Source organism: Lupinus angustifolius, chromosome LG01, assembly GCF_001865875.1.
Source record: "Lupinus angustifolius cultivar Tanjil chromosome LG01, LupAngTanjil_v1.0, whole genome shotgun sequence".
Taxonomy (NCBI): domain Eukaryota; kingdom Viridiplantae; phylum Streptophyta; class Magnoliopsida; order Fabales; family Fabaceae; genus Lupinus; species Lupinus angustifolius.
Window position 1 is genome coordinate 11,808,330 of NC_032009.1, and position 58,179 is coordinate 11,866,508.

Genomic DNA, 58,179 nt, shown 5'->3' on the forward strand with positions numbered 1-58,179 from the left:
TGGTAATGTTGAAATAAATGGTAAGTTATGTATTAGTTCATGATGTTTATGATAAATGATGAATTATATACTAAAATATATTTTATGTCTGAGTGTGATATTCTGAGTAAGTCCACGCCGTCAATGATTTTATGTTCATTAGATGTCTTACTCTCTCTGTTGTATCATCCTTGTTTGTATATGTTTGCTATGTAGATGTCCAACAACAACAGTCACGTTCGAGGTTATCACTTCACCATGTCCCCGATGGGACAATGGAATAGTGATGGGTACAAATACACATACACAGGCCCCTGCGGTCTGTCGTTGCACATGATGTGCAACGGGTTATTGATGATGATCCCTCAACCTGACGGCTACATTGATACTTCTTTCACCTTGCCGCCAAGGGGGCTAAGGTCTCCAGAGGATGGAATTCGGTACCCGCCAGTCAGGAGTGATGGCGCCGTTCCCTTCCACGACCGGAGGACGTGGTTAGATTGTTTGGGTGCTTCGTCATCCAGTAGAGCCACGAGGAGCCGGGTTCTTGGAGGAGGTCCCTGCAAGAAGACCAAGGTTTTGAGAATGTCATCTCCTCCGAATTTTGCCGCGGGGTTATGGCATAACGAAGTGGAAGAAGAGGACGAGGAGGACGAGGTCTTGAACTTCGTAAATGTAGAGAGTTCGGTGGAGGTGATCGACCTCGTGTCTGACTCGGAAGAGGAGGAGGACCCTAGTGAGGGGTCCAGCATTCCTGGAATCTTTTGAGTCAGCTTGCGGCCAGTCGATGCCCCTTTTGTTTTTGGTGGGGGCTGTGTTTCTTTTTTATTTTTGTATATGTTAGTGGCGAGGTAGTTTCCGCCTTGTTGACTTAGTTTGTATGAACTAATTCTGACTTAACCGATTATATGCATTATGTTATTCAGGAAATTGTGAATCAGGTTAAGTTATCATTCGATGACGATAAGTTGATTTTCCGCATTCGAGTTACTTAAAGTGATGTCCCGGAAAAGGAAGGTTTTGAAAAGGAAACAATTTTATATCACCAATTCAAAAAAAATTTATCCATTTTTCCGCAATGTTTTTGAAAAGTATTTTTCGGGGCGTTACAATTTGAATGAATTTTGAATATGATTAAATGTTTGTAGAATTAATTATTAATCAAGAAGGGATCCATCAACTCTTGGTAATTAATTAAAGTTTGACAATTATATTATATTTTAAAGTTAGCTAGAGTTGTAAAGATAGAATGAAATATTTTAAAGTGACAAATATTTTGATTAGTAAATTAATTTAGTTAATTTAATATTAGCTTAGTATTAATCGTACTGGGTCACACTCTAATTATGTTAGCACTAAGAATTAAATAATAAAAAATAATTTCTAAAATTATTTATGTAGCTAAAAAATAAAATAAAAGTTATTATGTTCTTTTATAAAATAATATGTGGCAACTGGTTTACAATATTTAAACCAATAAATACTATTGAAAAAATGTAATATATATAGAGGTATATATACAAAATGAAAAAATGTCTCTTCATATCTAAAAGATAGAGGGAACTTTTCCTATGGACTGTGCATGGGCAACCATTACACATACATATATATGTTAGCATTACACATTTATATATATATATATATATATATATATATATATATATATATATATATATGTTAGTTCCCCTACTGAGGGCAGGGTGTGAAAAGTGAAAGTAAGAGGGACTAAAAGAAAAGGTTTCTTGTAGGAAATTGTGTTGTCTTATATACAATCTTTTCTCTTCTTTACTTGTTATAAATTCTTAGTTTTAAAGTGTTATATATTCGACTCCATTTGTTTAAAGACTTGATAGTAAGAGTTGGTTTCGGTATGGATACTCGCATAGAGGCTTCATAATTTTGAAGAATAATTTTAAAGATTTGGGAACTACAACTGAATACTTACTTTATATGCAGTTTTTTATTATTTTAGATACAAATAAATCAATATTTATTCCGCTGAGTTAAGAACACCACTATAAGATTATTTTCACTTCATCCGCAATAGGGTAGGAGATACTCTCCAATCATATATTTGGTATCTTATTCACTAAATGAAAAATTTACGTTATTTTAAGTGTAACTTAAAAATATATCTAATTAAATAAATAAATATATAACTAGGCAACATCAAGATATCATTTTTTTCATGTATAACATTTTATGATTAAGTCATCTATCATACCACATGATGAGGACATGCCTAAGGCTGATGTCCTATCTACACGTTATATATGTTTACCTTTTATGTGTGAACTTCAAAAGTATAAACATAGAGAAGTTCTTTTTTTTTTATCTGTGAAGATGGTCATTGGTATAACCCTATCATTTATTAACAATGAAAATGTGTAAAATTTCGCATACATAATTTACTAAGGTTTTGTAAGTTGTGTCTGAGAAGAGAGGAGAGAAGTGGATGACTTTAGAAAATGTCTCAATTATTTCAAATTTGAGGGAAAGAGGAGGAAAGGTTAGAGTCTTTCTAAAATCCTTTCATTTTTATGGTTCCTCCAATATGAGATTTTTCTGAAGACAAGCAAATCAAATACCTAAATATCTTTAATAAAATTTATAATTAGATTTTTAAAGGATTGTAAAAAAATATTTTTGCATTATCGTAACTTCTCACTAAATTTATTTTGATTTGTCTTCCTTTCTCATTCCCCTTCCTCTCATTCTTGCCCCTTGATCTATCTCTTTATTTCTTCCTCATAACTCCCAAATACATCCTAAAACCCCACAATCAAGGAAATTAAAACATCATCAATGATAAATGCATGAGTAATCTATTGGAAATGTTTCAGATTTATCCTTATGATATGTAGATATAACGTCAATCTTAAGGATATTATTGTGGAATGGAGATTATCTGCCCTAGCTTGGTATCCCATTATATACCAATCCTATCAAAAAGTGCCAACTAGTTAAGAAAAAAATTATAAAAATTAAAAATATTATTTTTTATTACTTGTTGTAATGTGATGAATTTGGAACATAGAGACATGAATTTTTTAGGACATGTGATCCTTGCTCGTCCTTGTGATGATATGATATTTGGTAATGCCTTTGTATCAAGGAATGCAACATAAATTGTAACAAGAAATATTGAAATATATTTTGGTATTTTGTGTTAATATTGTATTAGATTAACAAAAATTCATTTACCTTTTATAGTTAGAGTTATTTGATTAGCTAGTTTTTAGTTATTAGGTTTAGTTTGTTTTCCTTCCTTTTATATTAGTCATTCATTGTAACTTTTCTATTCATTCAACTCATTTAATATTCATTCAATTTTATTCATTTAATGAATGAAATATATATATTTTTCTAGTTCTTTGATTTTTAAAATTGTATCATATCAATATAATTATACATTCCATCTTCTTCTATCTCCATCAACCTTGCTATTTGAGAATGGTTTTTTTTCTTCCAAGAATTGAACCTCGTCTCATCTTCATAACTTGTTCTGGTTCTTTTGGAATTATTGACATTTTCTTCTCCTCACTCAGAAGAATAATAAAGCATATAGGCTAAGTCTGGATACATTGAAATGGAAAATACCTACCTTCTAGAAAATGAAGGAGGCTCATAGCAGTGATTATTTGGCAAGACTATATGTTGGGTACCAGTAAGGTAAAACACACCTACAGGGGGTGAATAGGCGTAGCAACTCACTAATCCCGCTTTTCCAATTTATGCACAGCACATAACACTACTGTAGTTAATCGATTAATAACATGATTAATCGATTATTGACAATTGTCTTAATCGATTATACTTAGTGTTAATCGATTATGTTGATTCTTGATTCTTTAAAAACACAGATTTTTCTTGCAATGAAAATAGTTATGATTGTTGATCTTTATTGTCCTAAATTGATTCTTGATTATACAAATATTGTTGTCAATTAACACAGATCATAGAATGCAATTGAAACAGAAAAACATGTAAAGACAGAATCGTAAAAGAGAAAGGTGTTTAAGGATTTTTATCCTGGTTCGTTTGTGGGTTCACTTAGAAATTACATGCAGGCCTCCCCTTATGATCTCGAGAGATTTTTCTTCACTATCGGAAATAAATGTTTGATTACAAGCATTCTTCCAATACACCTAGCAAGAGACTTCTTTCTTGAACCCGTTGAGCCTACATGCTCGATTTGACCACTCTATTCGCCTACTAGGATACTAACACAATTCACGAATTTGGCCCAAGCTGAAGTATTGCTCGACCCAAGACTTCCATCTCCGTTAAGATAACCAGTTCTCTAATATGATGATACTAAACACATCACAAGAACAATCCTTGTGTAACTGAACAATAGCCGAGTTATTTGCACACTTAATGCATTGATTGAAACTCTAATTTCGGCTCTACAACCCTAAACAGATATCTCTCAACTAGCCTTAAACTAAATGTGAAGTTTATGCAGGGTTTTTCAAATGAATGAAAATTACAGCACGGTGAAAAGAAATTCTCTCTATGAAAACTATGCAAGAAATCTTTTCAAAGATAAGCAAGATGCTCTGAAAATTAGCTCTCAGAATCTTGGGTTTTCTTTTTCTCTCAATGTGTAAAACTTGAAATCTATATATAATGCACATTTGTTAAAATCACAGCTTTTATATGTAACTGACTGTAACAAATGTTAATCGATTATATACTACGTTAATCGATTAATGGGCTTATGAAAATAGTTTTTTAGTTATGGCTTAATTGATTATCAAACTACTTAATCGATTATCAAACTACTTAATCGATTAATAAGCCAGAAATTCTAGGAGGTTAGCTACTGTAATTCCTTTTAATCGATTAAACAATACCTTAATCGATTAACAGATTTCAACAAGATATAATCGATTATCAATCTAGTTAATCGATTAATATGTAAGAAAATGGTTTTTCTTAATTGCATGGTAAACATTCTTCATGGGGCAAGAACATGCAATACATGATTTTGAAATAGGTGATTCTTTTATGCACAAAAACCATATATGCCTAATGCAAATGCATGAATCTTATTTATCATATATATATATATACTTAGATGGAATGCATCAACCTATATGATTTTCATTTTAGACTTTTTGTGAGACTTCTATCTTAGGTTTACCTAAACTAAACTCAATACTAAGCAAGCATCTTTGGACTCTAAACAAATAAAGTAATCCTATGTTCTATGACGGTGACCTTGAGTTCTTGGCATGTTATTTGTTGATGATCTCTACGTCTTCAAGCTTCCACTTAACTCCTTGTCTTCATCAAAACTAAGTAGGTTAATCATTGATGGCATCCTTTGACTATTTTCCATTTCAATCTCCCCATTTTTTATGATGACAAACTCTGAAACAGATCTTCTGTTTGATGGCTTAATGTTGGACAGAATGTTTGCAATGGTTGAGTCAGAATGCATTGCTCCCCCTTAAACCATGTAAGAGGTGATACAACGGCAGCATTCAAGATTTCATGCGGATGCTCAATGCAACCTGCAAAATAACTCAAACAACACTTTCTCCCCCTTTGGGCATGATCAAAAAGCTAGGAGATTATATGATGGTAATGACCAAAAGAAAAGAAAGATTTTAACAAAATTTACTGGTCTGAATCAATTAAGTAATCAAGGATAATCGATTAAGCAGTCTCAAAAGAGTTAAACAGGTCCATAATTTTTATCAGTTAATCGACTATATGCATGGAGTTAATTGATTATTCATTTATAAAATTAGATTATGGGAGAAATGAATTGCGAGATATATCCATTTGTGTGAATTTGGCAAGTAATACATATAATGATTAATGGTATATAAGATAAGTCATATAAGACATATATTAACCATTCAATTAATGTAACACAAAAGCTAGATATAGTCAAAGTTCCACGCAATAATTCAAACATAATCGAAGTTAATGACAAGATTATGAGATTTTACATAATAAGTGCATCAAGTACATAGGAAGTTCAAAACAATGTACAACCAACAACAAAATACAATCTCAAAAGCATACGCACACCCCTAGACTCTAGAAAATCCTATCTAGGCTATTCTTGAGGTGGTGGTGATTGTGTTGAGCCATGTGCGGCGCGTATAATGAAGATGATGAGTTCAAGATCCTTGGATAACTTCTGTTGTTGCTTCTAGAACTCAGCTGCCATGGAGTCTCTCAAAGACTGAAAATGTCCATCAATTTGCGCATTTAGGCGTTGTTCCATAGCATCCAAGTGTGCAAGCCCAAAATATGGTTCCTAAGGCTCAGCATTTGCCTCGGTTTGTGGTTGCTCGGGTTTTGCTTACGAATATTTTTAGCAATATCTTCATAGTCTTCATTCATGTTGGCATTATGATCCTCTTGATATTTTCATACATTTCCAAACTTGTATATGCCCATCTTGTGAATAAGGTTGTTACCGACAAGGTGCTCTAAGGAATTTGTAGTTATTGTATCCATATCTGACGTTTCGATTTCATAGTAGTCAATGACACGGGAGATGAAAATCTCATATGCAAGCAAACTTGAGGAAGAAGAAGAAGCTATACCATTCATCACTTTAAATATTTCAGAAGGCCAGTTTACATCAATCCCTTCCCTTATGTCAAACATTAGCTTGATATCGTTGATTGTAGGTTGAGCATGGTTGGTGTTTCTTTGAACTAAAATATACATAATCAGATAGTGCAAGAGTCGGTTTTCAACAGATAATGACCCAACGTTGGTCAATTCTCCTTGTACAAACAGGTGAGGTCCTCTTAAACATGACTTATACATCTCAATAGCATCAAATGAGTCCCATAACTTATTGTTGCAATCTCATAACATGGATCCATCATTTGATAATCCTCCAACATCTAGAAATAGTTCCTCGTCCAAAACTATCATTTTTCCCATAACCATCAATGCATAAACCTCATCTCTATACCTAAAATTACTATATAATTCCTTAATGAGCGAAGGATAAATTTTACCTTTTAATTCCAAAAACTTGTTCGCTCCTTGGGTTTCCAAATCATGTGGGAACTCAAATCCTTGTTCGACTAGCCATGCGGCATCCGTATATTGGATGTATGTTTGTTTTCATCCTTGAAACTTGGCTAGATGAGCTTCTTGGAGTATAGGATAGTAGTAGGGATCAACGCGATTCTTTCTTCCACCTTGAGCAAAAGAGGAACCTTTTTCCATGCCTTTGGAACGTTTGGCAGAGTGCTTCACTCTCATTATACATGGTTCCCTCATGTTTTCAAGTATGGAGTTGATTAATCGATTGAATAATCGATTTTCTGGGTTTTGGGATTTAGGGTTTCTAAGAAAATGAGAAACGGTAGGGATTTCAGATTAAGTAGAAATTGGGGATTATAGGAAGATGGAAATATGTTTACGTGTTCGTATTTGCTATTGAATAGGTTAGGATCACTCAATTTTAGAAAAGATTCATAAGGGGGAAGCAAAGAGGATTTAGGGTTCTAAATTTGAAATGACCTAAAATGACACTTGAAACTGATATACTACTCACGTTGATCGATTATATGTAGTCTTTAATCGATTAATCAATTTAAAATTTTCAAACTTTTAAAATTTTGAGCCTAGACAATCGATTAAGGCACACATTAATCAATTAAGGCACACATTAATCGATTAAACAAGTTAAAATTTTCAAATTTGTAAAATATTGAGCCCAGGTAATCGATTAAGACGTACATTAATCGATCAAAAGCATGATGAAAATTTATTCTCTGGTTACTGGAGCCCGAATTAATCGATTAAGAGATAGAACAATCGATTATTGATAGAACTAACTCATATTTTAGTACAATTTAGATATTTTAGAGTATGCAAAGATGTTATTCGTAAGATACTAACCTAATAGGTATATGACACACTAAAGAAGCATAAAAACATTCATGAAGATAATTTGAGCATAGGAAACATGCATTCCTAACATATATCACTTGTAATAATATATTAAAGATCAAGAAAAGGCATACAATTCCTTAAAGCAACTTAGTTTAGATATTTTTCATCAAATATGTGAAGTTCTCTGTGTAAAACAAAGAATGTATCCCGCGGAAGGGGCTTGGTGAAAATATATGTCAATTTCTTCGAGGTTTCAACAAATTCAAATATACAATCATCTTTTTGAACATGATCTCTTAAAAAGTAATGTCTAATCTCAATATGCTTAGTTCTAGAATGCAGAATGGGGTTCTTTGATAGATTTATGGCACTAGTGTTATCACATTTTATTGATATTTTCACAAGTTTTAAACCAAAGTCTAATAGTTGTTGTTTCATCCATAATATTTGAGCGCAACACACGCAAATGGTAATATATTCCGCTTTGGTGATAGACAAAGCAACACATACTTGCTTCTTACTAGGTCATGATACTAAGGAGCTGCCCAAAAGATGGCAAGTTCCACTAGTACTTTTCTTGTCCAACTTGCATCCCGTGAAGTCGGAATCGAAATATCCTATCCAGGACAACGAGGTATCCCTAGGATACCATAAACCCATAGATAATGTTCCTTTAATATACTTCATAATACATTTTACAGCACTGAAGTGAGATTCCTTAGGTGAAGCTTGGTATCTTGCGCACATACATACACTAAACATTATATCGGGGCGACTAGCAGTTAAATATAGTAATGAACCAATTATCCCTCGATATTTTGTTACCTTTATTGATTTACCTTTATCATCCTTGTCGAGATAGCAGGATGATGCCATATGCATTGTCGCTTCTTTACAATTGTCCATCTCAAACTTTTGCAATAATTCCTTGCAATGTTTCATCTAGTGAATGAATATTCCACTGCTCATCTACTTTATTTGTAATCCTAGGAAGAATGTCAGCTCTCCCATCATCGACGTTTCAAACTCGCCTTTCATTAGATCAGAAAACATTTCACAAAGTAAATCGTTAGTAGCACCAAATATTATATCATCTATATAAATCTGTACTAACAAAATATTATTTTCTGATTTTAATATAAAGAGTGTTGTGTCAACCTTGACCCTTTCAAATCCAATTTCTAATAGAAAACTACTCAATATATCATACCAAGCTCTAGGAGCTTGTTTTAAACCATATATCGCCTTTTTGAGTTTATAAACATGATTAGGGTATTTATGGTTTTCAAAGTTGGACGATTGATTTACATATACTTCCTCCTGAATATAGCCATTCAAGAAGGCACTCTTCACATCCACTTTCTTGGATTTAAAGTTCATTATTGATGCAAAGACTAATAACATTCGGATAGCCTTCAACCTTGCAACATGGGTCTGGGTTTCATCATAGTCGATGCCTTCCTCTTGATTATACCCTTTGGCCACTAGACGTGCCTTATTTCGTATAATCAAACCAGATTCTTCCAATTTATTTCTAAAGACCTATTTAGTGTCGATTATAGGATGATCTTTAGGTTTAGGAAACAAGTCCCATACGTTATTACGCTCAAACTGGTTTATCTCTTCTTGCATAGATATTCTCTAATGTTCATCCTATATGGTTTTAACTATGGTCTTAGGCTCAACTTGAGATACGAACGCTACAAAATTACAAAAGTTTCGCAGAGAGTTAAGGGGTACCACTCCCGTTGAGATATCACCTATAACATTGTCGAGCGGATGGTCTTTCTTGGTCTTCCACACCATTAGCATGTCTTGATGATCTGAGCTCCTTTCTTGATCATCTTGAACCTCCTTCTTGATTTCCAAATCCTTTGTGTATGCTTTTCCAAACCACCTGAAACATCATCACACAAAACCATCCTCCTCTCTTTCGGAGAAGATTCATCAAAATATACATGGATAGACTCTTCAACATGCATTATATATTTATTAAAGACTCGATATGCTTTATTATGAATAAAGTACCCTAAAATATTCCCTCATCAACTTGCGAATCAAATTTTCCTAATAGTCTTTTACCATTATTCAATATAAAACATTTACATCCAAAAGCATGCAAGTATGAAATATTAGGTTTTCGGCCTTTCAATATTTGATATAGCGTTTTTAAGAGTGTAGGCCTAAGAAGTACTCGATCTATTACATAGCAAGCAATATATACTACATCGGCCCAAAAATACTAGGGGACCTTGCTTTCATTTAGCATTGTCCTAGCTAGCTCCTCTAATACTCATTTTTTCCTCTCAACAAATCCATTTTTTTGAGGGGTTCGAGGAGCCGAATACTGATGTAGGATCCCACGCTTCTCGCAAAATTTGTCAAATAGGTGGTTTTCAAATTCTCCACCATGATCGTTGTGAATATAAGCAATCTTGTGAACAAATTGGTTTTGGAGTTGTTTGGCTGGATTTCTGAAAGACTTAAAAGCATCAGTTTTTAGAGAAAGAAACAAAGTCCATGTATATCTAGAGAAATCATCAACAATAACCAACGCATAGTAGCTACCACCAAAGCTCCTAATTTGCGATGGTCCAAACAAGTCCATATGGAGTAACTCCAAAGGTCTTGTTGTGGATATCACGTTTTTAAATGAAAATGGACTGATTACTTGTTTACACTTTTGGCAAGTGTCATAAGAGTCTTTTGATTTAAAATCAAGCTTTGGTAGTCCTACAACCAGATCATGTGATGATAGCTTAACTAGATGTTTTAAATGGATATGTGCTACTCGTTTGTGCCACAGCCAAATGTCACTCTCTTTAGAGATAAAATATTTTGTAAATAGAATGGTGACATCATCCAAGTCAATCATATAGATGTTGTTTATTCGTTGCCCTATGAACTTAACATTATTATCTAAGCTGACACGAATGATGCAATAATTTGAGTTGAATGACCTTATTACCTTTGTCACACAGTTGACTAATGCTCAAAAGATTGTGCTATAGCCCGTCAACATACAACACGTTTTCAATAATCGCTTGTGAAGCATTGCCAATCCTTCTAACACCCGTCATATGCCTCGAACATCCACTATCCAAATATTAGTGTTGTCCTTGTGTCCGAAGGCATACCTACAAAACAATTTACTTAGCTCGTTTAGGTACCCAAGTTATATTAGGTCCCTTCTTATTAGTAATCAAGGTATCTAGTCCTTTTTGCATCCATACATATTTGCCACTTGGCACACCATATTTTCTAATGTAACATGATATAGATGTATGACCATATATACCACAATAAAAGCAAGTAAGCATATTATGATTAAACCTATTATGCATGTGTGCTACTTGTTTTCTATATGGTTTTCTTCTGTTTTTAGGTTTGTAGCCTAGACCTCCATGATTACCTATGTTTCTAGATGCAGCAAGTAAGTTGTCCATATTTTTACTACTATTGGTGAACTTTGCTAATTTATCTTTAAAATCAGAAATTTCAGCATTCAAAACATCACATTATTCACATATAGAAGTCTCAATTAACTTAGTAGAGCAAGTACATGAGGCACTAGAGTAAATAAGATCTAGAGTCTCATTTTCCAATTTTAGTTCATTCAATTCTTCTTGCATTTTAACGATTTTATTTTCATGCAACATGATGACTCTTTTTCTATCTATATTTACCTTAACTAGTTTCTTTAGTTCCTCATGCAATTCAACAAAAGAACTATACAACTCATCATATGTAGGAGACTCATCAGAACATGAAGAAGTATTAGAATATTGTACCTCACTCGTGTCATCTTGATCATTTGTGCTGCCAATTTCTTGAGTATTTGCCATTAAGCATAGCTTGGCGGTCTCCTCCTCATCGAATGTGCTAGATGTTGTTTCTTCCTTCGAAACATCCCAAACTATGTAAGCTTTCTTGGATTTAAATTCCCGGGGAATGCTCTTGTCATTTTCAACCTTCTTGAGGTAGCTCGGGCATTGATATTGCATATGACCCGGTTTGCCACACTCATGGCAAGTTAGGCGGTCTTTGGGAACCTTGTCTTTCTTGGTTGAATCTCTCGCCTCTTTCTTTTGAAAACGTTTGAACCCTCATTTCTTCTTGATAAATTTTCAAAACTTTCGAACTAGGAGTGTCAAGGTTTCATCATCTAGATCAGAATCAGAATCTTTGTCCTCTCTATCTTCTTGTTCTTGCAACAATGTGGCTTTGAGAGAGATTCCCTTTTTCTTTGTCTGAATCTTCATGCATGGTTAATCACCCGAAATCCATTTCATGCTCTTAGAGTTTGCCGAAGAGAGATGCTAAAGACATTGAAGCTAAGTCTTTTGATTCCATGATTGTCGTGACCTTGGGCTGACATTTCCTATCAAGACAATGCAAAACTTTGTTAGTTAGTTCACCAATAGCAAAAATATTATCTAAAGCAATTAAATGACTAACAATATGAGTGAATCTTTTCTGTATTTCACTTATCGATTCATTTTGAAACATACGAAACAACTCATATTCATGTGTTAACGCATTCAATCGCGTGCGCTTAACTTAACTCGTACCTTCGTGGGTTACTTGTAAAGTATCCCATACTTCCTTTGCATTTGGACATTGTGAGACCCTAAAGAATTCATCATATGATAAGGCAGAAGTTATTATGTTCATTGTCTTAAGGTTGTGCTGGACTTTATGTTTCTCATTATCAGTCCACAAACCTTTCATTTTTTTCTTTGGGCTCATCATCCACCAAGTATAGTGGAGTAAAAGGCCCATTGACAATGGATTCCAAAACCTCCATGCCGATTGCCTCAATAAAAATTCTCATACACACTTTCCAGTAGGCGTACTCTCGCTACTGAAAATCGGAGGACGGTTGATGGATGAGCCATCACCACCGAAAGGGTTAGTGGAACCCATAGTGACAATCCCTAGGATTAATGAATAAAGCGGTCAAGCTAGCACCTTCGTACTAGCTCTGATACCACTTCTTGGATACCAGTAAGGTAAAACACACCTAGAGGGGGGGGGGAATAGGTGTAGCGGATCACTAATCCCGCTTTTCCAATTTATGCGTAGAACATAACACTGCTGTAGGTAATCGATTAATAACATGGTTAATCGATTATTGACAATGGTCTTAATCGATTATAGTTAGCGTTAATCGATTATATTGATTCTTGATTCTTTAAAAACACAGATTTTTCTTGCGATGAAAACAATGATGATTGCTTATCTTTATTGTCCTTAATTGATTCTTGATTATATGAATATTGTGTTCCCAGTTAACACAGACCACATAATGCAATTGAAACAGAAAAACATGTAAGGATAAAATCATAAAAGAGATAGGAAAAGAGAAAGATGCTCAAGGATTTTTATCTTGGTTCGTTTACAGGTCCTCTTGCAAACTATATCCAGGCCTGCCCTTCTGATCTCGGGAGATTTTTCTTCACTATTGGAAATAAATGTTTTATTAAAAGCACTCTTACAATACACCTAGCAAGAGACTTCTTTCTTGAACCCGTTGAGCCTACACGCTCAGTTAGACCACTCTATAAGCCTACTAGGATACTAACACCGTTCGTGAATCTGGCCCCAACCGAAGTATCACTTGATCCAAGACTTTCTGCTCCACGAAGATAACTAGTTCTCTAATCTGATGATACTAAACATATCACAAGAACAATCCTTGTGTCACTGAACAATAGCCAAATTATTTGCACACTTAATGCACTGATTGAAACTCTAATTTCGGCTCTACAACCCTAAATATAAATCTCACAACCAACCTTAAACTAAATGTGAAGTTTATGCAGGGTTTTTCAAATGAATGAAAATTACAGCACAATGAAAAGAAATACTCTCTTTTCTCTCTATGAAAACTATGCAAGAAATCTTTTCAAAGATAAGAAAGATGTTGGGTACCAATAAGGTGTAATTACACCTAGAGAGGGGTGAATAGGTGTCGCGGATCATAAGTCCTGCTTTTCCGATGTTTGCGCAGAATTCAAAGATTTTGCAATTTATCGATTATCAATAGGGTTAATCGATTAAAGCCAGTTCACTTAATCGATTATTATCAAAACGTTAATCGATTATCCTAATTGTTTTATTTTGAAAATTAGTTTTCTCGCTTTGTAAAAACCGTGATAATTCTTGAGCTTTACTATCCTAAGATTGATTCTTGACTAATAACAGATTAACACGGCAAGCAATAATCACACTAATCTAATCAAAACAGGAAGCAATAAAGACTGAATTATAAAGAGATAGGGATAAATAAAATTTGCTCGAGGATTTTTATCCGGGTGCGTTTGCGGTCCACTACAAACTAAATCCAGTCCTCCCGGTTGATCTGGAAGATTTTATTCACTAATCAGAAATGTAATTTACAACCACACTTCCAATACAATGAGATAGAAACTTCCTTCTTGAAACTGATGGGCCACAAATCCCGGTTTGACCCCTTATCTACGCCTATTTGGATACTACACATTTCGTGCAATTTGGCCCTAGCCAAAACTCTTGCTCGAATCAAGACTTTCTATCTAATGAAGACTCATAATTCTCAACCTGTGATGATACCACACATCACGAGAATTTTTCTCAATTTCAGAACTTTCACCGAGTTACTTTACACACTAGAATGTGCAGATTAGAACTCTATAATTGGCTCTAATCACCCTTGACATAAAGATCTCACAAACGCAACCCTAAGACTTAATTATGAAATCATGCAAGGAGTATTTTCAATTGAATAAAAAAGGGTTTTGATCAATGAAACTTTATAGCATAGTGAATCTTTGATTCTTTTTCTCAGACATTTTTCGTTCTTTTTTTCTTTTCTTACTGAAGGTGAAGAGAAAATTGTTTTAAAAACGGAATGGATTTTGTTTCAAAATAACATAATTAACTCATAACAGATATTAATCGATTAAATTGTCATGTTAATCGATTAACGAGTTTTTGAAAATAGACTTTTAGTTATGGCTTAATCGATTAAAAGATTACTTAATAGATTAATACACAGAAATCCTAGGAGGTTAGCTACGGTAACTCCATTTAATCAATTATGATTTTCCTTAATCGATTAAGGATTTCACCAGGACTTAATCGATTAAATTCATTAAAAATGGTTTTTCAATATTTAAATGGTAAACACCCTATATGATGAATGATCATGCAATCATGATTTTAGAAATGGTTAACCTTTATGCATAAAATCATGTATGCTAAATGCAAATGCATGAGTATTAATTATCATATATTTATGTATTGATATTATGCCTCATTTTATGTGATTTTTATTTTAGACCCTTTGTGAGACACTTCCATCTTGGGTTTACCTACCGTATGACTCAATAATAGGCAATCATCTTAGGACTCTAGAATGTAAAAAGACAATCCTAGATTCTATGACAATGACCTTGAGTTCTTGGTATGTTGTTTGTTGAGATGTCCAAGTCTTCAAGCTTCTATGTAAGATCTTGTCTTCATCAAAACTTCGTAGATCGGTTATAATGGCATCCTTTGACTATTTGCCATTTCAATATCCCTTTTTGATGATGACAAACATTGAAATAATTCCTTGCTTGATGGCTTGAAACTGGACTGAAAAAGTTTGAATTATGTTGAATCAGAATGCGCTGCTCCCCCTCACTTTATTCTCACCCTCCAACCATGTAAGAGGTAATGCTAGGATAACAACATAATTACTTTGCAAAAGCTCATTTCAACCTGCAAAACAACTCAAACAACACTTTTCTCCCCTTTTGGCATGATCAAAAAACTATGGCAGATTATGATAGTAAAAGAGCCAAAAGTAAGGAAAGATAAACAATTTACTGGTCTTAATCGATTAATTAATCAAGAATAATCGATTAAGCAATTGAAAAAAAAAACTTGAACATGTGCACAGAGTTTAGGTTTAATCGATTATAATATGGAGTTAATCGATTATAATATGGAGTTAATTGATTATTTAGTAATAAAAACAGATTATGGCAGAATTGATTGTGAGATTTATCTAGTTGTGAAACATTAACATAAAATCCATAGAATGATTAAAGATAATGATGTAGCAATATTCAGAATATATCAATCATTCAAACATATGATATGCACAATAGATAATATCAAATGATAACACAATGCTTTGCAAACATAATCCAAATTACCATCAAAGTTTTACAGCATATAAAAGTAAGTGCAATAGACGAGTACAGATTGTTCAAAATAGAAAGTACATCAAAATACAACCATAACATATGCAACACAAACTACATTCACCAAAACATAATAACCACACACCCTAGACACACACTAGACATTCCTATCTAGGCTAATCTTGTGTAGGTGGTAATGGAGGTGAGCCATGGGTTGTACGCACTATCAAAATGATATGTTCTAGATCCTCAGAAAGCCTCTGCTACTGCTGAAATTCAATGGCCATGGAAGCCCTCACACTCTAAAAGTGTCCATCTATATGCGCATTGAGGCAATGTTCCATCGCATCCAAGTGAGCATATGGTAGGTGGTTGCTCAGGAATGGACTCATTGGAATTTACAACATTACCTTCAGGAGGTATATCCTCATTCACAGTGGCAATATGGTCTTCTTGATATTTCCATTCATTACCGAATTTATAGATGCCCATTTTGTGAATCAGGTTGTCACCAACCAGATGCTCTCGAGAGTTAGTCATGATAGTATCCATATGAGTGGTGTCAATCTCGTAGTAATCAACAATACGAGAGATAAATATCCCAGAGGCGAGCAATCTTGATGAAAATGAAGTTATGCCATTCATAACTTTGAGAATCTCAGAAGGCCAATTAACTGAAATGCCTTCCTGAATGACGAACATCAGTTTCAGATCGTTGATGGTGGGTTGAGCATGGTTAGTATTTTTCTGAAACAATATGTATGCAATCAAATAGTGTAAGAGCCGGTTTTCCATAGACAATGACCCAGCCTTGGTCAATTCCCCTTGCACAAATAGGTGAGGTCCTCTCAAGCATGTACATTTCAATAGCATCATATGAGTCCCATGACTCAATGTTGCAATCACCTAGCATAGGTCCATCACATTCAAGACCTCCAACATCCAAAAATAACTCTTCATCCATAACAATCATCTTCCCTCATACCATTGTTGAATACACCTCATCCTTATATCTAAAATTGCTATAGAATTCTCTAATGAGTGAATGATACATCTTACCTTTCAATTCCACGAATTTGTTAACTCCTTGGGTCTCCAACCCATGTGGGAATTGAAAGCCTTGAGCATCAAGACATTCTACATTTGTATACTGAATGTATGTTTGCTTACAGCCTTGAAACTTAGATAATCTAGCCTCTTGAAAAATGGGAGAGTAGTAAGGGTCTCTATGACTCTTTCGTTCTCATTGAGTCGAGGAAGAGCCTTTTTCTCCGGGTCTAGCACATTTTGTAGTGTGCTTCACTCTCATAATCCTTGGTTCACTCATCTTGCATGTATAATAGTGATTTAATCGCTTGGATAATCGATTTTCTAAATTTGAGGTTTAGGGTTTCTAAAGAGGGGTAAAATTGTGAAATACGAATTGGGTAGAGATTTTAGAGAGATGGAACTTATAAGGTAGGAACCGAATTTTCTAATGACCTCTTGAGAACACTCAATTTTGGGAAAAGATCCAGAATGGGGAAAGCAAAGAGGATTAGGGTTCTAAATGAGAAATGACCCAGAAACTTCACTTTAATATGATACAGCATTGTTGTTAATCGATTATCTGCAGTAGCTTAATCGATTAACCAATATAATGATTTTCAAAATTGAGATTTTGGAGCCCAGTTAATCGATTAAGTTAAGGCGTTAATCGATTAATCATAAGATAATGTTCAGATTTTAAAAAAAAAATTGAACCCATGTAATCAATTATTATTGGTGTTAATCGATTACTTTGCGAGATGAAAATTTCTTTTGGCTTCTGTAACTCAAATTAATCGATTAAGGAACAGAACAATCAATTATTGATAGCATTTATCACAGATTTCAGTGAGTTTATGCATATCTAGAGTATGAATAGAGTTCTATTGCTAAGACACAAACCTAAAGGATTTTCACACACTAAGAGAGCCTAAAGCATTCATGAAGATAATCTAAACAAGGACACATGCATTCATAACATTTGTCATTCAATAGCATATAACATAGATCAAACAAAGGCACATAATAACTCTAGGCAAGTTAGTTTAGATATTTTTCATCAACTATGCCAAGTTCTCTGCATAAGACAAAGAATGTATCTCGTGGAAGGGGCTTGGTGAAAATATCGGCTAATTGCTTCAAGGTTTCAACAAATTCAAGCATGTAGTCATATTTTTTACATGATCTCTTAAAAAATGATGTAGAATCTCTATATGCTTAGTTCTAGAGTGCAGAATTGGGTTTTTCGATAGATTTATGGCACTAGTATTATCGCATTTTACAGGAATTTTCACTAGTTTTAAGCCAAAGTCTGATAGTTGTTGCTTCATCCATAGAATCTGAATGCAACACACGCATGTGGCAATATACTCTGCTTCGACAGTAGACAAAGCAACACAAACTTGCTTCTTACTATCCCATGATACTAGGGAGCTACCCAAAAGGTGGCAAGTCCCGCTAGTACTCTTCTTGTCCAACTTGCATCCCGCAAAGTCAGAATCGAAATATCCTATTAGGGATAAAGAAGCATCCTATGATACCATAAACCCATAGATATTTTTCCTTTAAGATATTTCATAACACGTTTTACAGCACTAAAATGTGATTCCTTAGGCGAGGCTTGATATCTTGCACACGCTAAACATTATATTGGGGTGGCTAACAATTACATACTATAAAGAACCAATTATGCCTATTTTTTTACCTCAATTGCTTTATCTTTTTCGTCTTTATCGAGATAGCAGGATGATGCCATAGGTGCTGTCGCTTCTATACATTTATCCATCTCGAATCTTTGCAAAAGTTCTTTGCAATACTTTGTTTGGTGAATGAATATCCCACTGCTCATTTGTTTGATTTGTAGGCCTAGAAAGAATGTCAGCTCGCCCATCATCGACATTTCAAACTCCTCTTTCATAAGTTCAGAAAATTATTTACACAGAAAATCGTTAGTAGCAACAAATATTATATCTACGTAAATTTGTACTAGTAACACATTATTTTCTGACTTTTGTATAAAAAAGAGTTGTATCAACCTTGCCCCTTTCAAATACATTTTCTAGTAAGAATTATTCAATCTATCATATCAAACTCTAGGAGCTTGCTTCAAACCATATAAAGCCTTTTTGAGTTTATAAACATGATTAGGGAATTTATGATTTTCAAAACTGGGCGGTTGATTCACATATACTTCTTCTTGAATATATCCATTCAAGAACACACTCTTTACATCCATTTGAAAAAATTGAAGTTCATTATCGATGCAAAGGCTAGTAACATTCGAATAGCCTCTAACCTCGCAACAGGGGCGTAGGTTTCATCATAGTCGATGCCATCTTCTTGATTATATCCTTTTGCAGCAAGGCATGCCTTATTACGTATAATCAAACTAAATTCGTCCAATTTATTTTTAAAGACTCATTTATGCCTATTACGGGATGATATTTAGGATTAGGGACCAAGTCCCATATGTTATTACACTCAAACTGGTTTATCTCTTCTTGCATAGCTATATCCCAGTGTTCATCCTCTAAGGCCTCGTCTATGGTCTTAGGTTCGACTTGAGATACAAATGCCACAAAGTTACAAAATTTTCACAGTGAATTTCGGGTTACCACTCCCGTTGAGATATCACCTATAACCTTGTCGAGTGTATGATCTTTATTTGTCTTCCACACCATAGGCATTTCTTGATGATCTAAATTTTGCTCTTGATCATCCTGAACCTCGTTCTCAATATCCATGTCCTTTGTGTATACATTTTCCAACGCACCTGAAACATCATCACACACAACCTTCCTCTTCTCGTTTGGAGAAGATTCATCAAATTTTACATGGACATACTCTTCAATATGCTTTACTATGAATAGAGTATCCCAAAAATATTCCCTCGTCAGCTTTCGAATCAAATTTACCTAGTAACCTTTTACCATTATTCAATATAAAGCATTTACATCCAAAAGCATGCATATGTGAAATATTCGTTTTCGGCCTTTAAGCAATTCATATGCCGTTTTTAAGAGTGTATGCCTAAGTAATACTCGGTTAATTACATAGCAAGCAATATGCACTGCATCGGCCCAAAAATATTTAGGGACCTTGCTTTCATTTACCATTGTCCTAGCTAGCTCCTCTAGTACTCGATTTTTCCTCTCAACAACTCCATTTTGTTGAGGGGTTCGAGGAGCCGAATATTGATGTAGGATCTCATGCTTTTCACAAAACTTATCAAATAGGTGGTTTTCAAATTCACCACCATGATCACTACGGATATACATTATCTTATGATCAAATTGGTTTTGAAGTTGTTGGGCCAGAATTTTAAAAGATTTGAAAGCATCGCTTTTTAGAGCAAGAAACAAAGTCCACGTAAATCTATAGTGGTCATCAACAATTACTAGCGCATAGTAGCTACCACCAAAGCTCATAATTTGTGATGGTCCAAACAAGTCCACATGGAGTAATTCCAAAGGCTTTGTTGTGGATATCACTTTCGTAGTTGAAAATGAACTCTTTACTTGTTTAGACTTTTGACAAGGGTCACAAGAATCTTTTGGTTTAAAATCCAGCTTTGGTAATCTCACTCCTAAATCATGTGATGACAACTTAGCTAGATGTTTCAAATGAACGTGTGATAGTCGTCTATGCCACAACCAAATGTCACTCTCTTTAGCAATAAACCATTTTGAAAACAGAATGGTGACATCATCCAAATCGACCATATAAATGTTATTTATTCGCTGCCCTATGAACTTAACATTATTATTTATCCCATCACGAATGATGCAACAATTTGAGTCAAAAGATACCTTGTTACCTTTGTCACACAACTAGCTAATGTTTAGTAGGTTGTGCTCTAGACCTTCGACATATAGCATGTTTTCTATCACGGCTTGTGAAGCATTGCAAATTCTTCCAATGCCTAGTATCTTCCCTCTATTGTTATCTCCATACGTGACATAACCTTTACCATCTAGTGAGAGATCCAGGAACTTTGATCTATCACATGTCATATGCCTCGAACATCCACTGTCCAAGTATCAGTGGTGTCCTTGAGTCTGTAGGCATGCCTGTAAAACAAGTTTACTTGCATTGTTTAGGTACCCAAGTTATATTGGGTCATTTCTTTTTAGTAATCAAAGACTCTTACCCTTTTTGCATCCATACATAATTACTACTAGGTACACCATATTTTGTAATGTAACATAATATAGATGTATGACCATGTTTACTACAATAGAAACAAGTATGCAATTTATGATTAGTCCTATTATGCATGTAATCTAATTGCCTTCTATACGGTCTACTGTTTTTCCTTGAATTATAGCCAAGACCTCTATGATTACCTACATTCCTAGATGTAGCAAGTAGGTTGTTCAGGTTATTTCTGCTATATGTGACCTCTGCCAATTTATCTTTTAAATTAGAAATTTCAGCATTTAATATATCACATTGGTCTCATATAGGGGGCTCAATTAATTTAGTGGCGCAACTACATGAGGCGGAAGAGTAAATTAGATCAAGAGTCTCATTTTCCAGTTTTAATTCATTTAACTGCTCTTGCATTTTAGTCATCTTAATTTCATGCAACATGATGACTCGTTTTCTATCTACATTTACTTTCGCTAATTTTTTAAGTTCCTCATGCAACTCAACAAATGCACTATATAGTTCATCATAAGTAGGATACTCGTCGGAACATGAGGACGAGTCAGAGAAGTATACCTCACTCGTGTTATTCGGGTTTCTTATGTTGCCAATTTTTGTAGTGTTTGCCATTAAGCACAACTTGGATGTCTCCTCTTCATCGGATATGCTACTTGTTGTCTTATCCTCCGGGACATCCCACACTATGTAGGCCTTCTTGGATTTGAAGTCCCATGGGTTACTTTTATCATGTTCAACCTTCTTGAGATGGTTTGGGCATTGGTATTTCATATGGCTCGACTTGCCACACTCATGGAAAATGAGGCGACCTTTGGGAGCTTTTCCTCGTCTGGTTGAATCAGCTGCCTCTTTCTTTTGAAAGTGCTTAAACCCTCATTTCTTCTTGAGAAACTTCCCAAATTTTATGACAATGAGGTTTAAGGTTTCATCATCAAGTTCAGACCTCGAATCATCATCGTCTCTCTCTTCTTATGATTGTAATGATGTAGCTTTCAGAGAGATCCCCTTTTTTCTTTCGGTCCGAATCTGCATGCATTGTTAAGCGTTCTAACTCCATTTCGTGTTCCTGGAGTTTTCCAAAGAGATTTGCTAGCGGCATTGTATCCAAGTCTTTCGACTCCATAATTGCGGTTACCTTGGGCTGCCATTTCCTATCAAGACAATGCAACACTATGTTAGTAAGTTCACCAACAGAAAAACTCTTATCTAATGCAATTAAATGGTTGACAATATGGGTGAATCGTTTTTGCATTTCATTAATTGTCTCATTTGGAAACATACGAAACAACTCATATTCATGGGTTAATGCATTCAATCTTACGCGCTTAACCTCACTTATGCCTTTATAGGTTACTTGCAAAGTATCCCACATTTATTTTGCATTTTGGCATTGTGACACCCGAAAGAATTCATCATATGATAAGGCAGAGGTTATAATGTTCTTTGCCGTGAGATTGTGCTTGACTTTACGTCTTTCTTCGTCAGTCCATAATCCCGTTGGTTTTTCTTTGGGTTCACTATCCACTAAGTGTAGTGGAGTGAAAGGTCTATTGACAACAGAGTCCCAAATCTATGTGACTATAGTCTCTATAAAGATTCGCATGCACCATCACCGCCGAAAAGGTTAGTGGAACCCATAGTGACTAATCCCTTGGATCAACGAATTTAGTGCCCAACTAGAACCTTCCTACTAGCTCTGATACCACTTGTTGGGTACCAATAAGGTATGATTACACCTAGAGGGGGTGAATAGGTGTCGCGGATCACCAGTCCTGCTTTTCCGATAATTGCGCAGAATTCAAAGCTAATGCGGTTAATCGATTATCAACAGGGTAAATTGATTAAAGCCAGTTCACTTAATCGATTATTATCATAACGTTAATCAATTATCCTGATTGTTTTACTTTGAAAATTAGTTTTCTCGCTTCTTAAAAACCGTGATAATTCTTGATCTTTATAATCCTAAGATTGATTCTTGGCTAACAACAAATTAACACAACAAGCAATTAATCACAGTAATCTAATCAAAATAGGAAGCAATAAAGACTAAATTATAAAGAGATATGGATAAATAAAATTTGCTTGAGGATTTTTATCCTGGTTCGTTTGTGGTCCACTACAAACTACATCTCAACAAAACTTCGTATGTTGTTTGTTGCATTTCTGATTCCTTGGGACATTGGTTCATTAATTTCCATGGTTTCCCATTGAGTCGTTTGAATTGAGTGGTGGAAAAGATACCAATGTTTAATGCGGGTTTTAATATAGACTTTTTAGTCTCCCTTAATTCAAGTGAAGCATAGGAAAATGGGCATTAATTTTGGCCAAGTGGGTGGGATCCCACAGTGGAGATGAAATTTCGAAATCGAACCTTGGAGATGCAACTGAGTGACTTTTAGTAGGAATTAAAGAGTTAGAACTCTCATTTGTATTATGCTTAGGCATTTTAGTTTCCACATCCTTCTTAGTGTCTCTCTTTTTCTCTCCTCCTTGAGTCTTGAAAATACTTGTGTGAGGGTTCCATTGGCTCTCACCTCCATATCTATCTTTATTCCTCCCTTCTTCAGACTTGGAGTAGTCTTTTTTGGCTCCGCATTTTCGAATTCTTGGACTATGTCAAGAGGAGGGTGCTCACAAGGCATGGAGGAGTTGCCAAAATATTTCTTTAAAAGGGAAACATGAAACACCGGGAGGATGCGGCTATTGGTAAGCAAGTCGAGACGGTAAGCCACTAGACCGACTCGGTCAACCACCTTGTAAGGACCATAGAACCGACAATTCAATTTGTGGTGGACACGACATGACACTGAGTGCTATCTATACGAGTGTAGCCGTACGACGACCCATTCACCTATTTCAAAGGTAATATTGGTTCTTACAATGTCCACTTGACTCTTCATCCTTTGTTGAGCATGTTTAAGATTTTGTTTGAGTGTGATTAATAATTGTGTTCTGTTGTGCAGAATGTCATCCACATGCGAATTTATTGCTAAAGAATGAACAAAATCCGAGATGGATGGAGGTGTACGCCCATACAAGGCCTCAGATGGAGACATATCAATGGAGGAGTGATGACTGGTGTTATACTAGTATTCCGCCAAGGAGATGTAGGAGAACAATTTTATGGTTGAGAACCCACGAAGCAACGGAGATATGTTCGTAGAGTGTGGTTTACAACCTCTGTTTGTCCATCTAACTAAGGGTGGTAAGTCGTGTTGTAGTAGAGGGAGGTCCCTAATAGCTTGAAAATCTCATTCCAAAAGGCATTGAGGAAAAAAGTGTCTCAGTCTGATACTATCGATTTGGGCACCCTATGTAGTTTACAAATGTCATTGAGGAACCGGTTTTACCAAAGTCTCCACTATAAACTTAGTTGTAAAGGCAATATAGTGAGCATATTTCGTCAACAAATCAAAAATCGCCCATATAATTGTATGGTCGTGGGAAGTGGGTAAGTGAGTAATAAAATCCATAAAGAGTTCTACACAAACTTTTTCTGGAATTTTTAGTGGTTGGAGTAACCATTGGTACTTCTTTGGCAGATGCTTGTTGTATTGACAAATGGCACACTAGCGGATATGCAACTTGACATCCTTTGCAACTCTAGGCCAATAAAATGATGCAGTGAGGTGACAAAGTGTCGTTTCTAGCTAGAATGGCCTATACTTGGAGTGGTGTGATATTCTTTGATCAAACCGTCCCTCAAGTCTTCCATAAGAGGTATAAAAATTCTACTATCGTAGAATAATAGTCCATGTGCAAGTTTGAATTTTTTTCCAATTTGAATATGATGCATGCTTATTAATGAATGATTGTCCTTCTGTTGTGGTGTAGTAAGATCTGAGTTGAGCAATGATCTAGGGGCAGAGTGAAGAATAGTAAAAAATGTGGGCACATCGGCAATGTGACACCGCGACAAAGCATCTGCCACTCGATTTGAGATACCAGTTCTGTACTTAATGTCATATTGAAATCCAATAAGTTTAGACGCCCATTTTTGTTGTTTCGGTGTATGAAACCCCTGAGTCATTAAATACTTTAAGCTTTGTTGGTCTGTGAAAATGTTAAATTTGTGTCCAATGAGGTATTGACGTCATTTTTTAACAGATTCAGTGACCACAAACATCTCTTGCACATAAGCCGAAGCATGTTGCACTTGCGAAGAGATTTTTTTTCTAAAGAAGGTAATGGGGTGACCACTTTGGGACAACACATCACTGATGGCGATTGCAGATGCACCCGTTTCAACATCAAAGACCAGAGTAAAATCAGGCAATCGCAACACAGAAGTTGTAGTCATAAGTTTTTTAGATATGTAAACATTGCTTCAGCAATGACAAACCATGTAAAATCCTGTTGTTTGATTAAATCAATGAGAGGAGTGGCGTAGTTTTTAACGAATTTTCGATAAAAATCGGTGAGTCCAAGAAATCCTCTGAGTGTCGTGAGAGAACGAGGTTGTGGCCAATTTACCACAGCCTAGATCTTGTTTGAACATGGTTGCACACCTAATTAAGAAATAATGTGGCCTAAGTATCACCGAAGATACACAAAAAATGCATTCTGACAACTTGACATAAAACTGATTAGAAACCAATAAGTCTAAAAAAAGTTGTAGGTGTAATAGATGATCAGCTAAACATGAACATTATATTAAAATATCATCAAAAAATCTAGAACAAACTGGTGTAGGTAAGATCGTAGCAGGTCATTCATTGCAGCTTGAAAAGTTGACGGGGCATTAGTTAGCCCAAACGGCATAACCAAAAATTCACAATGTTCATCAAATGTGTGAAAAGTTGTCTTGTGAGAGTCTTTAAATTGTACTATGATCTGATGAAACCTAGACCGAAGATCAATTTTAGAATAAATTTTCGTGCCCCTCAATTCATACAATAACTCATCAATTGTGGGTATGGGATAGCGATCATGCATAATGATTGTATTCAAGGCACGATAATCCACATAAAACCGTTAACTACCATCTTTCTTTTTCACCAATAGAACAAGGGACGAAAAAAGACTAGTGCTTGGGGTGACAATCCCTTCATCCAGCATTTCACTCAACATTTTAGACATGATTTCTTTTTGGGAATGGGGATAACGGTAAGGTTTCACTAAAACTGGGGTTGAGTTTGGGAGTAGTTGGATATGGTGATCATGTAGTCTCTTTGGGGGTAGCCCATGTGGGAGTTGGAAAATATGGGCATATTTGGTGAGGAGGGCTTGGATTTCGGGTTTAGTGGTAGGAATGGTGGAGTTGTTGTGGTCAGTGGATGGGTCTATGAGTTGAATTGTGTGAAATGATGCCACAACATCCATATGGATGAGTCTCGTTAACTGGTGCAAATTGGCTTGTTCTAAGTTAGTGGTAGTGTCCCCTTTAAGTGTGATAGTATTGTCCCCCACAATGAATCTCATTGATGAAACTGCAAAATCGAAAATCACTAGTCCTAGAGTGTGAAGCCACTCGATACCCAAAACCACATCCACACCTTTTATGGGTAGCAAATAAAATGGGATATGAAACAACTGATTTTATAGTGTGATCAGAGTGTCTGAACATAGACCAGTACAATAAATGTGAGCCCCATTACCAACCATCATAGGAAATTGTGGGGTTGGAGAGATGCTTACCTGAAGGTAGTGAGTAAAACATAGCTGAAGCACATAGTGCTTGTTCGGACAATTGAAAGTGACTTAGTTCTTCACTTGGAGCATCATGGTCCCAAGCGACGAGTTCTAAGGAAATCAACACATCTTTCGTAGTGGAGGATACTCGTGCACCAACAATATTAAAAATTCCTTACCCTGACATTTATGACCCGCGTAGAATTTCTCATCACAATTAAAACATAGGCCTTGTGCATGCCTTTCGTGCATTTGAGCAGTAGTCAAACGTTTAATGGGTATGGTCAATGGAAGACCATTGATGGGCACAACTGCATGTTGGGTAGGGCTACCACGTTGAAACAAAGTGTTATTCTGTGCAGGCACTTGAGTGAATCGTTGGTACACTGAGGGTTTAGAGTCCTTTATCTTTGATTCCACCAATTTGGCCAAGCCCAAGGCCTCAACGATATTTGTACGTCTCAAAATAGCCAACTCAAGTCCGACTTCGGGAGGTAATCCCGATAGAAAACAGTTGACAACAATTTATGGTGATAAGCCCCACATTTTGTTGTAGATTTTCTCAAACTGGTGTTGATAATCAACTACGGTCCCCGTCTGACGGAGTTTGAATAACTCTCCCAATCCATGATATTTGCATTGTAAAACGCCCATTTAAACCAACTTAAAGCTTCACCTTTCATATAAAATGAAATAATGTGTAAACGCTGGTCTATGGGAATTTGATAAAGTTGAAAATTTTGTTATGCTTGAAACAACTAGTCCAAAGGTTCAGATCCATCAAAATGTATTAATTGTAGTTTTGGAGGTCCAAGTTGTAAGGGACAGTGGGTTGGGGGGAATAGTGGGACGACTGTATAGGTGATGTGGGTTAAAGAATGGTGGAACTGGGGTCTGGATAAATGGTGGATACTGAGGTGGTATATATGGTGGTGTGTTTGAGGGTGGATGTTCTGTAAAGGTGGGTTAGGAGTGGAAATAGGGTTAGGGTTTGTAATGTGAGAAGAAGCTAGGTTGGGAGGTTCAGGTGGTGAACTGGGTAATGTGTTCATACTTTCCAGTTTTTCAGTGATGGACTGTAGAGCTTCTACAATGGCTTAATGTCTTGCATCTTGTTGGTCTTTGTTTTCTTGCAAATTTTCCGCAAAAATCTACATAAGGTTTTCATCCAACAACTTGTTTGCAGCTTTGGGAGGCATAATGCAAGAATGAAAGCACCAAATCATAGGGTTTGTGATGCAAATTAAGAGCACAATGTGTTAACTAACTAGAAAATTAAAGACAACAAAGTAAAAATCTACAATGCAGAACTTCATATGCCTCTTCTAGGCAGCAAAAGGAACTAAATAGTGGATAATTAGGGATAGGGACCAACTGGTCCTGGCTTAATAGTCTTGGCCTAATTCATTCATTACATCTTTAAATAAAAAGGAAATGCTAATTAGGAACATATTCAACTAGCCATTTGGTTCTTTGTTTGACTCTCGTGAGCCTTGGTAGGCTCCTATTAGTAAGGCGGTTCATGATCAATATTGTATATATTTTCTCACCCCTCGGATAATGAATGTAATGTTTAAAAAACTTGTTGAATCATCTTAACCTCTATGCAATTAAAATCAAACAAACACAATAAACATTTTCTACCCAAAATTATGTATCATTGATTTTCCTCTTCCACCTATGTATACATATAACCAAGATAAACTATTGTGAGACATTTGAATAAATAAGATATCATTTTGTTTTAATAAATAAATGTTTAATTTAACAAACTTTAGATATATTTAATTTCATGCAATTATTGAGAATACCATTTTATAACGAGTGAACAAGGTACTAATATCTTCATCAATTCGTTATTGACTTCCAAGTTCAAAACTTTAATTTAAAGATCATACTTTTTAATATTCGGGTGGAAGAGTTTTTCTATCTCCTATCTACAAAAACATGATAATAACTTTAAATTATAAGTAGAGGATGAGACAATCCCTAAGTTCCTTAAACCTCTCTCTAGTGGTGAAGGTCAGGTATGACACTCAAGAAGTTAAATAGTGGACATCAACTATTTAACCACTTGAGCTAAGAGTTTAAAGTTGAAAGTTTATCAACTTCTCCTATTAACTCATACCTCGCATCAACTGTTCAACTTGTGAGATGTGTAGAAGTTGAAATTTTTTCAACTTTCACACTTAAATCACAAATTGTGATAGCAAAACAAAATAAAAACGAAACTATATGAGATATATTTACAATCACAAATTTTTGTACTTAAATATGGTCAAAAAGACAATAAATGGTGTATTTATTAAATGTTGAAGGTTAGTGTTTGATAACAAATTTGTAGATGAGTTAATAGAATAAGGGTGTACTGGTATGAAGAAGAAGAAGAAGAAAATGAGATTTGTGAGTAATGGGATGTTTTCTGAAGTGGATTGAAGAAAAAAATAGGGAAAAAAATATAAGTATTTGTATTTTTGGATATATAAAAGAAGGTTTAAAGAACACCTTTTCATTTAAAAAACATTTCACTTGTTTATGCTGACCAGGCCCATAGCATTGATATAGTGGGCCGGGTTTACAAGTTGATCCGACCACAACGACCTCCATCTCCCTACATTCTCAGTGACCTAGGGTTTATTAACTCTTAACTACTATATAACCTGCTATAACCTTTCGTTCAACCTCGCCCAGTGCCCCTCAACCATTTCTTTTCCTCAAAGGTCACCCAAGTTATTCTGCCATGGTGAAAACCAATGCATCTTTATCTCTCTTTTTTCGTTCTGTTATATATCTCATTTTCATCATTATATATTTCCTAGATCTCTGATCTGTTTTTCATTCTCCTCTATCTTTTTTATTTTTTCAGGTGAAGTACTCAAGAGAACCTGACAATCCCACCAAATGTAAGTCCATTTTATGCGATTTCTTCTGTTTTCTTATGTTCAATTTTGTTATGTCTTAATCTTAACATTTCGTTCATTATTTTTATATGTGCAGCTTGCAAGGCTAGAGGGGCTGACCTTAGAGTCCATTTTAAGGTATAACCCCTACCTGTCTAAATATTATTTGACTCTAATATCTATGCATTGATAGTGGGAAAAGATTTATACACACAGTCAGTGCATTATCACTGTTCATTTGTATTAGAGTCAATGATACTTGGAAACGCTAAAAAATCTTACATGTCCACTCATGCATCTTTTTCTCATAAATCCTGATGAAAAAAAGCAGGGTCATGTTTTTACATGTGAGCATGTCCTTCGTTAACCTCAGGGACAGCATTACTTTACCATTGTTTTTGGGTGAACCTCTTACTTGTTTCTGATTCTAGGTTCAGTAAATGATGGAACATGTTTTTGTAACAGTCATATTTATTGTAGTATTTTGTGTGAAGATAAGATTTTCTGTAAAATTGGACAATGTCAGGTAAATAGAGAGTGTAAACCTGATGAAAAAAGCAGGGGTCTGTTGCCTTTGTGAACTGGCCTCTCGTAACCTTCAGGGATATCATAATATAGCCAATGTTATTGGGTGAACCTATGTTTTTTTGTAACTGATGGTTCAGTAAACGATGGTACATGATGTCCAATAGTTTCAATTTGTCATTGTTGTCGCATTAATGACAATTATGGTCAATTAAAATTATGAACATTTGCAAGAAATTGCAACCACGATTTGGTTCTGGGAATCAATAAGACCACAATATTTCAGATGCAATTTTAGTTGTAGCCTGCACATTTTTTTGTTGCATCATCATTCATTTTATTAAACTTAGTTACCTTGTTCATGAAATAGTATACTTGTTAATCATAATTATTTGCGCAGTGTATTAAGTTTACTTTAGATTTTGTTTTATTGAATTAGCAAGTGGAATAGAACAGTTATTGTTATTTTAAATAAATCGCAATAAGATATCCTGATAAAAAAAGCAGGGGTCTGTTGCCTATGTGAACAGTCCTCTCGTAAACTTCAGGGATATAATAACATTGTTATTGGGTGAACCTATGCTCTTTGTTTATGACTGAAGGTTCAGTAAACGATGGTACATGTCATGCATTTTTTGTTGCATCAGCTTACATTTTATTCATATTGAAGACAACATGTTATTCAGTTGTTTCAAAAAAGTAAACCAGTTTAATTTAATCTAGTTTTATAATTTCTATACTTTACCCTGCCATTTTAATTTATTTGTGCAGTTCATTGAGTTTATTGTAGGTTCCGGTTTTATGCTGTTTGGAAGTAGATTAGAGAGAACTTTGTTGTTTTATAAAAAAATGGATTAAGATAACCTGATGAAAAAAGCAGGGTTGTGTTGCCTATGTGAACATGCCTCTTACATAACCTTCAGGGATATAATAACCATTGTTTTTGGGTGAACCTGTGCTCTTGTTTTGTGACTTAAGGTTCAGTAAATGATGGAACATATCATTCTTTTTTGCCCAATCATACTTTTTATTCGTATTAAGAAAAATGCGATTCTGTTCTGAATGGGTGGAAATTAGAGCAATTCAGTTATCTTAATCATCAAGTGGGGTAGTTTCTATGGTTGACCTTGTTAATGATAAATATTTGTGAAGTAAATTGAGTTTATTTGCTGCACTTGTTTTCTTTGGGTAGGTAATAAAATAGTGTTAAGCTTGTTATTTAAATAAAATTGGATTTAGAAAACCTGATGAAAAAAGCAGGGTTCTGTTGCCTATGTGAACAGACCTCTCGTAACCTTCAGGGATATAAATACCATTGTTTTTGGGTGAACCTGTGCTCTTTTTTGTGACTGAAGGTTCAGTTAATGATTGAACATGTCATTCTTTTTTTGCATAATCATTTATTTTTTTCATATTAAGAAACATGTGATTCTGTTGTACGGATGGAAGGTAGAGCAATTCAGTTATCTTCTTCATCAAGTTGGGTTGTTGCTATGCCTGGCCTTGTTAATTATAAATATTTGTGAAGTCAATTTTGAGTTTTTTTTCTTGTACCTTTTTTGTCAGTTAAGAAATAGAATAGAATAGAGTGAAGCTTGTTATTTTAATAAAATTGGATTCGTAAAACCTGGTGAAAAAAGCAGGGGTCTGTTGCCTATGTGAACAGATCTCTCGTAACCTTCAGGGATATAATAACATTGTTCTTGGGTGAACCTCTGCTCATTGTTTGTGACTGAAGGTTCAGTAAATGATGGAACATTCTTTTTGGCAGCATTTATGCATGAATCATGACTAACATGGGTTAACTTTTAGTGTTTATGTCATTATTGTGGATATTGTGTAGTGCCTATGTAGATCTCCTTGAAAGATGAAAAATTGTGTTTGCAAATGCAATGCCTAATTCTTTGTTTTGATTCAGAGCATGATTACATAGCCAAAAAGTTAGCATGCCTAATTATTTGTTTCGATTATAGAAGTTATTCAGTTCCAATTTCTGCGTTATTTTCATGTACTTATGACTATATTTTGAATTGTGCTTTACAGAACACTAGGGAGACTGCCTTTTCCATCAGGAAGTTGCCCTTGGTGAAGGCTAAAAGATACTTGGAAGATGTTCTTGCCCACAAACAGGCCATTCCATTCCGAAGATTCTGTCGTGGTGTTGGTAGGACAGCCCAAGCAAAGAACAGACACTCTAATGGACAGGGACGCTGGCCTGTCAAATCAGCTAAATTCATTCTTGATTTGCTCAAGAATGCCGAGAGTAATGCTGAAGTAAGCCCCATATCTTCATTTCTTTGATATGTCTAATTAATGCTCACTGTTTCTAATTAAGTTGTGATTGCTTCCTTTTAGGTGAAAGGGTTGGATGTGGATGCCCTTTACATTTCTCATATCCAGGTCAATCAAGCACAGAGGCAAAGGCGTCGTACCTACCGTGCCCATGGAAGAATTAATCGTATGTTTGTTTTCGAGCTTTTTTTAATTGATTGTTATGTGTTTTTATTTTATTGATGGAGATTGTTTTTGCAGCGTACATGTCATCTCCCTGCCACATTGAACTTGTACTATCTGAAAAGGAAGAACCTGTTAAGAAAGAGGTAATTTATTGGCCATCTTTTGATTTCTTTGTTTTTTTGTTTATTCGAAATCTAATTTATATTCTTTGTTGTTCTTGTAGCCCGAGTCTCAGTTGGCAACAAGCAAAAAGAAGTCCCAAGCTCTTAGAAGTGGTGCTTCATCATAAATGCTATTTAATCAAATTATTTGGATCTCTATATTTCCTAGAATCGGTCAAGTAGAGTTTTGTTTTGTTTTCTCTCATGTGGTTTGAACTCTTTCCTAGGAAAGACCCGAGCATCCCGTTTTCTTCCGTACTGTTTCAACGTAATTTTGACTTAATGGAAATGCATTGTGAAGATAGTCCTTCTAATTTGTTGTTTTGTCTTGGCCTTAAACAAGTCTGGATTTTTTATTTAATGCTCATTTTATTTTTTAGGTAGCGCAATTATATTTTGTTAAAATATTTCATGTTAATATATTAGGTGGAAGTTTAGAGGTGCTTCATTATGTAGGCGTTTTGAAGCAGGTTTGTATTTTTTGGTAGAAAGAAATCAATTTGATGGGATTAACAAAATGAGCAAATTTTCTCTTGTACCCCTACACTTTTTGCTGCATGCAAATTTGCCCGTTTGACCTTTCGGGCCCCCCGACAAAGTTGCATGTGGACATTTCACCAACATGATTGAAGAAAAAGAAGAAAAAATAGTGATTTTTAATGCGTTTCATATAAAATATCAAGTTTTTTTGTGTTTTTCTTTTCAACTAATTTATTTAAATTCTTTTTATTTATTGTATGAATTTTTTTTTTGTGATTCACCATAATTTGTCTGCCATCTATTAGCTTGTTTAAAATGAACATGATATACAATTTTTTGTGCGAAGATAATATGGACATGCCCTCTCTACTTAAATTTTGCGGATATTTGTGAGCACTTACAATTTTGTGAGTATTTGTGGGTATGTTTGTGGGCCTCTTGTTTTTCTATTTCTATACGTACAAACCCTTCTGTCCTACTAAATCTACACAACCATATGCCAATATGATTATAAATGAGATCACCACAACCAATCTTAAAGGTAACAAACATGCAACTACCATTACAATTCATTAACAAAATAGGTAACAAACTCCACCCGATACAAAGCAAAATCGCCACCACCAATACCATTAGCAATATTATGCAGAACATAATGAACTGAACCTGGGGTGGGGTCCACAATCGTATTATTTCTTCACCTACAAATCCACCGAAGATTATGGAAGAGCTATTGATTATCCTTAACCTGCATAAAGGATAGGATCCAACCCGAAAATTCATAAGTAAGAAACTCCTAATAGGAAAGAGGCCTAACCTAATCCAAATATCGTTAGAGTAAGGGCGCAAACAATGAATATATCCTCAACCAAAGCAAAACAAAGGGAGCTCACTGAGGAAGAAGAAAGGTTACAGGTAAACCGTAATAAGTTACAAAGGAGAGAGTTATGAAGAACTAACTATAACATAAACTTGTATTCATAATTTCCAAAGCTGCTTCCAAGGAAAACTTTGGTCCACAATAGCCAAGGATTGGGACAACAACCAGGAATAAGCATATGAAGTGGAGTATCTATCATCCAAAGCATGCTTCCAACACCAACCATAAAAAAAATGCACCTTTCAGTCTAGCCATGACAATAACACGATTCTAATCTCCCAAAGGATAATCATATTAAGCATGTCAAGTTTTCAACCATGCTCCCAAATATTTCTCACCCTTAACTCAGAATCCGAAATATGGACAAATTTAATGTGGTTGCACAACAGACCACTATCAATCCAATCATCAAATTAAAAGGAGGTATTATCCTATGGAAGCAAAAACTCAAAACCATGAGATAAAATAACTTTTGCCTTAATTAAGCTCCTCTAGGTAGGGGAGACATTGCCACGAGAAAGATAATGGTGGATAAAAGTACATCTGAGGTAGATACTTTCAAAGAGTTGAACTCATAGAGAATGAGGTTCATGTGACATCTCCATATAAGCTTTCCCAAAAGAGTCGTATTAGCAGTCCTAATGTTTCTCTCGCCCAGACCACTATGAGACTTAGGAGCACTAGTTGTCTCCGAATTTATAGCCTTTACTAGATTGATCCTTGTTCCTAAAAAATATGTGAGTTGTCTGATCAATTCTCTCACAAACCATAGAAGGAAGCTAAGCTATATGCATATTATAGATTTGAAGGGAAGAAATGACATACTTCGTTAGACATAACTTACCAACCATATTTAACAATACAGTTGCCAGTGTCTATTAGTGCAATAATGGTCAGATGGGAGAAACCAGGTTTGGCAGTTAGTATGCTTAATGTTGATGGGGCTCTTTTGAATCCTGATTTGTCTAGCTTTGGTAGTTTACTTCATGATGGAAAGGAAAAATTGTCGGGAGGGATTAATTGTCATTACTCATTACCAATTATATGAAAATATTCATGTTTAATTATTGGCTTTACTTTAGGGTTAAGGTGGACTATAGGATGGACTGCCAAGATGTTTTTGATCTCATGCACAATTGTATCAAGTTTGTGGATTTTAGGGAGGAATCCGATAGAATACCAAGCTCTAGGAGGAGTTTCATTGGTAGAATGAATCTCGATGCAGTGAGCCAGAAGAGGAAAAGATAGGAGAGAATTAGTAGAGGTGAAAGATATTTGTGTAAAATAATATTTTCATTATTTTTTGTACTCCCTTACTAATAGACACCAAGTTACAAGAACAGTTACAAAAGAAATTGCATGATGGTAAATTCCTAATTTAAGTAAGACATAAATGTTAAGGTAAAAGCAACAAATAGACCACAACGACAAATTGTAACAATATCCTTCCCTCAACAACACCCTTGTCCTCAAGGGTGAAAATTAGGAAAATTCTTCAGCATATCATAGTAGAACTCCCAACTGGCATGTTTAGGGGGTAGTCTCGACCACTTGATCAACACCTTAGTTGCAACTATGTGACCACACTTCACCATTATTTTCTCCAAAATAGTCTCAGGTTCACCTCAGAAGTCCATACCTTCATAAACATGAGGGAGTTGTCCAACGAAGCAAGCAGTGGGATTCTTGCACAATTTCAGTTGGGATACATGAAAGGCATCATGTACAGCCTGCAGCAGGGGCAGTTCCAACTGGTAAGTAGTCTATCCAATACGGTCAAGTACTCTAAAATCCCCATAGAAGCGAGGCAACAGTTTCGGACCTAAAGACTTTCTTATGTAAGCAATGGGGTGATCGTCTTGCATGAGGATAGCTCCAAACTCTTTACTTGATGCATTGGTTTCGACAACAAAATGTTTTGCAAATTTGGGAATGCTAGAATTGGGGTTGTGATGAGGGACTGTTTTAGTGTCTCAATTGCATCAACAAAGTCTTGAGTCTAGTGAAAGTTGTCTTTCTTAAGCATATATGTAAGTGGCTTGGCAATTTTACCAAAATTATGCACAAATCTTCTATAATAGCTAGCTAGCCCCAAGACAGCCCTCAATTGTTTGATGTTGGCTGGTTGTGACCAATTTGTAACTAATTGAATCTTGGCAGGGTGTGTATTAAAATTTCCATTCTTTTTCCTCATAACACTGTAGGAGAAGCAAATGGACTGTTATTGTGTAAAATAATGCCTTGCTGCAACATGTCCTCAACCAGTTTGTCCATTATGTCCTTTTGTATAACTAAGTATCTATAAGTCTGAGACTGAATGGATTAGTTATCTCCTTCAATAGGATAATATGATCAAAATCTAGTATAAGTGGGGAAATGCTTTAGGTTCTTCAAATATATCAGCATAATGGTTAATGATTTTTTTAACTACATTGGGGACTTTATGAAAAGACTCATTGGCAGTATACATCCGGCAAGAGGGAAATTCTAGATGGATATTAGAGGAATCCATATATAGGAGACATAATTGTGCCTCTTATTGAACAACTTGAGAGAATGACTTGTTATTAATAAGCTTGACACCTGAGGGTTTAACACCTCTTAGCAAAAACTTTTTACCTCTCACAAAGAACTCCATCTACATTTTGTTGAAGTCCAACAAAATTGTTCCTAAGGACTTCAACAATTGTATACCAAGAATTAAATCACAACAACCAAGGGGCAAAATAATGATATTAGTTATGAAGGTTGCTTGTTGTAATTTCCTGGTGAACCCTTTACAAATTAAAGGAGCCTCCAACCTTGGGCCTCCACCAACAGTGATTGTCTTGGCGGTGATTTTCTACAATCTGCAACTCAATTTCTTAACCAACTCCAAATCCAAGAAGTTGTCTGTGCTCCCACTATCAAGCAATATATGCAGCAACTTTTTATCATGCATCCCACTGACCCTCATAGTTTGTAACCCGACATCCCAGTCATAGCATTGAGAGACAATTGTGGAGTCTCGCTTGGATAACCTTCCAAGTTCGTCACAAAACATACATAGACCCTTAGCCCTTTTGTCAGCCATTTCAGAGGCACTAACAATTCTAGGAATTTTATTCAGCAATGGTTTCTAATCCTGAGTTTGGGGTACATAGTTATTCGGTTTCATATTGGCAGGCTTAATAGCAGTATAATTGGTTCAATTATTAAGCTTACTCATAGAAACCCTTGAAGCTTCATATAACATAGCAAGACTCGCAGTATATGACATTGAAGTGGGGTTAAGCCTCCTTACTTACATTTGGGTGTTGTGCTCTAACCCTGTTAAGAAGATACTCAAGGCATGTTCAGATATAAGGGAGACCTGAGTTAGAGCTAGCTCAAACTCATTAACATGATCTTGTATTTTGCCCAATTGTTTCACTTAAATCAGTGAAGAAATAAGATCTTCATAAACCAGGCTAAACTGCATCACCACATTGGCTACGTAATGTTGCCAACCAGGGTAAATGTCAAATTTGGAGCACATATAATTCAGGTGCTACTGAAGAGCGATTCCATCAAGATGGATGGATGCTAAACGAACCTTCGATTCAGTTGGGGTGCCATCCAATGAGAAAAATTGATCACATTTATACAACCACTCTTTCACGTCCTTACCATTAAATCTAGAAAATTCTACCTTCGAAATTCTTCTGGAGTACGAATTCCATGGTGGAGTATTCCCAGTAGTTGGGTCATGTGGTTCTTGTCGGTGTTGGGTCTTGATAGAGAAATCACTATTATGGGTTTGTGTAGTCTATGCAAGAAGCAGATTTCTGATTTCTTCCATTCCCACTTTCATCTGTTCCAATTGAGTAATGAGTTCTTCATGTTTGTCATCAAATTTCTTCTCTACTTATGCGAGAGTCACTTGAGTATGGGTTTCGGTGGACATTTTCAAGGCTCCAGGTCAAAAGTTTGATACCAATTATAACAAGATTGTGGATTCTATGGAGGATTCCGATAGAATATTAAGCTCTAGCAAGTGTCAATGGTAGAATGAATATCAATGCAGTGAACCAAAATAGGAAAAGATATGAGAGAATTAGTATAGGTGATAGAAATTGCTTAATGTTGATGGGTCTCCTTTGAATCCTAATTTGTCTAGCTTTGGTAGTTTACTTCATAATCGAAAGGGAAAATTGTTGAGAGGATTTAATTGTCATTACTCATTACCAATCATATGAAAATATTCAAGTTTAATTATTGGCTTTACTTTAGGGTAAAGGTGGATTATATGATGGATTGCCAAGATGCTTTGAATCTCATGCACAATGAATAAGTTTATGCAATCACTATTGTTCCCAACAAGCAGATTGCTAAGAGAAGAGAGATTGGCAGGTCCCATATCCACACCTTCACTAAAGGCTATAGTGCAAACATATTTTGGCAAAGTTTGGTGCAATGAACATGTTGTAAGGGAAAACTTTATTAGAAGAGACAAAACCTATTTTAGTGAACTCTAAGCCTCTAAAGCTTATAGAGGAGAAAATGAATTTGTTTAATTTTAAATTTGTTAATGAAGAATAACTTAAAATCATAACAGTTAATGATTTTTTTGCCATATGTGACAATACTCATCCAATATTGGAAAGAATGTTCATCCCTAAATATCTACATGCCCAAGTTAAGGGGGAAAGCAATGAAGAAAATCTTGCATATTACTCGTTGTTCTTCTATTAAACACAAATACTGATATATGTTGATACATATATTCTTAAAGATGTAAGATACCATATGTTTGAGATACATATATTGAATATGTGCATAAAATTCATAACACATAATAAATATACAGTTGTTATGAAATTCCAAATAAAAAATATACTTCTTAGATATCACTAAATAAAAATGAAAATTATATTGTCATAAGAAATTATTACTTATACAAACAGAAACATTAACGATCGTTTAGTACTTGATCATCATTATGCAGAAATGAATATATAATACACATGCTTTGTTTTTTCTCCTTCTACAATTCCACTTGATAGATCAAATATTATGTTTATCTTTTAATTGATTGTGTGTTATGTTTTTCTCTCTTTTAAAATGCTTATACATGATACTTCCGGTGTCAAAAGAGGTATTGACAAATATTTCAAAAATATCATAGCTTACACAAACAGAAAAATCATTGCTTACACAAAGAGAAAAATTACTGATCTTGTTTAGTACTTGATCATCATTATGTAGAAATAAATATATAATACACATACTTTATCTTTTCTCTGTCTACAATTCCACATGATTTGTCATTTCTCTTTCTACATTTCCACTTGATAGATTGAATGTTATGTTTATCTTTTAATCAATTGTGTGTTATGTTATTTTCTCTCTCTCTCAAAATACTTATACTTGATACTCTGGGTGTCAAAAGAGGTATCACAAAATATTTCAAAAGTATCATAGAATATCTAAAAGTATCTGGGAAGTATCTCATTTATAATTTAGAATAAATTACACTCACACCGCATGAGTTTTAGTGAAATTACACAAGTCACCCCTCCTTTTTTGTTCCTACATAAATCACCCCTAATTTTGTACATACATACTGACTCCCCATACTTGAGATACAAGTGTAATTTTTTAAGCAAATAATGTGTGTTGAGTGTGATTAAGTTAAACAAAATATGTTATATTGTTGAAACAATTCCAAATAGTATAAAGTCAATGCGTCTTTATTATTTTTGGTTCGTTACACAATAGTATAAGAGCTATTTAAACAACATATCCTTAGAACTATTGATGTATTTTGTAATGAACCAAAACTAATAAAGATATATTGACTCTTATACTATTTCGATTTTTCTTTACAATATATCATATTTTGTTTAACTTAATTCAACACATTGTACGTTTTTTGTTTAAAATGTTACACTTATATGTGATGTAAGGGTAGTCAGCGTAACATATGTATAAAATTAGGGGTATTTATGTAAGGACAAAAAAATGATGAATAATTTATGTAATTTCATTAAAACTCAAAGAATATGAACGTAATTTTGTCTATAATTTCTTTACTTTTTTTAAATAATTTTGATATTTTAGGAATATGTATTGATGAAACAACATAGAGTATACATAACAGATAAATAAAACAACACATCTTGAACCAAAATCTTAAGGCATTAGTTACATGAGTCTTTCTCATTTATAAATTCTTTCACTCATCCCCTAATATCGAATGTGGGACTTCACACTTGAATAAACACCACCTATGGCCCCAAAACTTTGCAAAAAAACTGTGATTTCCATGATTAAGACGATGGTTTTCCATGTCACTCTAATCTTACCATCGCTTTCAATTATGCATTTTGTATCTTCAAATAATCCAGCCACTTAACATGTTTTTAATACAACTCTATCTTCAGTTTTGGTATATTCCAAAATTCATATTCAATGTCATTCACAACAATCTTTTTCATATTGCTGCTTTGCAATGTTTAACATCAACATCCTCTTTTATGGGGTGCATATCTGCTAACCCATAATGAGTGTTACTCTATATGTCATCCGTTTGTAATTGGTTGGAAAAAATATATGCCACATAATATATGCCACATAGAATGACACTCATTATAGGACATAAGACGTACTCCCTTGTAAAGGGTGTTACACCGTTTTTTGATCAACACATGTTACACAACTTAAGATGAGGGAAAATAAAGATTTCAACCTCATTTGGAGTCATCATTATGTTTTTGCGGATAAAACACATAAAATAATTTTTTACCCATTTCAAAATGTTTTCATCATTAAACTAGATTTCTAAACTCGATAATTGGTTATGGAGAGGGAAAAGTATTAACATTCGTATGCTCATATTAAAATGACATCCACACTAATTATAAGGACTAATTTATATCTTTTTTTTTATTTAAAAATAACAAACACATTTTATTTTTTATGCCTAAGCTTGTGCCTACGTATCTATTGGTGCAAATACAAAAATCAACTATGTAGTTATGTGTAAAAAATTATTTTGATTGATTAGATGTATTTTAATTATTTTAAAGAGCAGAAGTGACATATCACAACCGTTAAATGATGAGTTGCTAAAAATGAACACTCAAAATCCTTTCTCTATCTTTAATGTGGCTAATATCTTTAAATTTTGTATATTTTAAAAATTAATTTGAAAAGATTCATATTTATTTGATTTGGTGCTCATTATTTACCATTAAAGAAAATATTTTTAATATTACTATTATGTTGTTATTATTTCAAGAATTTTATAATTATTATTTTCTTATTATTAATTTTTTATTATATCAAAAGTTTATTTTATATTTATTTTTCTAATTTATTGAGAATTGAATTTTAAAGAACAAAAATGTGTATCATAATCGTCCAAAATATTATAAGATGAAAAGAAGTGAATAACCATAACCTTTCTTTCATTTATTATATCTTAGGGTAAACTTTTAAGGAATATAAGGGTGTGTTTGGTTTCAAGAAATGTTTTATGTTTCTATTTCCTATTTTCATTTTCAAAAAACAGTTTTCATTTCTTGAAAACATGTTTGTTATTATCGTTTTCAAAATCATTCATTGAACTTCAGAAACCATGACACTTGCCTTTATAACTAGTTCAATTCTAAATTTTAATAACTAAAGTGATAATACCATTGATTTTGTCGGATGTCTTCATATCTCATATTTGCATTTTCTTTTTCAACGGATTTTATGTCAATAATATATTAATCATCTTTAATAGATGAACTTGATCATTAATTACCACAAAGACATGTAGAAGATTATAACGAGCATCATGCAGTTGGAAGTGTTCTAAAAAAGCTAACATAAATTAGTAATATACAAATGCTCTATTATTTAATTAAGGTTGCAGTAAATTCAAGAAACGTCAATTTTTATACCAAAATCATATATTATTATACTTATCGTTGAAGTATTTCAACAATATCATAAGAGTTGCGAAAAAAGTTATTATGTTGAGAGATAAATAAATAAATTCTATTATGAGGATATATGGTGGTCTGAAAGTACTTATAATTGATTTTAGTGTTTTATTGATAAGTGAGAGAGTAACATCATTTGATGTTTAAGATTGTGTACATACTTTAAGAAATTATTAAATGATAAAAAATTCAATACAATTTGAATAAAATAATCATATTTAATGCATTTGAAAAAATGTATCAAAAAAAGAAATGATGAAACATGTAGTGAAAAGAAGAGTAATATATAAGGATATAATAGGAAAGTAAAATATAAATGTGTATTGAGTTTAGAATACATCAAAAAAATTGGAATAATATGAAAATGTTAAAACATAAAATGATATAGAACAAATGAAGTAAAATGTCTTAAAAAAATTCAATGAAATGTCATTGCTTCATTTTTGGAAATGTTGGAAATGATATTTTTTCATTTTCAAAATTTTAGGAAATGAATGTCATGTTTTCTGAAATACCAAATGAAAACAATAAGGCAAACATGTTTTCACACTCATTTTCTAATTCCATTGAAAATGAAAACAAAAAATGGTCAAAGCAAACACACCCTTATAAATGTCATAACCATTCAAAAGATGATCTAAAAAGGAAGTTAAATCAAGATTATTTCTCAATTTCTATTATAATTTTAAAAAAATTATGGTTGATGTTTGTTACTCATCTTTAATTAAAATATAACTTGTGGTTAAAACTATTACTACAAGAAATTTATGTTTATCTTCTTCTTTTTTACAATCACTAACTAATCTCTTATTTTTGTCATTATTAGAAAGGTTTAGTATTTATCATTTCAATTCATAATTGTGTTAAAATATTTTATATTAAATATAAGTGATATATGACATCTTTTAAAGGGTAATATAAGGAAAACACAAGTGGACACTCACCATCTATCTCTTATTCTTAAAATATGATTTATTTTTTTGTTTAAATAGTCTTTGATAAGCAAATATAATCTAAAATATTGTAACAACTTATGAAGTCTCAAATAACTACTAATTAAAATATATATTTTTATTTCCTATTTCTAAATTATTATTTAATATTTATCTTTACAAAATAGTTGTTCCAAAAAACTACCACAATAATTTAGAAATAGGAAATAAAAATATATTTTTTAATAAATTATTACTTAATATTTATCTTTACAAAATAGTTGTTCCAAAAAACTACCACAATAATGAGTTAATTAACTACATTTTTTTTAATTATTTAATAATTTAACAATACCTATTTAATTATTAAAAATATTAATTATTTTATATTAATATTATGTTATTATTAAAGTCTTTAAATTATTATTTATATTAATTAAAATATTAATAAAATGGAAGGTGAAAATTAAATAAAAAGAACAAAAATTTCTAAGAGATTGCGTGATATAAGGGTAAGTGTCTGTCAGGACGACACATATGAATCTATGTAGTAGGTGGTTGTGGCTTGCACATGCGACACAAAATGTTGGAAAGAAACGTGTGGCGGCATAACACGTGGGGAAATAGTCGTGAATGCAAGGCTGATGTAGACAATGATGACACCAACATCATGCCGAAATTAGTTTTTATGTATTTGTTTTGTGTTTTTCTGCTTTTGTATCTTGTATTCCTATTTATAGATCAAACTTAATATCTTAAACAACAAAACGTTGGTTTAGTGATATAATTCTATTAGATTTTGAAGGATTCAATTTTTGGGAACAATACTTGTTGAGCGCAACAATTATGATCCTGAAAGGGATTAGTTCCTTATCAAAAACGGCGAACAAATACTTTTAGTAGCATTGAAAAATAATAATTTTTTCATTAATCATTATTTTGATTTGATTTTAAATATAAAAAATCACAAGAAATTAAATGATTGATTTTAAAATGAGACACCATTAACTATTAACATGCATCTAACCTTAAAAATAATAACTATTAACATTTTCTTACTTTCTCCATAAACTTTCTTATTTTCTTCACAAGATAAAATTAATACTCAACACCATTCTCTCTTTTCTCATGGAGTTTATTTTTTCTCTTTTCTTTCTCTCTCTTTTATATAGGTCAAACAAGTATTCACAGAGGACACACCCAACAAAGCTTAATCATTTATGTAAGAGCTCCGTGCTTCTCTTCCATATGATTGCCAAAGTCATCAACTCCTCTCTGAATCATAAACACAACTTTATCAAATATCCATCTCTTCACTCTCAATATCACTTAGTTTTTTGTAAGTATATATTTTTTATAAGGGTAGGGTGAGATTGTAGTCACCATAGTTAGAACTAGTTTGCTCACACTTTATGTCCTAAAACTCTAACAACTAAGTTGACTCTTGAAGACTTGCATATACATTTCCCTTAAATACTAAAGTCAAAATGAATGGTAGTCTTTGATTTTAGTATGTACTCAGAGCTTTCCAGTCTTCATGTTCTAGAATTTTGCTGTGTTGGAAGTGTTTGAGCAGCAAAACACCATAACACCATCTTACCATGGATGGAATTTATGTTACCATAAACCTTTCCCTTAAGTTGAGAATGCCCTTTTTGAATAAATATCAACCCTTTGCTATTAAGCTCATATGCCTTTTTTTTATACAGAAGAATCCATTTTATACATCCTTTTAATCCTTGCCATGCCCATGAAGTATGCTTTGTATAGATATTCGCACCAGTATTATGATTATCTTGTTCTCCTATTGTCCTAATAAAAATTATGTAAATGAAGTTTCACTTTCAAATTTTAGTAGTGTTTTTCAAGAAGTTTTTAGTGAGAACGTTCAGTAACTGGTACGAATATTCAAATACAGACTTCAAACATAATATTATTCCTCCTTCAAATGATAGCCCTCAATATCTGGTACCAACAGCTCAATTATCATCATCATTAGTTCCATACATACGGGATTATAGTCATATTATACTCCATCAGTTATAGTGGAGGTCTTGAAGAATAATATTATGTTTGAAGAAGCAGAATCATTAGCATTAAAATCACCTAAACATACATACTATGGTGAGAATGGAGGAATGAAAAAAATTGAAATGTAAGAAGGTGGTAGTTGGTTTTTGTGGGAAAGTTCCTAATCCGTTAATAATTTTGATTAATCTCAGATATGAAGGACAACCATCACATCCATTCGATCACAAAGTAACTTATAGAATTCATGTTATCATAAGTTCCTGGTCGGTTGTCAAGGTGTGGTTCGCGGTAATAGAAGTTAAAGTAAAAGCCTTTTAAGTCCCACATCGCTTAATGTTTGTTAGCTGAGAGGATTTTGTACTATATATTTGACCAGTGACTATTGTTAAAAGCATTTTTGCGCTTGGGGCAATGACGTAGCTAATGAGGTTCTAACTGAGGCACGTCTATTGCTGGTTGAAAACTATTTCCAAACCCCCTCTTAGGCCTGGGTTCAACCTTGGCCTTTGAGAATTTCTGAAAGGGCTCCCTTTGGGGTAAAGCCCTACAATTCTAGTTTTAAATTTTATTTTGAGTTCTCATTGTTTTTTCTGCTCAACAGAGTTTGCAATTGTAGCTAATGAGCTACTAAAACGTTATCTTCGTTAATTTACCTAATGTATCTTTACCAATATAGTTTATTTATTAATATATGTAATTTTAATAGCCAATTTATATATAAGTTATTTTGTGAGTGTAATATTTATTTGCATTATTTATTTGAAGAATAAAGGATGATTAAATAAATATGAATTGTGAATGATATAATAAAAAAATATAAAACTTATATTTTTTTCTCTTATTTTAATGGATAGATAATAAACGCTTACTGAACTTCTATTAAAACTTAAATATAAGAACACAACTTCGAATAACATGGAATTTCGATGACTTTTATTGTTTTATGAGAAAGACTTTCCTGTTCAATATTATATAATTATACATAAAATATGACCTACTTGCTGACATTGTCTAATATAATTAACAATATATACGTGCATTTGCAAGGATATTTTGTACTGGTTTTAAAAATATATTTAATATTTATAGTTGTTAGTTAAATAGAGACATGTATTAGTTTAATAATACAATATAAATATTGAAGTTGTATTTGTATGAGTTAAAACAACAAATAGTCATGTAAGCCAAAATAATTATAATATAAAAGCAAAAAATAGATGTGAACGAACAATTTAAAGTGATAAATGTTAATGACATAACTAACATTGTTCATGTTGAATCAGAATAAATTAAACTTCAGTTCAAAATCTTTGTTTCTGCATAATTGTTTGTAATTCATTACGTGTGAGTGTACAATAAAGAGATTAATGCGAAAGTTTCCAGCAACTACAAATGTGAAAAACAACAAAATTCAAAGAACATAAATGAATGCACAAACTGAGTTTACAATATACATAACAACAAAATCTATAAAATCTACCATGAATTTGTAAATCTTGATGGTAAATTAGTTGTTATATTTTGGATTCTAGACTCTACTATACCATCATTACATTTCAAGATGTACATCTATGTGAATTTTTATATAGGTGAGTAGTTTTATATGGGTTAATTAACTTTGTGGAGGGAAGTGTAGAGAATTTGGAAAAGTACTTGAAAGAAATTATTTTGTGTGAAGAAACTTATTTTATAATATATCATTGTGCATTAAAATCTTTTTGAAAATAATTAAAGGAAGTTATTATGTCTGAAAAATCTTATATGATCTAAAACTATTAAAATAGCGCTTTCAAACACCAATATTTTAAGCCTATGTCTCTTACTTTTTTCCTTTCTTCACGATTTCTATTTTAGTTCAAATATTATTGAATAACTTGGAAGGTGATTTATTCTCCATAATATGATAATGATTTAATGTAGTCCGGATGATTACAATTGTCCAATATCAAAGTAATTGATGAGTTTTAGACATAACATGATATAGTTAGTAGTATCCTATTTATGAAAAAAATAATCAATAAATTTATAATTTCATTATTATTTGATTCTAAAATAAGATTAGTATAAAAATACATATTATTATTATTTGACTCTAAAATAACTACAAACAACATGTTATGATTCCTACGGTTACTATTTTAATATTGCTATAATAACATTATATTGTAATATTAGAGTCAAACACTAAACTGTAAATAAAATATATTTATAATGAACATTACCTAAAATTAAGGAATCATAAATAATTCAAACAAAATATAAATAAAATCTGTATTATAATGCATATAACTTTTTATATCTTATGATTGTTTTTAATAGAATACATGTAGAAGAATCAATTACATGATCACAATTAAATCAAATCAAGATATTATTTTTCAGTAATTTTAATACAAATAAAAATATTATTATCTTCATTTTAGATTGAGGTTGATTATTTTTTTATAAAATTAATTCAACTAAAAAATAAGATATAATTTGAAAAAATCCAACAATGTAGGAAATAAAGATATAGGTATAGATATTGATTAAGGAAAAACAAATTTATAATTTTGTACAATTATTGTCCTATAATGGTCAATGATATATTATGATTCATCCCCTATATACAAATCATAATTACAGATTGCTTCCAACTAATCGTATACATTTATTTATTTGATGAGTATAAAATTAATTATTATATTTAAAAATTTAATTTAATTATTAATTGTCAATAATTCTATTTTTTTATTTGGACCAAAAAGTTTGAACTATTCTGGTTCTTTACGATATAAAATATAGAATTATTTAAATGTCTCTTTAGTAAATACAACTGTATCTATGTATTAAGTTTCCATTGTTAAAGTAATTGTGTAATATGCTTAATAAATCACATACAATATGGAATTACTGTGTTATATTACCATCTTAATATATTTTACCATTTAACTTGATTGATTAATTGTGTATAATGTCATTTTTATAACTGCTCTAAAAAATTTGAATTTTTCTATTTCTTTATACAAGTAAAAATAGAATTATTTAATTATTTGCCATTAAAAATAGAATTATTTAATTATTTCTTCATCAATATAATTATAGTTGTGCATTAAGTTTCCAATTTTAAAGTAACTGTGTAATATGCTCAATTAATTATGCATGTTATGATATTCAATGAATCAAGACAAATTATAGCTTAATAGATATCACTCAATTAATATTCCATAAATTTATTAATTATAATTCAACAAATTTATATTCAATTTTTGTAACTCGTCCGTAAATTCAAACAAAATAGAATATAAATTGAATTAAATATTAACATTCCATAAATTTATTATTTATAATTCTGCAAATTTATATCCATAATAAGCATTGCTTGAAATTAGGAAATCATAAATAATTTAATCAAAATATAAATCAATTGATTATCACAACCAAATCAAATTGCTTTAATATTTTGATTGTTACATCCTATTAAAGATTAAAGAGAAATTCAATCCAAAAACACAATCAAAAATCAAATCACAAAATTAATTGTGGGGAACCATTGTTTAATTTTTCGATAACGGAATAAAAGACATTCAAAGGCAATCATGCCTAATAATTTCAGATTCTAAAGTGCAATTACCAATTGATTAATTATGTATAATGTCATTTTTGTAAATGGTGGAAATTTTTTGAACTTTTCTAAATTTAAACAAATTATTGGGAATGATGTAAAACATTAATGAGTGAGCATTACTCAATTAATATTCCAAAAATTTATTAGTTATAATTCTACAAATTTATATTCTATTTTTGTAATTCATCCATAAATTCAAACAAAATAGAATAAATGGAATTAGATATAAATATATTCCACAAATTTATTATATACAATTCTGAAAATTTATATCCATAATTAGGATTGCTTAAAATTAGGGAATCATAAATAATTTAATCAAATTATAAATCAAATGAATTGATTATCACAATCAAATCAATTTGTTTTAATATTTAGATAGAATATACATGTTCAACAATTAAACATGACAAATTATTTATGATGTGAAGAAAAAAGATTAAAGATTATTCTTACCAATATAAGGTTGACACATTCAGATACTAAAAAAAATTAAATTTGAATGAAAAAGGACAAACAATAATAAAATTAAAGACACTATTCTTACTCAGATAGTGAATGTAACCTCTAATCGTTGTATTCGAGTATGTGAGTTTTCTCTTATGCAAATGGCGAAACAAAGAACATCACCAATTCGTATTTTTTGCTTTAGAAAAATATCCACGCAGGGAAAAATATTTTAACAAACGTCATGTAAGGAAAATGAAGTTTTTTGTAGAAGACAAAAATATATTATCTAGTGATACCTTGTTGGTGTAAGTGAGTGGAAAGTTGAAGAAGTTGAAATTCTTTTAACTGTGGGGATAAAGAATATTGTGTGAGTAAAATAATGTATATATATAAACTGATATAATAAACCAATTATATCTATCAACAAAGAAAAAATGAGAATGACATAAAATCATACCTTTGAGTTGGTTTGAAAGTTGAAGATCATAAATTTGTTTAACAGAAACTGAAAAAAAAATGAGAATTAGTTATGAGAAACTTAGTTAAGACAAATATATTTTTACAACCATTACATATACTACTAAGCAGTAAGTACCAATATGTTGATATTTACCAATAGAATGCACAAATTTAGTTATGAGAATGATGAAGTAAAAATGAAATAAAAAAGTAAAATCATACTCGAGTCGGTGAAGATGATAGATTTGTGGAACAAAAATTGGAAGAAAAAAATAGTTATGAGACTGATAAAGTAAAAATAAAAAGACGAGAATATCATATTTCTGGGTTGCTTTAACATTTGAAAAGGAAGAAGTAAAAAATGAAAAGAATAGAAAATGCAGTAAAAATAAAAAGGCGAGAATATCATATTTCTGGGTTGCTTTAACATTTGAAAAGGAAGAAGTAAAAAATGAAAAGAATAGAAAATGCTCCCTTTGAGTTGATTTAGATTGAGGAAGAAGATTTGTTGAACAAAATTTGGAAAAAAAATGAGAAATAGTGTATAATTTGAGTATAGAGAATATGAAGAAGAAGACTACTTTTCAGAATTTGAAAATCATTTGTCAAATATATCCAAAGGAAGAGTGTCTACTTTAGGAATTTCAACAATCTATCAATTTTACAAAAATCCCTTTACTTTGTACACTTATCACAAATGAATAGTATCTAATTTTGTAATTATAACAATCATTCAAATTGACAAAAATAACATTTGCTTTGCACATTTGTCACAAATGTAGAGTGTCTACTTTAGTCTTTTCAATAACCCTTTCTTTTCTTATATAGACAATAGATAGATATATAGATAGTAGATGTGACACTTGTCAGTTCGTCTATCTTGTTGGGTTTGTTATGTTTTTTTTCTTCATTTTGGTCACCTAGAATCCAAATCCATAGTACTAACTCTATAATATTTTGCCAAGTAATTAAATGTGTTAAACAAAATCCTATTGAATTGGTATAGAGGTATAAAAAAATTTTGGTATTGAGAATTTGGGTTCTCCAAAGTAATGCATTGCAAAATATATGTACAAATTGTAGTAATTTACTAATTTTTACTGAATATTTTCCTTTATATCAGATCTGAAACAGTTGTCCTTCAATATAAAAAGATTTTTCCTCCTTGTTGCAACATGCTGACACTCACAAGTTTGGTTAAACTCAAAATCCCAACGAAAACATGAAATATTAAGCAAATGGAGCAAATTGGATCCAAAAGCAGAGTAAAGCAATCAATCACTGTCAAAGTATATTTGTTATTTGCACATAAATCGGTCAAAGTATAAGCCATGTGAAGGTACAAACTCTATTGCCACTTACCTCCATGAGGGTGTTGGCACTAAATTCCTCCATTAATTGTAACATATCAGAGGTTTGCTTTTAAAATATCAAATTTCCTTGTAAAAAAATTATAAAATGGTGAAGTTAAAGAAAGTACATTTATAACTATAATTAACTTGACGAAGTTCAGTAAAAGTGAAAGGATGATTTTGGATTAGTGGACTCCCATGCAACTCTATCATGGCTTATTCTGTCTGGGAGGTTACCCTCGTGCATGGCTCATATTAGTTTAGGTTCTTTCTTATTCTTGTACTCATACATTTATTAACCTCTTGTAAGTTCTTTGTACTTAAGGTACATCATTAATAATATTAAATTAATTTGATCAAGTTAAAAAAACACTTATAAATAAAAATAAAAATATCATATTTGTCATTTTCTTGCTTTTATTTATTAAGATATAAGTAAATGAAACTGTTTTATGGTTAAGACCACAAAATTCAGCGCCAAAGGTATCAGTTAAAGTTGGGGACTACGGATATTGGATATGCAAACAGGGGAAGTTATGTGGCAATGTAATACTGTCTAAATAAACCAAAACCTTAAACTCCATAATCAACACTAAAGACATGATTGAGTTGCTCACTTTTCTTAACAAACATGGACCACCTTTATTTGTGACCATTTCTCCCTTCATATACCCCTTCAAACCAAAAATCATATCAATGGACGTTTCCTTATTATAAAGATGGATGATTCCATTGTCGCAAATACTAACAGTCATAACTGGATATCATACAATCAGTACCTATTCAACAGGTGCAAACATGTGTACAAAAACTTCTACCAAACAAATGTTTCATGAAAATAAGTGAACAAACCAAATAAACTCAGAGTAATGTTATATTTTCCTCTACTAAATTCTCATACTCAGAAAAAAGTGACAAATGTCACTTGTAAACCAATCACTAATAAATAAAGTATCACCTTATGACATGTCATTTTTTATGGGTATAAAGATAAGTAGGAGAATTTAGTAGGAGAATATATCATTTTCCTTACATAATAATGATATACCTCTAAGGAGTACTGCATTTTATTCCAATTGAACAATTCAATGGGCCAAAGCAGAGCATACCATAGCCCATATATTAGAAAATGGTCCCCACAAAATCACAATAATCATGTATAATGGGCTAGTTAAACTTCGAAAGACATAGTAAAGACGAGGGATTATCGAAAAATTTATGTGGTAGTGTATTTTGACTATACTATCCTACGTTTAGTATAAGTTTTGAATTAATTACGGAACTAGTGTAATTTTTTTGAATCTCGTGGATAGGGTCTACGACTTTGGTGTAGTCGTGGATGGGGAATGCGATTTCCCTGTAATGTCGTGGCTTAAAGCCATGACTTTCTTACACCGTGTCAGCCTTCATATAAGTGCTGCACCTGAGACACGACTTTCATGGCAATGTCGTGGACCTGGTACACGAGTTTCATGCAATTGTCGTGGACGTAGGACACGAGATCCAAGTCGTGTCTACGATCCACAATATCCAAACAACATATATACCCCATCCCGGCCGGCTCAAACCACACTGAAAGAAGAAAACGTAAGAAAAATATTTAGAGTAATTCGTAATTGAAGAAGTGCGATTATACAAGGTAACTAAAAATATTTTATATTTTTTAGTTCATTTACTTGTATTAATTTTATTTAATGTTACTGTATGTTTATATATAAATGACAATTATTAGAGATATTATTAATGATTTTAGCGGTGACGAGGACATTGAGCTATGTGTTGTTGATGATGATGATAATGATGATATTCAGATTACCACTAGTGAATCGGCTAACATAACATATGATACTCCTTCATCTTTTTTTGTTAGCATTGATTATCAGTCTGGACAAGATTTTTCATATAGAAGTACTCACATAAGTAATGATGTTGATAATGATCTCTTTGTTGGTATGCAATTTGAATCAAATGAAGCAACAATAAATGCTGTGAAACAGTTTCATATTAGGAATTCTGTTGATTACCATGTGGATGAGTCTAGGCCAGATAGATATGTTGCAAAATGTAAATATTATGGTGTTGGATGTGAGTGAAGAATTCAGACATCGAAAAGTGTGAAGCGTGATATTCGGGAGATTAGAAAAATTAGTGGAAGACACACTTGTGGATCCACTAATATTTCTCAAGATCACACGAAATTGAACTCATCATTCATCTCAAACTTCATTGTTCAACTAGTATCTGAAGATCTTGGTAAACCAATTAAAGCATTAGTCAAAGAGGTAGTCATTCATTTTGGTTATACGGTAACATATAGGAAGGCTTGGACTGCTAAACAAATAGCAATGTCCCAAATTTATGGTGATTGGGAGGGATCGTACAAGGAGTTACCTCGTTGATTGAATATTGTCCAATATTATGCAATAAGTACAATTGTAAGATATTCAGCATCTAACCATGAAGAATATAATACTTTAATTCTTGATAGGGTAGTTTGGGCTTTCAAGACATGCATTGAAGTATTTTATTATTGCAAACCAATTCCTCAAGTGGATGGCACATTCTTGATTAGAAAATATACTGGAACATTGCTAATAGCTAGTTCACAAGATGGTAATAGACATATATTTTTCAGTAGCATTTGTCATTATTGAAGGAGAGACCAAAGAAACATGGAAATGATTTCTCTACAATCTTCAGGTATATGTTATTCCACAACCGAATATTTGTATAATATCAAATAGGGGTACAATTTTGTTGGGTGCACTTCGTACTGAGCTCCCACAATGGTGTAATGCACAATCTATATATTGCATCCGTCATGTTGCTAGCAATTTCAACAAGGAGTTCTGAGATAATGATATGAAAGAAAAGGTCATCGAAATGATTATGTATTGAAATTTATGTGATTTATGTTAAATTATTTGTTTATGTGATTTATGTGATTTATGTTAATATTAATAAACTTGTTGTAGGATATAAGTTGATGCGACCTCGATTCGAGTGAATGCTTACTGTATTGCGTCAAAAAAATCTTAGGGCAGTAACTTGGTTAGACAAGATCCCAAAATAAAAATGAACGCAATCATATGATTATGGGAGACGGTATGACCATATGACGACGAATTTGGCAGAATGTGTTAACGTCGTTCTGAAAGAAGCAAGAGCCTTGCCTATTACTACACTTGTTAGAACAACATATCATAGGCTGTACTCATGGTCTGTACACCATAGAAATAAAGTAACTAACATGATAAGGACATGTCATGTATATTGCGAAGAATTGACTAAGGTGATCAATGAAAATAACCGAAAAGCTAAATGTCAAGTAGTACGTAGTTTTTCACGGGAATCAGGAGTCTCAGAGGTTGAAGTTGCTGGTACATGTGGGAGTCGACATTAAGGGTATACACAGTGAGACTAATCGAAAATTGGTGCGATTGTGGGGAATTTCAATAACTTAGATTGTCATACTCTCATGTTGTTGCTACAAGTACATCATTGAACTTAGATTATGGGCAATTTATCTCACCAATTTATCGATTAGAGACATTGCAGAAAGTTTATGGACATGAGTTTCAACCCATTGAAAATGAAGAATATTGACCTCCTTATTCATGTCCAACCTTCATTCTTAATCCGCTTATGCATAGGAACCGTACTAGAAGACCAAAAGCTACACGCATACACAATGAAATGGATGATTCTCAATCCCAACAAATTAAAAAATGTGGGTGGTGTAGGAGTGAATGACACAATAAGAAGAACTGTCCATTTAGAAGTACGGAAGTTAGTCAAAGTTCAAAGCAAACTTAAGTTATGTAATGTTAGAATTTATGTAATATCAACTTGTGTAATATATTGAAATTCTAATTATGTAACATTAACTGTGTTATATATTGAAATTCTAAGTACTCTTACATTCGAATTATATAACATTGAATACACTAACCCTAAATAAATACCCTAACCCTAAGTAAATACCTAACCCTAAATAAATACACTCATTAAAACCTAAATAAATACACTCATTAAAACTTAAATAAACACACTCATTAAAACCTACATAAATACACTCATTAAAACCTAAATAAATATTCTCATTAAAACTTAAATAATTACAGTCCTTAATTATGTTTAATATTTTCGTTTACCAAAAGGAAAATTAAATGAAAATTGTGGATGAAATCCATGAGATTGCCACAGATTAATGAAAGTCGTGGATAGGATCCATGACTTCCAAACAGGTCATTTACTGCTGCTCTGAAACTCATGGCCAGGCTCCACGACTTCAACCTAAGTTGTACATGCTATCCACGAGATTTGCCCAGGCTAGGGTGCGGGCTAGGGAATCATGCAGGGCTAGGGCACAACTTCCAGGAACTGGTTGGAAGTTGTGGATCCTATACACGACTTCCCCATAAGTCATAGCCCATACCCACGACTTCGATCACTATAAAGTAAGAACCCATTTCCCCTTCATTCTCACACCAAATCCTTCCAAATCCGAAATACTTCCTATTCTTTCTCGATTTCCTGATATCTTTACTCCAAAAAATGGAACATATTGGTCCAGATCCTATCAACCCTTTCCTACTCACCCTTCAAAAAGACCATATCTCCACCAACATATGGAATGGTGGAGAGGTTATGTTTCATGTAAGATACAATTTTTGGCAACGATTACCATCGGAACTGGTGCTAGAAGTTATTTGTAACACCGCGTTTGGCCAAATTCTATATATTGGTGCAATCGAAATCAACAACCACCTCAATACTGCATTAGTTGAGAGATGGAGGCCGGAGACTCATATTGATACCTTCCATCTACCTATTGGGGAGTGCACTATAACACTTGTAGACGTCACATATGAACTTGAGCTATCTATTAATGGAGTTGTTGTTACTGGAATTACGAGCACAAATTGGGAAATCATTTGTCACAACTTGTTGGGTGCTATCCCAACTGATAAATAGATTATGGGCCAAAGGATCCAAATGAGTTGGCTACTCTCAACCTTTGCAGTGCTTCTAGAAGGTGTTGATGATGTTGTTATTGAAAAACATGCAAGAGCCTTCATATTGCACATGATTGAAGGCTTCCTCATGCCATATACATCATGGTCACGAGTCCACCTGATGTATCTCCCAATGTTGCAGGACTTATCACAAACATACTAATATAGTTGGGGTTCAACTGTATTGACATGCCTATATCGAGGATTATGTCGTGCGACGCTGATAAGTCGCCATATTGAAATTGGAGGATGCTTTCTACTTCTACAATGATGGACATATGACCGCATCCCAATGTTGGCTCCAAGACTACATGACAATGAATTACAAATATTCCCTTTAGTCCAACGGTAAATATTATTTTCAAATTATATTACTTTATATTTCAAACTATTTATTCCATGCTAACTTCATATAACTTTACATTTTAGGTGGTCGCAACATCTAATCACCACCAATATTCCTAGTCATGCAACCAACATAATATGGTCAACATTGGATCGCTTACGCATTGATCAGGTAATGTCTATATTACTAATTTATTTATTATTATTTCTATATTTTTTTGTTATTATTTCATTACTAATTTATTTTTATATATCAATTTGTTGATAAGTGCTAAACATATCTAAATTTCATACACTTTTATGGCACTTATCTTAAGCATAATTGAGAAAAACCAATTTAGAACAATACTTTTATATAAAATATCACAATCTTGTATATTTGTATGTGTATTTCTTTTTTATGTGTTTTGTAGGATTTAGAATGAAGAAAAGAAGAGAAAAAAGACTCGTGATCAAAAAGCAAAAAAGTCAAGAAAATTAAGGTGCTCAACCAGGCAGCTAAGCGTGGACCAAGCCCCACTGAGCTGACCTGGACACCAGGTTGACCTGGATTAAGCTGCTCAAGCAAGCAGCTGAGCGGACCTGCTTGGCCATTCAGCCTAGGACCAGCCTAGTCCTGGTACGGTCAGACCTCTGATTGACACGGTCAAACACAAGCTTAGCACATGCCCAAGCTGCTGAACAAGCAGCTTAGCGGTCCAACCAAGCAGCTTAGCGGAGAACCAAACTCTGGACCAGATCAGCAAGCACTAGGCCACGTCCCAGTCAGCACGGTCAAAGTTGCTGAACAAGCAGCTTAAGGTTAAAAAGTTACACTAAGCGGTGTGCATCCAGACTTGACTTAACCATCAAGAAAACCATGAAGTCACCCATGACCTCACCTCAAGTAGTCCACCATAGGCTTTTCAGAAGTAGCTCACAATAGCTGGTTTCATAGCCTGCCACTAGCTTTGATGAGTCAAGCATAAGAAGGTGACTAAGCTACTTGATCAAGAGACCAAACCCATGTTGAAGGGTTTGGTCAACTGCTTAGCAGTCCAGCCAAGCAGCTCAGCGGTCCAGAAAGAAATTCTATAAATAGGGACCAATTCATTCGAGCAAAAAAGGCCAACAACACTTGAAATTAATAAGTCTCTCACTAGAAATCCTTTCTGAAGTTCTCTATTCATTTCTTAGTATTTTAGAGCTTTATTTTCAAGTAAGTTTGTAATTTTAGTTTAAAATTCAAGAGGAGAAAAGGAGAAGGCAAATGAGATGCAAAAATCAATTTCGTACTCTCATTTGGAACTCAAAAGCATCCAATCCTTGGATGGATAGCTCATGCTCCTAACATTTTTCTTTTGAATAAGGTTATGTAATTTCTACTTCTTCTTATATTCCAAAAGTTTGAATTTTAATCATTCAAGTTGGTGCTTTGGTTAATTTTATTTGTTTGAGAAGTACTTAATGCTCTTTTTAGATTGATCACCTAAAAAATGATTTCAAGTCAATAAAATTACTTGTCTCAAACACTTAACAAATAAACTAAGAAGTAGTTGTACTACTTAGTTTATTTGCCAAGTTAAGCGTGCTTTTCTTAAGATCTTACATTCATTACTACTTCAATATTAGATTCGCCAATGGTTAGGGTGTGACAACCTAATCTCTTTTATGGCCGTAATATTGTTTAAGTAATGATCATAAGTGTTCATCATTCTACCATTTTAGGATATACACTAAAAGGAGGATTTCAGACCTTGGTGTTTGGGGTTAACCAAAGTAAAATATAA

The 58,179-nt window shown here is 33.1% G+C and overlaps 2 protein-coding genes and 1 long non-coding RNA gene across 3 annotated transcripts; all 3 read left to right on the top strand.

Moving 5' to 3' along the window:
* On the top strand, positions 16,080-45,745 carry LOC109349610. The gene is made up of 4 exons (XR_002107998.1): positions 16,080-16,091; positions 19,599-19,603; positions 23,642-23,658; positions 45,620-45,745. It is a non-coding gene; the product is annotated as an uncharacterized LOC109349610 (long non-coding RNA).
* Positions 29,483-33,214, top strand: LOC109349603 (60S ribosomal protein L17-2-like). The gene is made up of 7 exons (XM_019590481.1): positions 29,483-29,604; positions 29,728-29,764; positions 29,859-29,899; positions 32,330-32,560; positions 32,642-32,744; positions 32,819-32,886; positions 32,967-33,214. The coding sequence occupies exons 1-7, from the start codon at positions 29,602-29,604 to the stop codon at positions 33,030-33,032; spliced, it is 549 nt and encodes a 182-aa protein (XP_019446026.1). The 5' UTR covers positions 29,483-29,601; the 3' UTR covers positions 33,033-33,214.
* Positions 55,605-56,024, top strand: LOC109350460 (serine/threonine-protein phosphatase 7 long form homolog). The gene has a single exon (XM_019591713.1). It carries the CDS (start codon positions 55,605-55,607, stop codon positions 56,022-56,024), a length of 420 nt encoding a protein of 139 aa, XP_019447258.1.

Excerpts from the sequence above, each read along its gene's own strand:
- LOC109349603 (XM_019590481.1), top strand. Across the intron at positions 32,561-32,641 it reads ATGCCGAGAGTAATGCTGAA|GTGAAAGGGTTGGATGTGGA; the intron begins GTAAGCCCCATA and ends GCTTCCTTTTAG. Across the intron at positions 32,745-32,818 it reads TGCCCATGGAAGAATTAATC|CGTACATGTCATCTCCCTGC; the intron begins GTATGTTTGTTT and ends TTGTTTTTGCAG.
- LOC109350460 (XM_019591713.1), top strand. The coding sequence starts at position 55,605 with ATGGAACATATTGGTCCAGATCCTATCAACCCTTTCCTACTCACCCTT.